General features: G+C 42.3%; 2 protein-coding genes across 2 annotated transcripts; both read left to right on the top strand.

The window, feature by feature from the left end:
• The first annotated feature begins 12,112 nt into the window (after positions 1-12,112).
• LOC102450121 (parvalbumin beta) lies at positions 12,113-17,206 on the top strand. Its single transcript, XM_006112816.4, has 5 exons — positions 12,113-12,255; positions 14,077-14,144; positions 14,988-15,120; positions 15,500-15,609; positions 17,022-17,206. The coding sequence occupies exons 2-5, from the start codon at positions 14,084-14,086 to the stop codon at positions 17,045-17,047; spliced, it is 330 nt and encodes a 109-aa protein (XP_006112878.1). The 5' UTR covers positions 12,113-12,255; positions 14,077-14,083; the 3' UTR covers positions 17,048-17,206.
• A 26,298-nt stretch (positions 17,207-43,504) lies between these two features.
• Positions 43,505-48,818, top strand: LOC102449891 (parvalbumin, thymic CPV3). The gene is made up of 5 exons (XM_006112815.4): positions 43,505-43,617; positions 44,186-44,253; positions 44,682-44,814; positions 45,876-45,985; positions 48,541-48,818. Exons 2-5 carry the CDS (start codon positions 44,193-44,195, stop codon positions 48,564-48,566), a joined length of 330 nt encoding a protein of 109 aa, XP_006112877.1. The 5' UTR covers positions 43,505-43,617; positions 44,186-44,192; the 3' UTR covers positions 48,567-48,818.
• Positions 48,819-60,118: the final 11,300 nt, after the last annotated feature.

Here is a 60,118-nt window from a genome sequence, read left to right as displayed (position 1 = left end):
AATACATGAAGCTATTCTGAAAACCTGGAGCCGGTTGTATAATGTTAGTTACCATGAGATCAGGCCAAAAATAAGTACTTAGCATCTATCAAGTGTGCATAAGAAACACCCTTGCATCTTAAAATGCATAAAATGCTGCTGATACAGCATTCTTAGATCACAGAAAAGGGTGTGGGCCATTTATATGGTTTTATCACTTATGTGCTTCTCTGGCATTGGCTGGTAGCAGAGCTCAGACAGAAATGTGCGCATTTCCCTTTGAGGCTGGAAAGGTCGCCATTTTGCCACACTTTCCCTCTGGTATCATCATCATTTTTCGCTTGGCACTTGCTCCGTTGGTCATTTTAATGCTGCTTCATTATAGGGCAACTGCCATATGTGGACCAACCTTTTATGTCATCTTTGGAGGAGGAGGAACAAGAAGTTGCCATGATACCAGCCCCTGCCCTTTCCATAACTTATGGGACTGTACCTGCATCATAGGCCCTATGCTTATTCCTCTGAGGAGAAAAGATGAGGACTAAGATGAAAAAACATAAGAACGGCTATTCTGGGTCAGACCAAAGTTCCATCTAGCTCCGTATCCTGTCTTCCAACAGTGGCCAATGCCAGGTCCCCGACAGGGAATAAACAGAACAGTCGCCCATTGCCAGCTTCTGACAAACAGAGGCAAGGGACACCATTAAGGAAGGCATTCTCTCCTGCTACCTGGGGGCTTACAAACTAACTGTGATTAAATAAAATACCTTCACTGGGTTCATCCCTTGCCTCAACCAAATGCAACCTGAGGAAACTACAGTCTTGCTCGGAGCAGCATATCAGAAGGTGCAGCTACAGAGAATGTGTCAGTCTCAGCTTCTTAAACAGAGGCAAAAGCACATTGCTAAAGTGTAGAACTCAGAATTTTTGTTAAATATAGCCCTAAACTCTCACTATGCTTGAAAATATGTGTCAGCCTTAACTGCACTGAGATGTCTGTAACGCTACACCGCTGTCAGGGATCTGTGAATGCGTTCTAACATGAACCAAGTTTACTTAGCTTGCCTGAAAGCCTGTGCTTTCTGAAAGTCGCCATGGCTGTGGCAACATTTGTTTTTTTGTCAATTTTCCCCAGCATAGCAATACCACCAAGGCCGCTCCCTTCCCACTAACTACTAGCAGCAACACAAGCGGCATTGGGTGTTTTTACCACTGTGTCGTTCAACTCAGAACGAGTACAGTGTAAATGAGGCATGTGATCCCCACAGCCTAAAAAATGAATACAGCCTTTACAGAACTCCACGGTAATTTCCTCTCATCAATGTGGTCCTTTTTTGGGTGAGTTAGCTCTGAAAGTGTCCCAGAAACAGAAAGGGGCCATTAATCTCCTTGTGATTTCTGCTCATTTCAGTGCTATTAAAATCACACTGAACAATAACGAGAAACAAAAATGTTAATGTCTCTGCCCCTTAAACTCTGAGGTTTCTAATCTCTGATACCCTTTTTAATGAAACCCTGTGCTGTGAGCAGGTAAACAAACCTATTAACCACCAAGTCTGCAAAGTCCCCTAATGGTGCTAAAGCCAGCATGGGGGATTTGGGTCAACTGAGATGCAGGATATCTGATCTAGCAGATCCTGACTGGAATTTCCTTAGTAGCTGAAACAGTAGAGGACCAGCTGAATTGTCAAATTCATCGGACAACTTAAAACGGTCCTAAATTAAGAGGTAGAATGAAACCTACTGATTTGGAGGGGGGCGGGGAAGAAGGGCAAGGGAGAATCATGTCAGAAAAGCATCAGTTGACTCAAATCCATTTAATTCTAAATGGAGTCAGGAGCCCTTATGTAACCTTTGCTCATTGCCCTCCCTGAAATAGCCTCTCAGAGAAAATAAATCAGGAAGATACATACATGCAAATCCCTTTTGTCTCTTGAATAATGAACACTTGCAATAATTTCTCAGCTGCTACATACATTTTCTAAACCTTCCACATCTGCTCTATAGCATGGAAGTAGGGCTGTTTGGCTCAATGGCATAGATAATTACAGGCTCAGCAAATATATTAGCTCACTTCTGAATTTCTTTCATCAATCCCCTGTCATTAGACACATTAAGTGAGAGCATTCAGCTGGCTAATGGACTGGTCAAATACCATAGCAGGTTAGGATATTTAGCCTCATTCCTAATCTCCCTTAGTGGGATCTGAAAAAAATATAGTAGTATCAGGTGATCTACAATACACAGCTTTCCCTTAGTGATCCACAAGATAAGCTCACTTGAGGAGAAACAAAACACTGCTCTGTTTAAGTTGTGCTTTCTCATTATTTTACACAACTAAAAAAAAAGTCAAACTTTCCTCAATGATATGTAATGAGATGTTATCTCAGTAAGAACTGGATTCTGCTCTTTTGAGAAAGAAAAAAAATAAGCCAGATCTACAGCTGAGTCTGGGGAGCACTCAGTACAGCTGAATTAACAGGCAGAAAGATGTCCTCAGTGCTGCTCTGATCCTGAGACAACCTGTACCATCTGTCAGTGACCACAAAGGTACACTATGGCAGCTGGGGATTCCTAAGGGACACCAGGCCACACCTCCTTTGTCAGTATCTGCAGCTCTATGCCACCCGAGGAATCCCCTGTGCACAGGAGAGCCTTGAGGGGCCACGTCCATCTTGTTCAAGGCTGCTTTGCACCAGTGAGATCCAATGTTCCCTCTAATTTTTTCCATCCAGGGGTGGAATAAATTTTGTGTTGTGCACTGAGGCATGTTGTGCACCACCATACTGCTGGATGTGAGCCATGTGGTTAATCAGCTGGACATCACCTGAATCTCTCCGGGGTGGCCACCCAAGTGCTCTGCTTACAGGGAACACTGGTGAGGTGGGGCAAAAACTGCCAGAGGATTGGTGCCAAAGTGTTAAAGATAAGCTGCAAAGGGGGGAGAAACTGGGTATGTGCCATGAGGACTGTATCTGTGTGTGCATGTCTCTCTATGAATGGGTGTATGCTATTTTATTAGGTATGAAGTGAGCCTGAAAGATTTGTTGTTAAAGGTTCATCTTCCCTGTTTTTCTGGAAGATTCTGTGGAGACTGGAGAACCAATTTCTGCCAGGGTTAAGTACTTCTAGGCTTGGCCATTGGTAGTCCTGGCACCCCTGGGCTTGCTGCATCAGTTAGGAATGTAAAAAAATTGCTTGAGCTAAAGCAACTCATTGTGTGAGCCCTGGCAGCTCTTTCATTATAAATTAAGCACTGTGGGGAACTGATACTTCAGCATAAGGGCACCATGTTAGTGAAACCAGCTTGTCAACCTTCATTAACAAAGAAGTTATTCTTATACCAACTGTTAAAAATGGTGGGTGAAACCCTCTCACCATTCCAGTCATTAGGAGTTGTATCATAGTTGTCAGTGGGCCCAGGATTTTGCCCTCTGTGCTTTTTGGTTCTTTTGTTAATGCCACTTAATCAAATCCTGGATCTAAGCAAGAAACACGTGGAAGAAAGGATGTCTTTGCTAAAGTCTTAACACCTTGGCCCCTTGAAATACAGGCTGAGAAAATTCAGTGTATTATCTGGGATCTCCAGCAAAACCAGGAAAGACAACGTCCCTGATATTTACAAGGTAAAAATGAGCAGAAATAAAATGGTCACAATATTTCAGAAGCACAGAGCCACCTTCCTCTACCTTACCAAAGGCCCACAGAGGCTGTCAGCTTCCCTGATTTCAGGATATCTTTATGCAGCAAAATCTCACCCAATTCTGTTTGTTTCTTTTTGTGGGTCACCTTGAAGACATATTAAAGGATTTCTTGTACATACAAGAAGCCCTTTCCAGTACTTGTTACACCACAGAGCTCCCAGAGAAGTCAGCGGGAATTTTGTCTATAAAAGAAGTATCACCTAGGCTAAAAAGAGGCCAAAGAATTGGTACCAGATTCTGCCTTCTGCAGAATTGTATTTACAGATTATTCTCTTGGTGAGAATAGGATTCCCCCAATTTTTAATATACACCTGGGTCTGACAGAATCATCAAGAATGCAGTCTAACAGGTACACTGAAGAAATCTTCCCTGAGATGTGAATGGGTATGTCCAGAACCTTCTCTGCATGCAAAATTTGCAGCAGTTTAAATAAAGTGCTATAAGGCATAATTAAACTGATTTAAGAGTGTTCTGACAAAGGGAATGCACCGATTTAATAGTGTCCACACAACAGGTTACAGCATTTTAATTGAACAGATTTAGTTAAATCAGAGCAGTTTTTTGTGGGTAGTCAAGGCTTCAATAGGCATCCTGCTTGTCCTGTCGATGACAGAAAACTCACTTTGTTGACTGTAGCCAGAGTGGATTTGAATATCTCCCTCTTGAACTTGGATCCCCTCAGACCATTGTTATTCCACACAATGTGAGTCTAGCTTAACTGAGTATCCTGATGATCTTCCTGAGACACCTTTCTTTTTTCCCTTCTTCTTTTGACACCCATAGTGATACATCATGGCTGAACTTATTATGATCTTCAGGGCAGGCCCCATGTCACTCTTTCTTCTGCAAAATGCCCAGAACAGTTTGGGGACATCAGAGAATGGTAACATCTACAGATGACTTATATAACAGTAGAAGACTTACCCAGTGTTCCGTGGGTCCTTAACTCAAATACATTTTGTTTTTCTTCATTTCAATCATTGCTCTGGGGATGAAGGATTCAGTACACAGCCAGTCCCAAGGAGAGAGACTCTCTCTCACTATAGCAGCCCAGATGAGAATCAACTGCCAATGGCCACTACAGCTGTAGCAGGCACAGCTGGGAGAGGGGTGTATGTCCCATGGCTGGGGGACAGACAAGACACGGACAAATAGACACACAAACAAGCTCTCTGAAATATATAATGGATAGTTGCCCCTTTCTCCACCCCTGCTCCCTTCTGGCCCAATGGAGTTATAGTTGTCCCGATCCCCACCTCTGGCCCCTTGCTACCCCTGTGGTCATTCTGCAGTATAACTTCCCTCCTTCCAGACCCCTCCCTTTGCATTTTATGAGAAACAATCGTATTCCAGGCACGTTCCACTGTCCTGGCATAACCAAACCCTTTCCTCTTATTATAATTTAAAGCAAGGTAACAGCATATCAGATTTGGTATCCTAGCTCTTACCATTTAGGAGGAGTTTTTGAACATATGGACTCACAAATGGCCAGATATGCAAATTTCTAAAATCTATAGTAAGATATGGTCAATTTCCAGATTTATTATTACACCTGGCTGTTCTCTAGCTGAGTGAGGGCTGTTTTAAGAGCATTTGTAAGGTCTTTTTTCTTCTTTATCAGATTTGGCTACTTTTTTCATGCCTGGACACTTTGGAGCTAGGTTCTTGTCCAAAATCAGAACAGAAGTACTGAGTTGTCTTCCCATCAGGAGTTGTGTTAGACTGTATCCAGTTGGTGCTATTGGTGCTGATCTGGGAAAGGATGAAGAGTGGAGAGGAGCCATCTCATTTTTTTCTCAGTAAGGAAGAGGAAAGATTTTTTTCCTCTTTTGAAAATGGTGTCAGCTGCTCCCTCCTCCGTTTCTCCCAAAAACGTCTCTGGTTTCTAAGGCACTGGGAGAGACGTCTGCTTGGCCCTTCCAGCAGCCCTGATTGCTGCTCTTCCCCAGAAAGTGGGCAAATGGGTAAGTGAGCCAATTAGTGGGGATTCTCCTGGGGCAAGACTGGAAATCAGCATCTTACATTTCATTGAGATACAGATTGGTGAGACTCTGGAGCACAAAAGTCATGTGCTTCCTTCAAGAAATAAGGTGAAGTGAGTGGGCAGAATCAGACCAGGCTTCCAAGCGGCCTTCAGACATGCCCCCATAAAGAACATATGGCAGTAATCCAGTCAGAGGGTAATAAAGGCTTCCATTACTGTGACAAGATCTGCATATGTGGGATAAAGTCAGAACTTCCTTGCCAAGTACAGATTACAGGAAGTGCTTCTGGCTACATCTATTTTTTCACCCTTTAAAAGCAGATTAGCATACAGGAAACCTCTAGGACCTTGTTAAGAGAAGGCCTGTTATATTAACACTATACTTTTCTCTAGACATTTCTTCCCAATCATCCTGGATTGCCTTTGTCTGCAGGACTGAGATTTAACCAGTCAATCTTCATCTAGTTAAAGCTTTCGGTAGACAACTGGAAACCAGAAAGGCTGCAATGTCCAGATTTGATGAAAAGGAGAAGTTGCGCTGATGCTTGTCTCTAACGGCTCTGTCATTTAGCTTGCCTCACTGTCTGCCCAAGTAGCCTCATTTAATCAGTGAATGGAGGGGGCTAAAGAACAGAACTTTGTGGTAACTCACAGAAGATACCTCTCAGAACAAAACAGCAATTGCTTCATGTGGTTCTCTGGGGTATCTTAGAAAATTAAAATCGAGTCACTCTAGCATCATTCCATTTTGACTTGCCTTGTCCATAGAAAGGACAAGCAAAACTACATGGTCAATTTGTGAATACTGTATGAAAATTTCCTTTATAATACCTAGTCATTTATAGCCGTATTGAATTCTTATTAATGAGGGAGTTTCACATTGTAGAGCTTCAGTTAATCTTTTGCCTGAGGAACTCCCAGCTTTCTTTCTTTTTCTCTTCAGCATCTGAGGCAGTGAGTTGTAGTTCACGAAAGCTTATGCTCTAACAGGGGTGCAACGTGCTGTCCTGGGGCGGCGGGCATGCAAGATATGACTTTGAGTCCTCCTCTTTTTTCACAGCTCACCTCTGGAAAATTACTAGTTAGCTAACTTTAGTTTTTTTGCCCTATCTTCTCAGTGTATTAGAGTGATTACATAAGTCTGCATAGTTTTTAGTATTCCATTTAAAGATAGGGGTGAAAGTAACTGAAGTTTCTTACAGGTGCTGTCATGTTGCACCCTCCTGGGGGGGGGCAGTCAGGACAGGGAGTTGGGGTAGTGCAGTATGACAGTATGTGTAAGAAATTTAAATATGAGGTGGAGTGTGGGGGCGCCTCAGGGCAGGGAAGCTGGGGGATTCAGGAGTCAGGGCAGGAGGCTAGGAGTGTGGAGGCTCAGGGCAGAGATGTTTGGGGGCTTCAGGAATAAGAGCAGATTGAGAATGGGGGTCTTAGGGTAGGGAGGATATGGGGGTGCAGGAGTCAGGGCAGGGGTTTGAGGTGTGGCGGGGTCAAGGCAGGGAGCTAAGGGTGTTGGGGGCTCAGGGCAGGAGGCTGGAGGTGTAGGTGTGAGTGCAGGAGGGCCAGAGCATCATTTCAGAAGGGCAGGGGAGCTGCAGCCACACATACCAGTTCAGTGCTCCTCTTCCTCTTCCACTGATGATCAGGAGTGAGGGGAAGTGCATAGCTTGTGTGAAGTACTCCTCTGCCCCTCCCCTGGGGAGCCAGGAGCAAGAGAAAGGCACACATGCTGCACACTTTCCCCTCACTCCCTGCTAGCCAGGGGAAGAGAAGAGCAGCAGAGTTCTAGGTACACCCGGCTACAACCCTCCCCCCCCCAAAAGGGTGCGGGGTGGAGATCTAAGAGCTGGGGCAGCCCTGAACTGGGGGGGGCACCCCCCCTCCCAGACATCCTGCCCTTTTCACCTGCCTAGCTGCTGCTTTTTAGCAAGGCAGCCTGCAAAAGAGCTCTGAGAGTCCAGCTGGGAGTAGCTTCAGCTGAGCGTCCCAACCCACTGGCTTCTTTTTGCCAAATGCCACATTGGTGAGTACAGGCTTTCACCTCTGGATATGGGTCCCCCTGTGGCCAAGGGCCTATATGCATGGCATGTCCTGCATGCCCTCTAGTTGCACCCTTGTGTTCTAATACCCTAATAAACTGCTAGTCTTAAAAGCGCCTCCAGACTCTGTTGTTTTAGCTTAAGAAAACTGCTCTTAAAACCTCCCCAGCATTCTATCCTTTTACATCTTGGAAATGTTAGCAAAATTCAGTGAGTGATACTATCCAGCTGCATCTATGGCAATCAGAATTTATGCCAGTGAATTAATTTATCACCTGAACACTATACATGCATTTCATAAATCAACAGAGCAACATACCTGGAAAAAATATGTTCCCTTCAAACAGAGTGAAACATTTTACTTTATTCCCATCAACTAGAGTAATTTGCTAGTAAAAGCCACTGTGAAAGTCACTAGCTTGTCCACATGCACTCATCATGACTAAATAACAGAGACTAACATTTTCTCTTTGCATTGTTCTGTAGTCTATAATAAACCCTGAAATCATCAGGCAATCTGGACATCAATTCAAGTGGTAATGCTCATGAGCTACAATACAAATACTATACTTGTATAGAAAGGACAATGCCCTTTTCTGTCCTTTCAGCTCACTGATCCTTTAAATATTTGAACAACTAAATTATTATTATTGATGCACTATTTGATTAAACCAGGATTAGCATTAAAATGCTGGATGAATTCTTGTTTCTAAAGACTTAATGCTTCTATATCCAAAACCATTACATCTGATGAAGTCACTTCCATTTGTATTCATCTTATTTTTCTATGGTCCTCATTCTGATTATTGTTAGAGCTCTGTAGGGATATAAAATCCTGTATAATTTGTTAACTGATTAAACATATTGTTTAACTGGTTAACTGATTAAAGGGAGTGGGGAGACTGTTCTAGCTACCTTTGGGCTGGAGTGCCTGCCCCTCCCCACTGAAGCCAGTGCTGCTCCAGCATTTACAAGTTCAACACTATCAGCTTGGGCTTGAATAAAGATTTTAACTGGTTAACACGTTACAAAGGCAATTTTCCCTGCCTTTGATATTTGCATTTACACATCAAAAGCTATGTATGGGACACATCCAGCCTGACTAAAGTAGCATCATTAACACTGGTCCTACAATTGACAGGTAATTGCTTTTGATATTACATATCTTCCTAGATTCTGTAATTTCCACTACAACTCATCTGATGAAGTGGGTTTTACCCACAAAAGCTCATGTTAGAATATATTTATTAGTCTAAAGTGCAACAGAGTAAGATTTGGCTCTTTCTAGGTAGGAAGGTTGTAATTAGTAGTTTGATTAAAGTCAATGGGAGGTGCGAGTGCTCAGTACCTCTTAAAATCAGTTACGTTGTAAGTATGTGGCTTCAGAGAGTTACTTAAATTTACTATCATACAGTAAATTATCTAACAATAGTTATCAACTCTGCACAAAATAAGTCAAATCTTATTTGATTTTCATGCACTGGTTCCTGCCAGCAAGGCAGCTCTTCGTATGCTTCTCTTGCACTACTTCGTTGAAAGAAAAAAACCTTAGTATAAATATTCCCATGTATTCAGTTACTGTCTGCCTGCTAGAGTCCTGGGGCAGTTACTGAAAGTTGTGACTCTCCAGTCACGTTCACAGAAAGTAAAACTTCTGCCTAGAGTTGAATAAAATAGAAAACCTAGAATGTCTGTTAAACAAGCAGGATAATGCACTGGCATAATAAAACATTATTTAATTTCTTTTGTCTTGTAGGACCCCAAATTTTTTACAAGCCAAAGGAATACTTTTTTTTTCACTCAACAAATAGTATTGATTATAATATGGTTAACTAAGTCGGGCATCTGGTAGGATTTCTATTCCCTCATTAGATGAGTGCAGAGACAATTTTCAATCCAGTGTTAAAAGCTGTGTGTGTGTGCATGCCAGCTGGGGAGTGCTCTGTCCCCCTCTAGTGGCACCTATTCAACTTCAAGATAAATGAATCTGCTATAGCGTTGGCTAAGAGCATGTGGCTTTTAGCCCATGTAGTAGAGGTCCATGGATTTAGCTCTTGAGGTCCCAGGTTTGATCACACCTGCTGACTACTGGGGGTCCATCAATGTTTCATATGTGCAGCTATAAAATGCAGCTTTTTACAAAAATTCCCACCTAGGATTTTGAAATTCACTTTACATGAACATCCCAGGTAATGAAACACAAAAGAGATGCAAGAGAGGCCTAAGCTAATTAATTGAAAATGAGAATGTATAATCACAAAAAAGTTTGCAGTATTTGCCTAACTGCAACATACAAGAATCACCACACTAGTGAGATGCAGCCACCTCTGGGGTAAAGGGGGACAACAGGAATATATTATGCAACTGTATAGCAAACAACAGTTAGAGGAATGAAGAAGGGGGGAAGAAAGGAGGATTTTGATGGCATCACAGATCCTGATTTCCCAAAGACAGCAACTAAATGGCCTCTAAAATGTGGCCTTTCAATGTGGGGAGAGGAGGCACTAGCAGGGTTAAAATCATAATCAAGACTGAAGACCTGAAATGGAAAGAGAATAGTATTTATACCATTGCTTCTTCATGTGTTAAACAAGAAATCCAATAGCAGGCAAAGAGATGTAAGAGGACTGAAATGGTGCAGGTCTCTGAGTCTAAGCTGTCCCTAAGAAGGAATCTGTCTGTCTGTAGGGGATCATCCTTTCCTTACTTCCTGCTGCTTCCTAATGCTACACAGATCTTCCTCCCCCTGCTAAATTAAGTGTCTGCTGAAAGGCTATTAACGGGCTTTGATGCAAAAAAATAAAAATCAGCCAGACAGACAGATGTGTTTTGTAGGCTCTAGAGTAGCACTTGCTGCTAAAATGGCTTTTGGGGGCTGGCTGTAAATAGTGTTACATGATCTCTGTGCATTTCATCCTGACAGCCACTGCACGTGTTTTAGATCTCTGCTGCCTCCAACTTCAGTGCAAACCAGGCTCCGAAATTTGCCAGAGTCTGGCCAATAATTCAACTGTCTGTGGGCTGTAAATCATAGGATTCAGGATCCGTCCTTCAAATTACAGTAAGCAAAAGGAATCAACTGGCTACAAACCATTGGAAAACAAAAACACATTTGTGTGCTCAAGTGATTCACTCACTTAAGCACAGAAAAATGGTTATGGACCACAGGCACTAAAACAAATAGTAGTAATCAATGCTATTTTTAAACAGAAGAACAGGGTGAAGGGTTAACATATGTGGAATTAGCTTTTAGCAAGATGAGATGCTATTGCTTCAAAAATTGAAAGCATCCTCTGACATAGACATCCCAGGTTCAAATTCTCATTTATACTCATACCATCCCAGAGTTTGCCTTTCTCCTTAACATAGTTTCATTAGTCAGTATCATGCCACACATTTGTACAATGGCGCAATGTTGGCAATCTTCTAATTTTAAAAAATGGGATAATTTTTCTAGAAATCAGCTATACCTAGGTACTACAGTATTTGCACATTACATCTCAGGAAAGAAAATTCAAACAATTTAATTGTTTCTCATATATTTAAATATTTGAAAATGTACCATAGCACTAAGTAACTCTGGAAAACAGCAATGCAGAAAAAATTAAGATTAGATCATAAAACAGCTTAAAATGGGGGAAAAAAAGTTCCTTCCAGAGGACCTCCTGCAGTGAGGTTTTGGAAAGTTTCTCCTCTTTTTTGAATTATAAAAGCAGATCCCTCTAGCAAAAGCTCAGAGGTTTTCATTCAGAGACAGCTGAGTAGATCAGACCCTCTCTATTATTCAGACATAACACAGCTAAACATGAGTGCTGCTTCTTAACTTTAAAGAATTCTCAACTTCTGATTAGGGACAAACCGAATTCTTCAACCATTACAGAATTAGATGCTTGTTGCTGGTCAGACAGACTAGTGTAATATTATTTTAACAATTGCAGCAACACATTTGCTGTTTCTAAGAGACAATAGCCCAATAATCTTTGTGAAAATGACTATTATTCTTCTATTATACCCAAAATTTCAGCATAGCAATATTCCGTGCACGAGTAGACATTAATTTCCTTCTTTGGCAGGCCAACGCTTAAGCCTTTAACCCCAAGCGTTGTCTACAGCTAATATAACAAGTTATCACATTAAAAAGTTTATCGAATGCATCTCATCAAGATTCACTCTAGCTTCAGTTCATCTAAGTACTAGGATCAAATGTATTACATTGTTTGTTTGTGGCCTAGATCATATGAAGAAGTTGATATTTTTTGCTTAAATCAGAAGAAATTTAATACAACACAGTCCTTTCCACATATCTTGCCACTTATCTTATTTCGTTTGCAAATATCATATGTATTCTCTTGAGATAAAAATAGTGTAAGATGATTAGTTAGGCAAGTTCATTTGACACCATTCCCCCTTCATGACGCTGAAATCTAAAATCTGTATATGGTATACAACTTAAAGTATATATAAGCAAGCTCAGCTCTGCTGGAGACACACAGCAAGTGCTTTCCTTCCAACTCGATTGCCTCCTTATCTAGGCAAGAAGACCACAAAGGTAAGACCATTAGAACCTCTGCTTTTGGAAAAAGAAAAGCAAATTGCTCCATAAATTGAAAGAACCCAGGCAATTAAAAACAAAACCTTGTAAATGCCTACAGTCTACTCTACTTTTGCAATCTAGAGTAGAATGAACTCAGTGATCAGACTAGTGGGAGGAAATGGCAGCCATGGTGCGCCTCTCAGAAGTAAAGGCATGTTCCAATTCGTTTTTCTCCTCTTTATCCCCTCTCTCTCTCGGTTAAAAAAAAACAGCAATGAGAAGTGGGAGACTGGTATGACTCCCTGTTACCCTTCCTGAGTTCTGAGCAAAGGGTAATAAATATTTACAAGAATTCACAAATTCACTGAGATAAATTCAGTGCTACAGAAGCGGAAGAAACAACAATGGAAAAATTTAATTGGAGATGCACTCACTGAAACCAGTAGGGAATTTGCCTTGTTGTCTCTTTGCTCTCTCTGAAGAACCTGCAAGAAAGGACTAAGCAGATCTAAATGATTAACTGTTTATTTCCTCCCTCAGAAATCAGTTTGGATTGAGGTACCAACCGATTGCCTGAGCAAGTTTCTAGTTTATGCAGATCTCATTAACAGGGTACCATCTTCTCCCACATCCATATGCCTTGAAAGGAAAATAAAAGGGGAAACATTTAATTTTTCTATATGTATTTTATACAGGAATAAGATTTTTTTGGGAAAGCACTGGGATGGGACTTGGGAGATCTGGATTCTATTCCTAGCTCTGCCACAACCATCTCTGTGACCCTCAAAGTCACTTCCCTGTGCCTCAGTTGCCCATCCATAAGTAATATGTACCTACTTCATAGAAATGTTGTGATTCTTAACTCCGTCATAATTCATAATTGATATATTCTGAAATCTACAATGGAGAACACTATAGCAATGTAATGATATTCATATTAAATTATATGCCTGTGAATAGACTAGACTGGGAGTTAAGGCCTCAGCTGCTTTTTGGTAATCAACAGGCAGCTTTGTCAGACAGAACCTCTGGAGTTGTCTTTGCTTCAGGGGGGAGAAAGGGATCTGTGTTAAAAACTGATGTTTCAGAAGAAACTGGCTTTCCTCCTCCAGTCTTCAAAGGTTTGTTCTCAGCACACCAATTTACCAAAATGAATAAAAATCCAGCTCAGTCTGCTCTGTGCTGAGCCAAAGCAGCCCTATGTGTTTAAGATGAACAGTTGTCTAGACAGCTACCATGAGAGCGAATCTTCTATAGAATCATAAATGCAACAGGCCAAGTTCATCTCTGGTGGAATTCAATTGACCACAGTGGAGCTAGGTTGAATTTAGTCCTGTGTATTTAGTCATTTAAAATTAAATCAGAATAAATGTTCATTTTATTTTTTTTCAATTTTTAAAAAGATCAGCCCATTTAATAATACTCGTGATTTTATTTTAGCTCCAAGAACTACATCAGGGATAAATATGGCCCTTTGTGTTATGTATTCTGTAGAGTCATTTTGATTATGTATTAATACATTTTAAATGAGTAATAATCTACTTCTAGGGAAACCATACACTTTTGGGGTCCTAGACACTTTTGACTTGCTCTTGCCCCTTGCTCTCCACACATATTTGGCCCTACATCCTGTCATGTGGAATTCCACACTCATTCTCCAGCTTCAAGTGGAAGCACCTGCTGCAGACATCTGTTACTGTGTGCTCCATTTACAATTAGATGAATAATATATCCTTTATCAGACATGGTCGCACCAGCAACTTCAAACAGAGCCCCTGTGTGAAAGAGATGGAGATATTATTTTAATGACTAAATAGCTCACTCTTCTTTTTACAGTTCAGCAATGGCTATGACTGATATCCTCTCTGCTAAAGATATTGAAGCTGCTCTTTCCAGCTGCCAGGGTAAGATGTGGTCCCTCTGCAATGAGGAGACATACATTATTTTTATACCTTAATAGGCTATAACTATGATTTTCTCTATAGTAGCTGCATTACAAGGTAGCCTCCTGAATTCAAAAAGACCTATAAATGTGTACAGCAAACTGGCATTAAAGAACCACATCCTCAGCTGGTATAAATGTGATGTAGTTCCATTGACTTCTGTTGCATTATGCCAATCTTATACCACTTGAGGATTTGTCCCTAATTATTTGCTCACTGGGGCCAATCTTGTAGAGTTAACCCCACATTTATGACTGTAGATGAATTATGTGCCAGGACTGAGTGAAGCTGGAGAAAGGGCTTTGGGATTGGCTGAAAGGCTTTATGTCAGTCAAATGCACATACTCTAAATGTTTATTTTAATTGCCTGTGAGGTAGATTGAAACAAGTTTCAGGGTCTTTGCTGAATGTCCAGTCTAACAAGAAACATGAATGGCCACAGAATAGCCAACCATAGGCCTACAGTCATTAGAAGGGGAACATAAGAATGACCATCCTGGGTCAGATGAAAGGTCCATCTAGCCAGTACCCTATCTTCCAACAGTGGCCAATGCCAGATGCCCCAGAGGAAGTGAACAGAAAAGGCAATCACCACATGATCCCTCTCCTGCCATCCATATCCAGCTTAATGGGAAGCACCATTAAGATCATGTCTAGCATGCTGCACTGAGGAACAAAAGCAACAGGAGCTGAACTGAGCACTGAGCCTGGCCCCCCAGACAGTATGGGGATGAGTGCCTTAGAAATACGTAGTAATAACCTTAAGAGAAAAGATTTTAAACAACAGGTGTTTGTTTCTTCCAGCTGCTGACTCTTTCAACTACAAGTCTTTCTTCTCCAAGGTCGGTCTAAAAGGCAAGTCTACTGACCAGGTAAAGAAAATTTTTGGAATCCTTGACCAGGACAAGAGCGGCTTCATTGAGGAAGATGAGCTTCAGTAAGTATAGCTTAGTTGCTGTGAATTGTTAGATGTAGGTTTGTAGATGTTCTCTGTGTCCTGTAATCAGCTGCTACTTTTAAAGAAACACCCACATCTTGGCTATCTCTGAATGGGGTTTTAACATCAGCTTGTGAACTTCCATTTAAAATACAGTTGGGAATTGCCACATACATTAAGATTAGACATTGTTCAGGATGTTGAATTAAGTGAGAGATAGAAATGTTGAACTACAAAAGCCATCTCAGAGAACAGAGAGTGTCTCAGAACTCTGTGCACAGAACTCTGGGGCCATAACCTGACTTCTGTAGTACAAATAACACACAAAAATGTGTCTCTCTCTCCTTCCTTTTTTTTTTTTTTTTTTTTATTATTTCAGGCTGTTCCTGAAGAATTTCTCCTCAGGTGCCAGAGCTCTAACTGATGCGGAGACCAAGGCTTTTATGGCTGCAGGTGACACTGACGGTGATGGCAAAATTGGAGTGGATGGTAAGTTGTTGGGGTTTTTTTTTTCAGTGTGATCTTCAGGAAGTTTTGTATTCTTCAAATATGCATGTTCAAGCTGAGAGTAAATTTACAGCATTGATAATTAGGTGGAGGAATAGGGTCCCATTTCCCTCTGAAACAGGTTTTACACAAGTATATTTTCATATTGATACTAGAATCCATGACAGCAGAATCAGGCCCCATTTAGAGCCTGATCCTGCCCCTGTAATGTGAATGAGAGTTTTGCCATTGCTTTCAGCGGATACAAGCTCAGGCCCCTAAATTCTAAAGGCCTGATTTCCCAGAGGTGCTGACAACTAGTAGCTCCTATGGACTTAACAGCAGTTATGGGAGCTCTGCACATCAGACCACAGTTGAATGCTCAACCTATACTCCGTAACACAGTAAAAAGACTGACTGTGCTTTTTTAAAAGGATTCCACAATTGCTGTACTGCATTTAAACACTCAGCACACATTCAGAGTCAGTCTGACAATATTTGTGCTAGGGAATAATCTAATCATTGCAAATTTCACTGGGCAGCACTTCTATGGGAACTAGACCAAATTACCTTTATTAAAAAAGGGGGGGGGGAGATAGGGTCTGGTTGAGCAATTCCTTTTTGAGCTTGCAGGGAAGCACATAAGATCATGTACTAGAGATAAAGTAGTTGAAAACTGGGCCATCTCAGTCAGACTAGGACAGGTGGCAACAACCCTAACAGACACACGTGCTAATCTTAGCTGGAGTTTGGGAGGAGAAGCAGGAATGTGCTTCTGCAGCAGCTCTTGTAGCTTCTACTTATAAATCCCAAATAGGACATAATCTTATGCAGCTCTCAGGCAGCTCCTTAATGATAACTCTTCTCACTGTGGAACTATGTCACTGCAAACATTCAGTGCCTCGTTTGGAAGTTACAAAAGCAAGAAAATTCAGACTAAAGGTGACAGCTCTATCCAAATTCACTCTCTTTCATCTTGGCTGTTGCAACACATTCAGGATGCATGGCAAACTCCCACTCCAGCTGGAAACCCTCATCAGTGAAAAAAGTAAATTCAGTTTTAACTCAGGATTTCCTAAGAATATGAATTTATAGATCCATTCTTCATCGCAGCATGCTGTGCAGTCTGTTTTAAGGAGTGAACATCTGTTGCACCCTCCTGAGTTTCAAGATAGCAGTATTAGATGTGTTGTTCTCTATCTGCAAAATCAATGAGGATTCCTTGTCAGATACAAGTGGGTTTTTGCACACCAAAGCTTATGCCCAAATCAATCTGTTAGAATTTAGCAGTTGTTATAACAACTTTGTGGGCCCTCATTTAGGATTTCTGGAGAGTTTTCTCCATTCACTCCAGAAGCTCTAACTGCTTTCATCTAGTTTTATTCCCTGCTTTTCTCGTTTTCTTTCTCTAACAGAATTCCAAGCTCTGGTGAAAGCATAAAGAGCATTAGACCAAAAGCAACAATGGACAGTCTCTTCAAATTCCCTCCTCCAACAAGCACCTCACAATCAGCACATATTTGTACATTTTTATATTGTCTCACGGCATTAGTAAAATGCCTGTATGTTAACTCCACATATGGGACTGTTAAGAGATCATCTTGCAATGTACAGGTATTTTGGTCATGTGGCATTGTTTTCAGTGTAAAAGCAGGCACTTTGTGATTTTCGACCACTCACAATGTTGAAGTTGTGGCTGGAAGAAGGAAAAAATTATTAAAAACTCTGGAAAAAAAAACCTGTCGTCTTTTATTCTCTCTGTTCAAATCTGCCTTTCCAAGTTCCCAGACCACCCACCTCAGAAACACTTTTGATTAGCTTAAACAATATGACATTTTTTAGTGCTTAATTGCTCTGATTAGGTTGAGTTTTGTTTCTGCTTAATTCTATGATCCTTGAGGAAAGGGGATGCTAACAAGGTATCTAAAAATAATCTCTATTCAGTCCCAGCTGTGAGACTTTCAGAGAAAAAACATAAGAGGAGTTGACACATAGCTCATAGCAGGGAATAAATTCCTGGTTAATTTAAAAAGCAAGTGGTAAGCTATAGCCTATATTGTCAAAAAGTGCTAATAACCTAAAATGTACCTCTCTCAAGGGGCCTTATCTTCCTTTATCTTTATATTAGCATCTACTGTGCAGCAGCTGCTTGGGGAGCAGGGAACCTAGTGCTAATCCCAACTCTGACGGTGTGAAAGGCCATGATCCTGCAACAAGCCACATGTGGGTGGGCCACAGGATCAAGGCTTTGCTGTGTAACCATGAGCATGTCACTTAATCTTGCTGTGCCTGACACCCAGCCGCAATTAACCATTTTCTGCCTGGTAAAAACATTGTGTTTGCTGCAGATGAAAAAGGACTTGGAGTCATTCCTCAAGTCTGTTATCCAATGCCAAAACATAAAAATATCACCAGTGATACATTACTATAGAGTGGCTATTACCCAACCCCTTAATTTATTATAATCAAAACCCCTGAGTGATGTACATTAATATTAGTATTATCCTTAATATTAGCAGGTTAGCTTATATCTGAAAATGATTAAAGCTACTAATTCGTTTGATAAATGTCTTACAGCAGATAAAATGCGATGTTGCAAATTATGTACTTAGTCCACTGATAAAGTGCTACGGTTAAATACAGGATGAGGGACATTTTCTTATTTCCAGAGGGATGTGTTACAAATTTCCCCACCAACATTCAATTAATCATTTTTGCATGATTTGGTTCCAGACTAAAGTTCACTGTGGTTTTAATACTCCTTGCTGAATACTAAATGTTAACTACCACCTATTTTTGGCAGCAGTTTTGAAAAAAACACCTGCAGAAACAGAGTGTGTTGGAACTTTTATGTAATTTTTGATATAGGCATGTCCATAAATTGCAAGCAGATCATGTCATACATAGCACAGCTCACTTTCACCCCGGCGTGTAACTGAGCTTTTTGGCAGATGTTAGGACTGTCTGCTGAAGAGGAATCCTGGCAATCAATCTCACTGATGCCTTGGCAGTCAAGCATAACATAAAGTTATCTGAATATAAATCCTAATTCTGTCCCCAGTAGCTTTGATACTAAAGCTTGATTTAAATCATAGCCGGTGCTAATTGCTAGATGGCGATATTGCAAATAGTGAAGAGACTACATTGACTCCTACCTTCATTCATTTGCTTGTCTAGCAGTGCTTACGCACAAAACTGGCATTACTTCTAATCAGTATAAATTAAGTCTGTTTTTCATAAGCATAATAGACATGTCCCACCACCCTTCACAGATCAAGGGCCTGCTAATGCATTTCCTTGCCTGCCAAATCTCCTCATGGGTACACAAGAAATGCAGGTTTGGGCCTTGAGCTAACCTGAATTTCTGGGGTACTGAGCAAAGACAGCTCTAATTGAATTCTGTGTCAAGTAGGGGTGCACAGCACTTCTGTGAATCAAGGCACTCATGTATATGCTCCTACTCCATGTCGAAATTCCTGCCAATGTAATTGTTTTCAAGAGAAAATGTGCTGCAGTTATATAAACCCTTCTGACAAGGAGGCACATCCTAAACCTTTACAAAAAGGTTAAGAAGCTGAGCCATCATTTTATCAGTGAAAAATCAAAACAAAATGCCAAAAAGCTACAGACATTGTGCACGCAGGATCTGTGCAAAATCAGAGCTTTATTCTCTACTGATTAGCACTGGGCTCAGTATTCTCAGAGGTATGTTAAAAATGCAAGTCATGATGTCTGTTACCTATCTATTGATAGAAAAGAATCATATCACTGACATAACTGGATAGATGGTTACGGATTCGCAGAAGTATTAACAATTCACAGGATGCACCCATATTGCATATTCCTAAGTACCTATCAATCTGGACACGAGAGAGACCTGGGTAAGTGCCAGCAGCAACTAAATGAATAGAAATTAGAGGCCAATATAAATGAGTCTTGGGTTTCATGCTTTGCAGTGCACTCATAGCATGTACTAATAGCTTATTGCTGCATTAAGAAGCTAACTTCAAGATCTAAAGAGAGGGATCGTGTCTTCTTTCATATCACCATGGAAATGAATAAAAGATGAAGTAAAATATTCTTAAATGGCCCCTTTCAGTGAGTTCTGGTTCAGACTACGACAAACTGTAATTTCCTTAAAGGGCACAGGAGTCAGTCCTCTGCAAATTGTGATTTACCAAGAACTCTGGGGAAATCAGATGGGTGGCAAGGCATCTAGGCAGAGGGTCTTACCCTCTGGACTGCTTCCTGACTCCAGAGCCTTTTTTAGTGCTGGCAGCATGACTCCCACAGAAGTCCTTACAAAGAGGATTTCTTAAAATGTAATAGGTTGCAGAGACTCTGCCTGACAACCAGTAACTGAAGATTAAACTCCCTGCTCACAACTCACTGAGTGGCATGAGATATACAGAAATGAACTATGGCTAAGCCCTGAACACAAATCCAAAAAACTATGAGCAGACGGAGAGGAATCCCAGAGGAGACAACGCTCCACAGAGTTGTTAGACAGATGGGCTGCAGCACAAGATGAACTCTTTATATGTGATTCTAACCTTATGTACTTCCAAGGTAGTTCAGAGGTGGGGAAGAATTGTACAGTAGGTGGCATAACCAGGGCAGAATTTTGCTATTCTTCTCCACTCAAGTGGTTGATAGCAGCCATTGCATCAAAAGCAAAAGTTAGGGCTGCTCTACCCTGTTTTGGGGCACTGCACCAGCCCCACAACTTCTGCAGTGGTGAAGTGGAAACCACCTCTTCTGTTTTGGTGTCAATGACTGTGTCAGTGTAGGGATTAATTTGGTCCAGAGCCTTAAAGGAACTGTGCCTGGGAAAAGACCTGCTTTATCTGCTTGACCAGCTGTCTTACACCAGCTTCCAAAATTTTTTAAAAAATTGTCCCTTATAAAACATATTCCTTCTGAAATATAAAACAGTACCTGATCCTATAAGCCTTCTTCAGTCAGGGCTCATTGGGCAGCATACTGCAACCAGAAGGACAAATGAGGAGAAAGGAAAAACAACCTGGTATTTCCAACTCAATGGGAATTTTACCCAAGTAAGAAATGCAGGCTCCTGTCCTATGCTTATTCATTTGGGAGGAATACAGAAGTGAATTCTATTGAAAAGAGGATGCGTTAAATATATAGCACCATCCTGTACTTATCAGACAGTTTTAGCAGTGCCTTTTCTTAGGGTATTTTAAATTGTGTATCTGTCACAAAAACAGAAAGGATTGGTCCACATGCTGCATTACACACTTGTAGTCTGTTTTCAGCCTTTGGAATCAGGCCATACCACTGCCTCAGACACCTTTCTGAGAGTCCCAGGATCAAGGAAATAAAAACATGGTTTTTATCTTTTACCAAATAAGAGGTAAAAGAGGGTCACAAGCTATAGATGACAGATCTGAACTTCACAGACCTCCAGGTACAACGTAGGGATGTTAACTATTGGCTTATTGAATAGTCAGTTAACCTCATGAATTCTTATTGGTTAGTTGACTATTCTGTAGTCCCTGGGGTGGGGCTGGAAACAAGTGCACTCCGGCCCCAATTCCAAGGAACCCCCTGCCACTCCGCGCTACTGCCTCAGTATCAGAGGCAGCAACGTGGTGCCTGTCTCCCGATGACACAGGGTGGCAGCAGCCCTTGTCCAGAGGAAGGACTGAGCTCCTGTACCCGGCACGAGCTGGAAACTGAACCGAGCTGCCTGCCTGCTTGGCTCCTAATACACTTTTAATGCAGAGCTGCAGCGAGGGTAGTTCCCGGATCCAGTGTAAGTCAGGACTGAGCCAGGCTGCTGGCCAGCCTGCTAAAAAATTTACTGGTGGGGGTAGGGGAGGAATGCATGTATCCTATAGCATTAACCGATAAGCTTTTGCTTATCGGTTAATTGACTACACAAATACATCCTTGTACTAAGCTGCTTTAACACATATGTCAATCTCAAGATGTGAATCCCAGTTTGAAGAAACATACACTAGTTCTGACTGAGCTAGTGTGCTAAAAATAAAGTGTAGCTCTGTTACACGCATATAATTCTGTCACTCCCACACTTGAGGGGCACACACTTTTACCCAGTTCCTAGAGTTCAAGGGGTAACCCTGTTAATTTAAATACTCAGCGTAAGTTAAATATTCAGGGCTCAGTGTGTAACTTCCTGTGGGTTTGCAGGATCTTTTAAATGTGAAAGAGTCACAATAATATTATTACTCTCTATTTATTAATAATTACCAACCAAGCAGAATATATCTGCTAAGCATATAATGCTATGCTCACCAATCCTGGTCAAGCAGGTGAACTTCCCCTGTTGGCCAGGCAAGGTCAGTCTTGTCTGGATTCTGGTTGCTGCATGTCACAGTGGTGCAGAAGATTCTTGACTTTGTTATGGAAGTGAGTTCTTCTTCCTCCAGGTCTTTGCTTCTTCTTTTTCTGTTCCTTCTTCCCATGCAGGTCTCCTTATTAGACCCCAGTTTATATAGTGAAACTTGAGGTATATTGCTTAGCTAAACCGTAACCAATTATTTTACTAACCAATCCTAACATATTGTAACACAATTCTCTAACCAATTATCTCTCACCATCTTAACTGATTTCCACCTAGCAAAATTAATTATACAGCAGACAGAAACAATTAAAAATACAGAAAGAGATTGTACAGGCAAACAACAGGGAAATGGGAACTATACTGACAGAACAATAAAGGAATGAGGATGTCACAACTCCAACTATTGATCAGTAGTTTCTTGCCAGGCAAAATGCTATTAAAGTTTTCTCTAACCATCTTAAGATTTTTTCGTTATCTGTTGATATTGGGTGCCATTAGGACAGGGTCTCCTTCTTTACAGCCGGATATTACACTATTTTAATGGAATTTGGATAGAATGTGCGGAAAGGATGTGACTTCCTGCTCCTCAGCTAATGGCTGCTACTCTTTCAGTCTGGCTGCAGATGAAGGCCTTAGGATTTAGGCGAGGGCTGGTGAAATGTTTTTGGGTCAGGGGCTACTGACCCACAGAAAAATCAATTAGAGGCCACAAACAAGTGAGAAGCCACAAAAAATAACAACAACACCCCCCCTCACTGACTGCTGGCTCCCAAGTAAGATAACTAAAAACCCTCATTGACATGAGAAGTGGGAAAAGAGAGAGAGAGAGAGAGAGACTCACCTCATTCATGCACTCAGGGAACCAGGGTTCCCCTCATGTTCCAGTCCTACACAGGGGGTATCAAGGCTCAAGGCTTCCCCTCAGGATCATATTAACTCTTCTGGGGGCCTGTGGTAGGTAGATTTTGTAGGACTCTGCAAGGCCCTGCAGCCCTCCTGCACAAGGGGGGCTCAGTGTGCAGGAGGGCTGCAGGGGAGCAGGCTGGGAGTGGGAGTTTAGGGTGTGGGTGGGAGGCAGGAGCAGGAGGAAGCAGCAGATTGGGGCTCTTACCTGAGGCAGCTCCCTTTAGGGGGGGAGAACAGGTAGTTCCGCACCACCCTGCACTTGCAGACACTCCTCCCACTGCTCCCATTGGCCACAATTCCCAGCCAATGGGAGCCATTGGAGGAAAGCCTGCAGGCAAACACTGTGACAGAGAGCTTTCCTGCACTATTGGAAACACATACAGCTTCAGCCCAATGGGAAGGGGAATGACAGTGCACAGAGCCACCTGCCTTTCCCCGCGCCAGGCAGAGCCGGCCCAGAACTCAGCACATAGCCCTAAAGGCCCTTTCATAATCCAGCACTGCTTCCTGCCACAAATGGGGAGCCAGCGCTCATGCTGCAGTCCCGGTGGGTGCTGAGGCTCAAAGACTCACTGCGGGGCTGGAATGTGAGCACCGGCTCACCCCATTGCAGGGGTAAGCCCAAAGCTTTGCTGCAAGCCAGATCAAGTTAAGCAGAGACCGGAGGTTTCCCATCCTTGCTTTAGGCCTTTAGTATGGCTACAGGCCTTACAATAGCATTATAGAAAAAGGCCTTATTCCGATAGCTCCAGTAGCAAGAGAGGCGGAATTGGATAGCCACCCTGAATAAGTACCCAGTGTCTTGAACACGATCATACTCAGGGCAGTTAGCCCCTCCCACTACTCATGCCACCGTGGTACACTCTATTTTTACTGCACTGGATCAATCAATCAGAACTAATATAAATATGTCTGCTTGGGCTGAAAATTACACCTCCCAATCCGGTACGAGAATACTCCCGGGTACTTATATGACTCCTCTGTTTTCATACTAGCTTAGCCCCTTCATCTGGATTCCCTCACTACACCTCTGGGAAGTAGGGAAGTGCTATTATCCCTACTGAAACTGAAACTGGAGAACTAAAGTGCTCACAGACTAAGCAATTTGCCCAAGGGCACAGAGGATGTCTGTGGTGGAGCAGGGCTTTGAATCCAGATCTCTGGCTAATGTCTATTGAACCAAAAAAAGTGTAAGGGAGTTAGGGGTCCCCCTTGAAATTCATTGAGAGTTGGTGTCCAACTCCCTTAGGCTTCTTGGAAAAATCCTACCACGAGCTATTTGCAAAAGTCAGGTCTAGATTTGTATCTCCAGTACCAGTAACGTTTGGTGGCATTTTGCATGGGGCTCACCTCTAATAAGAGGAGAGCAAAAGTAATGCTGAACTGCTGAGCTGAGGAGAAGAGCAGAGAAATGGAAAGAGGATCTGAGAACATTCATTCCTCACTCAGACTGGTACAGTTTCTTCTTTGCTTCAGCAGCTTGCCCATGTGAAAAAGCTTTGATGTGGCAGCACCACAGAGCCCTGGATCTCTCCAGACAAACATAGAGGGATCAGAGAGTTGGATTCATTTCCTGGACGGAGCTACTGAAATAGATACATCTTGTCCAAATATTAATTCTTTGAACGGAGACAGACCTTGCAGAACTGTTTTCATGCTTGTTTAGTGTTTCAAATTCTATAAACCCCTCCCTGTTTCTAATCCCAAATTAAATTTTACTTGCAAACACACTGAGGTTGCATAATAACAATTTTGGGGTACTGGTAGCCTATTTGCATATCATCTCCATTGAGTTACAGGCAGTCCCCGGGTTACGTACAAGATAGGGACTGTAGGTTTGTTCTTAAGTTGAATCTGTATGTAAGTCGGAACTGGCGTCAGCTGCTGCTGAAACTGATCAGTTTCAACCGCAGCTGAATCTGGACGCCAGTTCTGACTTACATACAGATTCAACTTAAGAAACCCAGGCGTCCCCAAGTCAGCTGCTGCTGAAACTGATCAGCCGCTGATTCCAGGAAGCCTGGGGCAGACTTGGGGACGCCTGGGGCAGAGCAGCTGGGGTGCTGCTGGGTTGCTCCAGTAGCGCGGCTCCTCGGCGCTACTGGAGCAACCCAGCAGCACCCCAGCTGCTCTGCCCTAGGCATCCTGATTCAGCCGCTGCTGAAACTGACCAGCAGCAGCTGAATCAGGACGCGTGGGGCAGAGCAGCTGGGGTGCTGCCGGGTTGGTCCGGAGCGGCGCTGCGGGACCAACCCGGCAGCCCCCAGCTGCTCTACCCCAGGGGTAGGCAAGAAAAGCCTGGTCTGCTGGGGGGGGGGGCACTAGCTGCACGCCCCCCCAGCAGACCAGGGAGACGGGGGTGGCGGGACCGCCCAAATCCTCCACGGCTTTGCTCCGTCTCCCTAGTCTGCTGACCTGGGAGACGCGGAGCAAAGCCGCAGAGCACACGGGCAGCGGGACAGTCCAGGCGCACCGCGGCTGTCCCACTGCTGGCGTGCTCCGAGGCTTTGCTCCCCATCTCCCTGGTCTGCTGGTCGGGAGACGGGGAGCAAAGCCGCGGAGCACGCCCGCAGGGGGACAGCTCAAGCGCGCCCGGGCTGTCCCACTGCGGGCGTGCTCCAAGGCTTTGTTCCCCATCTCCCTGCAGACCAGGGAGACGGGGAGCAGCTTTTCTCACCCCGGAGGACGGGGGCGGCGGACCGCAGCGCATCTGGGCGTCCTGCCGCTCCCGTCCTCCGGGGCGAGAAAAGCCCCGTTCGTAACTGCGGATCCGACATAAGTCGGATCCGCGTAACTCAGGGACTGCCTGTATTCAATGGGAAATAGCTACTCAGGATTTTCTTCTCCCTGTGTACTACACCCTGTGTCACAGGAAAAGCAAGCGCTGCTAGGGAATCTCCTTTTGACTCACCTGTGCACTTCCTAGAACAACTTCAGTATCTTGAAGAGACAGGATGGTCACTGTGAAACTTTGGGCAGCCTTTTTTCTTTTCAATCTAAATCCTCCAGTCACTTTGTATCCTCAATGCTGAATTATGGTCATTCGAAAATTATGCATCCCCTGTGTACTTGGGTCTTAATTTGTAATGAAAGAAGTGCCAGGGTTTGAGCAATTTTATTTATTTATTTTTTTACTTTCATAACAGACATGGCAAACCCTGAGGAGCCGGGGCTACGAACTGCTAAGCCTAGAGATGCCTGGGCTCAGCCTTGGCAAACGCTGGGAAAAATTAAGCACTGCAATAGAGGTACTGCTCAGTACACAATGGCTTCATTTCATTTTCCTTCATTGTATTTGTTCTAGCACTTTGGGCATATTTTAGAAAAGCAGTTCCTCAGCTCTCACTTTAGTTCTTCACAGTTTTCATGTCGGTTGGACATGGCTGCCTCTGGTGCCATCTGCAGGTCAACTGAAGTTAGTCAGAAACCTTGTCTCACCAAAACATGACATCACAAGTTTGATTGGTTTTTTTTTAAAGAAGCATTTACCAAAGTCAATAGGGTGAGACCCAGTGGGAGTCAACAACATTTTGCAGATTTACATCACATTTGCCTTTTAGTTTCATAACAATTCCTAAATAACAACAAAGGATCTAGTGTTGACTAGAACTCAGTTGCCAAATCTAGAGATACCCACAGCTCCTGCACAGTGTGAACTGCATAAAGGAGTGGTACAGAGTTCCTTCTTGAATGATAATCAGTTCCTGCCATTACCTCAGCTCTTCCGTGAGCACATCTGTTATTCCCATTACTGTTAAAAGGAGCTGCAAATAGACAAGACTAGGATTATGGAAGTGAGGATACGTCTACACTGCATCCCTAGTTTGGACTAGGGATGCAAATGGAGATGACCGAAGTAGTTAATGAAGCGGGGATTTAAATATCCCGCCCTTCATTAACATGATCTCGCTGGCGTGCTAGTTCGAATCACAGCTGATTCGAACCAGGAAGTGTTACTCCTCATTTTTTGATGAGTAACATTAGTTTGGACTAAAGGCTTTAGTCCGAACTAACGCGTCCCGGCGCGCACTTCCTGGTTCGAATCAGCTGTGATTTGAACTAGCACACCAGCGAGATCATGTTAATGAAGCGCGGGATATTTGAATCCCCGCTTCATTAACTACTTCGGTCGTCTCCATTTGCATCCCTAGTCCGAACAGGGATGCAGTGTTGACGTATCCTTAGAGACAGGGAAAATAGATTAATACATCAAATTTAACCCTCCTGCCAATTCAGGATAAGATGCCTAAGAAAGGGCATATTCAGGATTAAGCAGATACTACAGAGTCCCCAGATCTTTGTTTCTAGGTTGCTAGTTGGCCACATAGCATAGTTTTAGAATTATAGAATTAGCTCTTCTTTTAAATTTAAACAATAAGGTAGAGGTAACAAACACAAGCTGCTGATGTTAGATGATATTTCTGTCTCTGTCTTTGATTCATGCTATTTTATAAAGAAGTTGAGGGGGCAACTCCATGGAATAACAGAGAAGTGTCAGTCTATTTTACTGTCTCTTCCCAAACACCACACTTTTTTTTCCCACTTACTTTCAGCTAGATAGTCCTGTGCAAACATTAAACTGACACGCTACACCCCAGAAGTGGTTGCATTTATTATTGTTATTATTATTATTTAAACTCTAGACTGAGTTTCTTTTTTCGAAATAGGGTATTTTGAAATAGCGCCCGGACGCGATTATGCAAATGAAGCACGGGAAAGTCAAATCCGCGCTTCATTTGCAATTTCGCTCAGCTGCATTTGCATTCCTCTCTCAAAAGAGGAATGCAGTGTAGACATAACCTCACAGAGTAATTGAATTCTGTGTCTAGCTTGTTAAAAAGGACTTTGGGATCCTTTAGAACGAAAGGTGAGATACATACTTTACACACCAACTTTAGTTGTGTGAGCAGTTTCACTTAAGTCAGCGTGACTACTAACAGGAGTAACATTACATGCAGAAAGGTTAGCTGGATCAGGCCATAAGGGTTCAAAGTCTAGCAGTGCAACCATATATATCAGTAACTAAGTGATATCAAGTTGTTAAAACCTTTTTCATTCATAGTTTAAAAAAATCATTTACTTCACTAAAATTAGGTACAGATGAGAGGGTTTACCTTGTATGGCTCTAAAACTTATTACATTGTCTAAAGCACCATGTACAATCCTCTGTGACATAAATATCAAACTGATTAGCTAGCAGCTACAGTGTCTCATGTCCTCTGACATCTGAGCCATGACATGGTTCTACGACTTCTGTGAAAGGTCTGACAGGTCTAAACTAAAGCCTATATATCAAGATCTCTGTCAAGCAAAAAAAAAAAAAAAAAAAATCACAAGCCACAAGCACTCTATAGAGCTTTCTTTTTTCTGCCTCCTTCTCCTCTCAGCTTGGGGGAAATCCATCAACAAGGTGAGCTGTTAGTTTTTGCCAGCTGGTTTTTGAGTTTTGGTTTTGCTTTTTTTCCTCCAGACACCACATTGACCCATTCAAAAAAACCTACCGGTACTTGAATAAAACAGTGTATCACAAAAACGAACCTCAAAAGCTGTAGCTTTTACAGGGTGTTTGGTTTTGAGCTGATCATGAGCCTAACGGATCAACTGAAGACAATCCACTAAGACCTGAGATGAAAAACACGTGGTTGAATGAAAGGCCTTGCTAAAGGAAAGAACCATATTCAGCGCTTCAGAGGAGCACTTCCTCCGGGCAGGATTGTGGCCTGTATTGCTGCTGCTTCCTGCAGATCTAAGGATGTCCCCATCTAGCAGTGGCAGAAGCCAATATGCCAAGATCAACATGCAATGGCTCTGCTGGCCATTGAAGCAGCTGCAGACATGCCTCACACTAAATTCTGTCTCAACCTGTACTTGGAAATAGTACTTGCCAGTCATCATTATTTGTATTAGTTCCAGTGTATTTTATTTTCCTCTTCCCTGTAGCTTTGACATGGCTCTCACTGGTATCCTGAAAGATGCTGAAATCGCTGCTGGCAGAGCTGCCACAGTAATGCCTGCCTTTTAAAAGCCTTCTTCCTTTCTCTTTGCCTTTCAAATTCCCCTTTCCCTGCCATTCAATTCCTGTAGAAATAGGAAAGACAACTGGGGTGGCCGGAAATAACGTAACATGATTTTCTGTGAGTCCATGACAAGATCATCTTTGCACATGAAGTACTTTTCTACTCCCCAATAAGGCAGGGAGGTAGAACACACATAAGATTTCACCGGTAAGCAGCCAGGGCCTAATTCCTCCCAATACTGGTGCATGTGAGTCATTTTAATTACAAAGAGTCATAAAGGAGGAAATCCTGGTATCAGTGGAGTTAGTGAAAAAACTTGCACATGCAGATCTCTGCAGGCATGAGCCCAGAGTCATTAGCTTTTCTCACTGGGTTTAAGAGAGATTAATGATTGAAATGTTCAGCTCGTCTGAAGTTGACTAAGAACATGAAATAGTCATAGAATCATAGTACACTAGAACGAGAAGGGACCTGGAGAGGTCGTCAAGCCCAGTACCTTGCACTCACGGCAGGACTGAGCACCACCTAAACCAGGAGTGGGCAATACTTTTTGATCGGGGGCCACTCCAACAATTTGGTAAGTGATCAAGGGCCGTACTCTTCCAGACTTTCATTGTCCTGCCAGCCGTACTTCTGCACTGCTCTTGGTGGGGTGCTGCCTTCAGAGTTTGGCACCTGATCATAATAATGACAATACTGTGACACCCCCCTACCATAACCTTGCAAACTACTCCCCACTCCCTTTTGAGTTGGGATCCACAGTTTAAGAAATACTGGTCTCTCACCTTATAATATACATATAGTACTAGAGGATTTACCCGGGTGTTGCTTGGATCCTTAACTCAAATAAGTTTTGTTTTTCTTCATTTAAATCATTGCTCTGGAGTGAGGTTGGGGATGAGGGATTCAGTATGCAGGCTGCCCCAGGGAGCAAAGACAACCCCAGTCCTCTGTCACCACAGCAGCTTGAGGTCAGGTAAGATGCTCCTGTCCATGGCTGCTGCAGCTGCAGTGGGCACAGCCAGGGGAAGGATACATGTCCCCCCACTGGAGGAACAGACATACATCTGGACAAACTTTCTCAAATATATAGTACATAGCTGTCCCTTTCTCCACCCCCTCCCCCATTGCCTCAATGGGGTTATAGCTGTTCTGGTTCCCATGTCTGGCCTCATACTACCACCCTGTGGTCATTACAGAGTATAACTGTCCCTGCTAGCAATCCTCTCCCTTTCTGTGTTATGAAAAAGGGAAGGTTACTCACCTTGTGCAGTAACTGGAGTTCTTTAAGATGTGTCCCCGTGGGTGCTCCACTTAGGTGTGTCAGCACCGCTGTGCACACAGCCCGGAGATCTTTGGTAGCAGTCCCCCGGCCTCCAGCGTGCGCTGCACTATTACACAATCTTTCAGCCTGACAGTTAGGCATGCGCCGGCAGCTGTTCCCACCATTCCTTCTCTATGCCGGACTCTCTTAGCCCAGAGAAGAGGAGAGGAGGGTGGGTGTGGAGCACCCACAGGGACACATCTCGAAGAACTACAGTTACTGCACAAGGTGAGCAACCTTCCCTTCTTCTTCGAGGGTCTCTGTGGGTGCTCCACTTAGTTGACTACACAGCAGTGTTCATGCTTGGCAGTGGGTGCTCCACGATGCAGGACTGGATGTTGGACAGTATCATATGTCCAAATCTAGTGTCTGCATTCTGAAAGGTCTGAATTGTGTAATATTGCACAAAGATATTGGATGAAGCCCATGTTGCAGCTCTGCAGAGAATGTCTATGGATAGACCCTTAAGGAAAGCAGTCATGGTAGATACTGATCTAGTGGAGTACACCTGTATGACTGTCGGTGGCTGTCTGTGTTTCTGGGAGCAAGCCAACTGTATGCATGCAGAGATCCATCTGGATATTCGCTGTTTGGAAACCAGATGGCCTCTGGACCTCTCCGCGCATGACACAAGTAGTTTGGGTGTTCATCGGAAGTCTTTTGTGCATTCCAGGTAAAAGGCTAAGGCCCTGCAGACATCTAACGTATGTAGTACTGCCTGGTTGTTATCCTTGTGCGGTTTCGGGAAGAACTCAGAAAGTATATTGATTCATTACAATGGAATGAGGTAGGTATCTTAGGAAGGAATTTCGGGTGGGTTCTAAAGACGACCTTGTCCTTGTGAAACACTGTGTCTGCCATGAGTGCAGCTATCTCTCCCACTCTCCTAGCTGATGTGATCGCTACGAGAAAGGCTGCTTTCATTGATAGGTGGAGTAGCGAGCAAGTTGCAAGCTGCTCGAAAGGCCGTCTCATAAGTGCGTCCAGCATTAGGTTTAAGTCCCATAATGGCACTGGATCTCTACTTAGTGGATATAGGTTTTGTGCCCCTTTCCAAAATTTCTTCTCATATGGGTGGGAAAAAATGGAATACCCTGGTATGGGTGGGTGTATTTTAGAGATAACTGCCAAATCTATGCTGACAAAACTAATTGATAGCCCTGTGTCCTGCAAGTGGAGGATATACTCTAGTATGTCTGATATTCCTGTCCTGTGTGGACAGGAGCGGCCCGAGGCGGGCTGCAGCAGCTGGCGCCCCAGGCGGAACGTGCGATCGGTGTCCCCGCCTGCACGGCCGTCAATGGAGTGACGTCATCATCGGACGCCCCGGGCACCCTGTTGAAGGTGGCACTCTAGGCGACTGCTGAGTTGGCCTATAGTCACAGCCTGCCCCTGTGTGTGGATCCCGTTTGTGAGCTGAATTCCAGGCCTCAAATCAAGCCCACTTCTGCAGGTAAGTCCATCTCATAGTGGATCTCCTAGAGTTGATCAGGCTATCTCTGACCCTTTGAGGCAGAGTTAGCTCATTATCCGAGCGCCAACAAGCATCCATGCTCGTAGGTTTAGTGTGTGTAGCGCAGGATGCACCCTTTGTCTTGAGTCAACAGGGCTCGTACCAGTGGAAACTTGTAAGGGTGACATGCTGAGTTGCAGTATGGTAGGGTACCAAATTTGTCTCAGCCAATTGGGGGCTACCAGTATGACCCCTGCTGCATCCTGTTTGATCTTCAGTACCATTTATTGTATGAGAGATATAGGTGGAAATGCGTACGCCAATGAGAAATCCCAGAATACTGCAAACACATCTCCGAGAGATCTCAGTCCAGTGCCCGCCCTGGGACAATATAGGGAGCATTTGGAGTTGATGTGTGTTGCAAACAAATCCACTACCAGATAATCCCATTTCTTAAATAGGATGTTTATGATGGATTTGTTGATTTCTCATTCATGGTTCTGTGGGAATTGTCTGCTGAGGGCATCTGCTGGCACATTGTCCTTGCCCAGCAAATGCATTGCGGTAGGTGTGACGTTATGTATATTACACCATCACCATAGTTTCGTTGCTTTCGCATATAGGCTGTGAAACCATGGGCCCTTCTGTCTTTTTATGTAATATATCGTTGCAGCATTGTCTGACATTATTCTCATGGTTTTGTTTCGTATGTGTGAGAGCAGTTGGGAGCATGCCCTCCTCACTGCCCTGAGCTCCAACACATTGATGTGAAGCCGGGACTCTTTGTGTGTCCATTGTCCCTGTAGTATCACACTCCCTATGTGGGCTCCCCATCCTAGCAGGGACGCATCCATCGTGATGGTGAAGGATGGCGTTGGTACCTGAAACGGAATCCCTATGCATATGTTGTTTATGTCTGTCCACCAGTTTACGGTGGCTTTGACCCGGATGGGCACATGGAGTGTTTTTCAGGTGGTGCCCAGGCCGATACATGGAGTGTAGCCATGCCTGGAATGGCTTCATAGATAGTTGAGTGTTTGGGACTACAAATGTGGACGTGGCCACGTGTCCGAGTATTTGCAGGCATATACATGCTGAGGTGTGTGGACAGCTCTGTACCGACACAAACAAGTCATGTATTCTCAACCATCTGTGAATCGACAGTGAGACTATACCCTGGGTGCAGTCCAACTGTGCTTCTATAAACTCCAGTATTTGTGCAGGAGTGAGGGTAGATTTGTCCAAGTTCAATAGGAGCCTGTCGAATAACAACTCCCACACTACCTTCGTGTCTCTGTATGTGAGTGCCATGATCAAACAATCATCTAGATAGGGAAATATGTTTATTTGCTTTCTTCATAGGTGTGTGGCTACCACAGTGAGGACCTTGGAGAATACTCTGAGTGCTCTTGACAGACTGAACAGAAGCACCCTGTACTGATAATGTGAGTCCTTGATGGTGAACCTGAGGAATCATCTGTGTGCAGGGTGAATTGATATGTGGAAATAGGAGTCCTTGAGGTCGAGGGTAGATAGCCATACTCCTCTCTTTAAGGCAGTTATGATCTTTGCCGGGAAACCATCTTGAACCGCTGATACTTGACGAACCAGTTGAAACTGCAAAGATCTAAGATGGGCCTCCACCCTCCCAATTTGTTGACAGTTAGGAAGTATTGGGAATAAAATCCCCTGCCTCTGTATAGGCTTAGTACTTCCTCTATAGTGCCTAGCTTTAGGAGGCGCTGTGCCTCTTCCAGGAGAACACTCTCGTAAGAAGGGTCCCTAAAGAGGGATGAGGAAAGGGGGTGGGTTGGTGGAACTCCTGTGAATGGTATGCAGTAACCAGTTTGTGTTATTTCTTTGACCCATTGGTCCAAGGTGATGATTATCCATGCCAGATAGAATTCAGTGAGTCTGTTTCCGAATATCTGTTTTCCTAGTTCTGCCTCTCCAGAGGATTGGGGGCTATCATACTCTCAACCATCACCTCAAATTTGCTGATGGGAGTTGGACCCCTGGATCGATGATGTTTGCTCATTTGGCTGTCTTCGTCTGGTTTGTCTCATACATCTCTTGTTCTCATAGGGCCTTTGCTGTGGTGTATACCCTGATGTTCTGAACCTTTGATTATATTGTTTGTAGTGTTTTCTCTTGGTTCCAAGCAACTGAATTCCCAGAGTGCGTAGCATCACCCTGGAGTCCTTCAGAGTGTGGAGAGATGAGTTCATTGCCTCAGCAAAGAGTTTCTCTCCCTCGAATGGAAGGTCTTCAATGTTCGATTGGACTTCCTTGAGGAACCCGGACGGTTGCAGCCATGCCATTCTTCTCAGCACCACTGTGGATGCCATGGATCTGGCTGCTGTATCCGCCTTGTCCAATGCTGCTTGTGATGCTGTGCGGGAGATTAGAGAACCTTTGATCACATTTGATTCAAATTGTTCCTTTATGTCTTCTGGTATGTTCAGAGTCAAGGAATTGAAGGCTTTGAATGTCTGGTGTGAATACTTTTCCAACAGCACTATGTAATGGGCAGTTCTGAATTGGAGGGAGGCTGATGAATAAGCCTTCTTCCCCATAGCATCCATCCTCTTTATCTCTTTGTCAGGATTCTGTGTTCTGGGGTACTGATATTGCTTCCTCCTCTGGTTGGCTGCCTGGACTAACATTGAATTCAGGAAAGGGTATGAAAACAGGAATTCTACCACCATGGATAAGTAGTACTTTTTATCCAGCTTCTTTGACACTGAAGGTACTGATGCTGGGGTCTTCCATATGGACTTAGCCAGGTCCATCAGAGCTTCGTTCATTGGCAGAACCAGTTTGGTATGGAGGGGTAAGCTAAGTATACTCGTAAGCGCCTCTTGCCCTCCATCCCAGGTGAAGTCTCTCTGTGGAGGGAGGGTTGAGTGAGGCTGCGGGTCAGCCACAGTATTGTCCATAAAGAGGATTCTCTCGCTCTTTTAGATCTGGGAGTGAGTTTCTGGCAGTGTGGGCAGTGTCTTTCTGGGTGGTTCTGCTCTAGGCAGCACAAACACTGTTCGTGCCCATCTGCTGCTAAGAAAAATATCCCTGTGCACTTTTTGAAGCCAGAGGTGCTGGCATGACAGGGTTTTGCCGCTTGAGGTGCCGCAGGTAAGCAGGATGCGGTAGAAGCACTGGCGCCCTGCTCCACTTGTTCTTTATCTTCTGCACTTTTATCTATGTTGAACAGCTCAAGCTATTATTCTCTTCTTTTTTTTTTCCTTCGCTAAAGATTTTTAAGGTTGACTGTTCTACTTGCTACCAATGCCAGTGGCAGTTGAGAAAGAACCGAGGGAATGGCTGCCGGCACATACCTGTCAGTCTGAGTGATTGTGCGATAGTGCAGCACATGCCGGCAGCCGGGGGACTGCTACCAAAGATCTCCGGGCCGTGTGCACAGTGGCGCTGACACACCTAAGTGGAGCACACACAGGGACCCTCAAAGAAGAATTACATTCCAGGTACATCCCATTGTTCCGGAATAATCAAACTCTTACCTTGCTTTAAGTTATGCTAAGAGGACGCTGTACACCAAATTTAGTGGTTCTAGCTCTTACTGTTTAGGAGGACTGCTTGAACAAACAGACTCTCAGACAGAGGGACCAATAGACACACAGAAAATCTCTCAAATATACAGTAGATAGGGTAAAAGTACACAAAAGACCAAATTTCATGGGAAAGACCAGGTTTCATGGTCCATGATGCATTGTGCATGGTCATGAAATAGGTATGGCTCTTTTCATGTGATTATATTTTTTAATTATTTTACATACAGAATAAGACTACTAGCAAATTGAGGCATCTACATCATATAGAGGTGCATCTTACATAGTCTACATCAATAGTAGGATCTGGCCCTAACAACATTTTTTAACTGAATCCAGTCTCAGTTGTGCTTACTCCTTACAGCAATAAAAGGAAAACATAGAGCCATAAGATATCTTGCAGGTTCTCTAAGGAATCACACACCTGCATGCCCACCTGATGGCACTCTTGTTTCACTTAACATAAGTTAAAACATTTTTTTGGTTTGTTTGAAGCACTCCTATAAGACTCACACTAGTATTCTACATGTCCATCTCTGCTTATTAAATGTTTTTTTCTGGGTGAAATGCAGTCCTCTAAGACAGAGAGCACAAGGCCTATGCACCGCTTAAGCTACACAAGCTCTTTACAGGAATTCTCTACTTTAATACAAATTCTTCCAGGAAGAGCATTGTAGCCATAGTTGCCATGGTGACTGCCAAGATGTCATATACTAATGACTGCTATACGTTGATTCCCCTCACGTAACACCCCACCCTGCTCTGTATGCTTAGGGAATTGTCTTCAAAACTAGTTACTGTAGTTAATAGGATCAAATTACATGTACATCTTCTAGACTATGTAAGACAAAAAATAATAGAGCCATATTTGTCAAAGGAAATGAAAGGGGGACAATAATGCCTTCTAGATACCTATTTTGAGGTATCCCATACTTCCTGGCTATGTCTACACTGGCATGATTTTCCGAAAATGCTTTTAACGGAAAAGTTTTCTGTTAAAAGCATTTTCGGAAAAGCACGTCTAGATTGTCAGGATGCTTTTCCGCAAAAGTACTTTTTGTGGAAAAGCGTCCATGGCCAATCTACACGCGGTTTTCCGCAAAAAAGCCCCAATCGCCATTTTCGCGATCGGGGCTTTTTTGCAGAAAACTGTACTGTGCTGTTTACACTGGCCCTTTTGCACAAAAGTCTTTTGGAAAAAGACTTTTGCCCAAACGGGAGCAGTATAGTATTCCCAGAAAAGCACTGACGATCTTACATGAGATCGTCAGTGCTTTTCCAGAAATTCAAGCGGCCAGTGTAGACAGCTGGCGAGTTTTTCCCACAAAAGCAGATGATTTTGCGGAAAAACTTGCCAGTCTAGACACAGTCCCCTGTTTTAGTTGCTTTTAACTTATTGTTTGGGATGAACATTTTCAAGCCCAGTGTCTGCTTCAGGCTGAATTTTTCTGAAATTTTTCAGCTAAAACAGTTCAACTGTTTGCAAGAATGACAGTATGAAAAAAGACATTGTTTTGACCTTCTGAAAAAAATGCTGTTGATCTTCTCTTTGAGAAGCCCGGCCACGCCCATGCTTTCAAGCTGGGACTTGAAATTTAGCAGAAGGTGACTATCAAGTCAAGGATGTGCCTTTTGCTATAACTATGAAAATCAGCCCAAATTTGGCCAAATTGTAACCCTTTGAAAAATTGTGCAGTTCATACTGCTGCAGCAAGGCTGCAGAGGAGTGAGCAGAACGTTCCTTACAACTGAACTCTGGTCTGCTGTGGACCATGCTAGGTCCAAGTATTAAAACTGAAAGCAGAGAGACTATCCTTCATGTGCTTTCAAAACTCCTTTTGCTGAGTCCAGATAGCTGCTGCATTCAAATGCAGAGGACAAGAGCTGAACCTGGAGGTAGAGAAGATTGGGACAAGGAGCATTGGTGTGGGGAGAGGGGGGGAGAGTAGGGATTGAACCTCGAGGCTGGTGCACAGAGAGGGAAACTGGGACTGAGAGTTGAGGTTCAGGGGAGACTGACACTGAGAGCTGAATTGGGGCTGACAAACTGGCTGGACAAGGAGACTAGGACTAGGAACATTTCACAATGCCCTGTATACCATGCTGAGTCAGGGTAACTAAGGCACAGACACATGAAATAAGTTGTTAAAAGGGCTACACTGCGACAGCAACAGAACTGGTAGCAGAACCCAGGAAGAACTTCTGACTTACAGTCCTGTGCTATCACTTCTAGGCAGACTGCTCTATTGCTTAACTATTTTAATGTATTCCCACACAGGTTATCCTGCTAGCTATATAAAAATCTGAGCGTTTTACCACTTACCAATCCATTAAGAACTGTGAAAAGTGTATGACAACAGGTCCAATATCAGCTTTAGTGATCATTCCAGGAAGTTAAGAGCAAAGAAGAGCTATGCATCAATTTTCAGATCTTTCCTTCTTTTAATCATATTGCTGAGCAAGGAATTCTGCATGAACAGGCTCCTACACATGCAAGGAGCCCCATTAAAGTTAAAGGGGTTCTGCATGGCTGCAGGGGTGTTTGTGGGCATAACAATTTGTAGTATCTAGGCTGTAGGCCGTGATTCAGCAGAGCACTTAAAACATGTAAATGCATCCCTATTCAGCAAAGTGCTTAAGCAAGTGCTTAAGTACTTTCCTGAATTGGAGCCATAATTGAGCACTGTTTTGCTCTACCTTTATTAGGAGATTTTTGCCAGTTTTCTGGGTGATTACTTACGACATAGGTCACTCTATAAATACAAGATATTTTTTTACATTTAGGACCTGTGCCTGGTTTTACTGAAGACAACAGGATTTTTGCCACTTATTTCAGTGGGAGCAGAACTGATGAGTTAATAAGGAAATAGTTGGAACTACTGCAGCAGCATTTGTTTTATTTACTACTGCTCTTTACATGGTTGGTCACTGTGAGTTGGAACTATTTGGTGAAGAGTGCTGGCTCCCTTGCAGAAGTAACTGAAACAAATACTGTAGCTCTCCATATCTATTACATATACTAAAAGGTGGCGCCCAAGATCTTAAACATCTTCTAACCTTTAGGGCAAAGTTATTGTTGAAATACAGGGGAAATCTGAATAATGCAGGAATGCAAAGATCACACTACTTGATTGTGCCGCTGACAGCAACCAGAAACATCTTAAACCATCATGTGTCGTGTCAGGGTCATTAGATAGCGTTACTCGGTCATGGTGACACTAGACAATTTGTTTAATGATGATCATAGAGCATATCAAATGTTAGCAGAGACACAGAGATGTCATCTTATGTTGCTTCAGCTTTTTAAATTAAAAAAGTACTCTGGACAGAAATATTTAGGAATAATTCTGCTGAAGTTCATCACAGTGTTTATTCTGCACTTGTCTTTCATACAAAAATGTCTTAGTTACTAGGAATGGGAAAGTACATAACCCTCTGTCTTACTATAGGATAATAGGGGAGAAATAAATTTCATTCTTTAGCTCCAGACATTTCAGCTCTTTAGGGTGTATCCTCCCTTTGTTACACACCCTAAGCTCCCACACAAAACTTTGGCTGATATCCTAGCCACCTTGTAGTCTATAGAAGTTTTGCTATTGACACATGTAGGACTAAGATGTCACCTGTCTTGATTTTTCAGTGTATTGTCACAGTGGTCATAGCAGAAAATAATCAAACAGAAAATAGTTTATTCCCCAAATGTCTCTTGTTCTATTTCCTTGAGGGTCTATGCCAAATACCAAATTCCATCTGATATAAAGACTTTTGGAAATGACCTGGATGGAACTATTTATTTTCTTATAATGGAGGTGTATTCTCTGGGAGAGTACTGGAAGTGACATATCATGACTTGGTTGGTGGTGGGGCATGATTCTCATTTACTATATGGACCCTTCACGCTATAATTTACTTACACCCACTATTTGTTACACTATCAGAATTGTATAGAAGGCTTTATTGTAAAGGAGGACCAGGCTCTATGGACTGTTGAGCTTCTACTCCAGTCACCTCCAAACCAGAGACAAAAGGGATGATACCACAGCATCACCTCTGACATGAGTGGAGTTGGAAGATGGAGTTGTATGTTTTTTAGAACGGCTGTTAGAGCATCCTTTTCCACTGTTGTAGCTGGTCTCATATTAGCACTTCTCTAGTCTCACCTGACACTGCCGTTGAAGCTTCTCTTGCATCTGTTGGTGTTAATGTCCTAGTTGACTGTTACTTGCTAATTAATTCTATATAGCTTATAGCAAACAGAAGGCAAAGAGTAAAGGAACAGCCTGAAGAATGTCAGTGTTTTAATGTAGTGCAAGTTCCCCTATGCTTATGGAAGAAGTTAGTGGAAATAAATTAGGAAATAGCTCAGAAAATATTTTAACTAGATACGCTGTAATACTTTCATTTAGACTATACTGTGAGCAGGTTCATTCCATGGTTAGAACTTCACAACATGAATTGCTTCATATTTGTTGAAGTGCGCTTTTTAATTTAATTCTGAAATTTTGAACCCAAAACCAGTTTTCCCCTAAAAGCATTGTGTTTAAATGGGTGCAGGCAGTAAAACAAATGTAGAAGGAAAGTTATGTACCAGGTAGCTTTCCAGAAAAACAATTCAGTGGGGGGATTTAAAACATCCCTATTAAGCAAAAAACAAAATAAAGACAAAACAACTTGTGTTTCTTTAATTGATTTCTAGAACTATTAAGAAAACTGGCCAAGCACTACAGAAAACAGAATTCTCTGCTTTGGGTCCAGATCCTTAGCTAATGTAAATAGTTGATAGCTCAAAGATTGTTTCATTATTTAAAGTCTCATATGTCCACACCATACTTGTGCACTGACTGCACATTATTTTTTTTTATAAAATATCTCTTTGTCCTTTTGTGTTATTTCATTTTTATAAACTCCTTACACTACTAAAATGTAAATAGTTGATTTAAAAGAAAGAAATATCGGTCCAAAAACCAATATATTCAGGTATTGAAGAGTAACTTATTTAATTAAAATATCTCTTTATATGATACACTCCTCCAGGATGATTTTGTTCTAACTGTAGGGGAGCGAAAGCAGATGAAGAGTGTCATTAATAAATAAATGCCAGTAACTCTAGATTTCACCTGTATCATTATACAGTGACATCAACTTCATTCTGAAATTCAGCTCTTTTAGGCTTTTGTAACCCATCTTTCAGAGAGGATTAGCATCACATTTGGTCTCGGTGTTGAATTTCAAACATTACAGAACCCCATCTTTAACTGTGGCAATCACTCTACTTTTGCCCTACTTTTATTTTATATCCTTTACTGTACAGCTCATTTCAGTTACTTTACTGCTTATGAATATTTAGCTTGGGGCAAATGGTTTTAAATGCTTTGTTCTCTGAGTGACAACACTTATGAGACAATCAAGCACAGTCCTTTGAACTGTTCTTCAATGTAGAGTTGATCATGGATGTAGTACAAGCAAATGTTTATGTGGTGGCCTCCCTAAGAAATTTAATCCACTAGTGTAATGTTTTGTAAATTGCAATATTAAAATACACTTGGTTGATTTTTTACACTAGATACATGACACAATTCAATGTCAAGGTAGGGAGGGGAGAATGTTTTGGTAGCTGGCAGAACACCAGAAATCTTCCAGGTCTTGTCAAGTCTTCCATAATAGCCTTGGTCTTGATGTTGTTTTCAGTATAATTTATATTTCTTTTTCTATGCAAATTAGTGTCACCTGGCAAACCAAATTCTTAAGAATAAAAGAGTTCTGCAAGTGGCATATAAAGAATCCAAGTGGAAACAAAGGAAGCCACAATAAAGTCCAGAGGTTCAATCCTGATCCCACTGAAGTGTAAATTCTAACAAGAAAACACTTGGGTGCTAACATAAATCCTAATAAGAATTCAGAAGCAACACGCTAGTATGTGAAGAGAAAAATTCATCAAGGATGTTATAGTGTGAGAGTTCAAATGATCTTAAAAAGACAGAGGAGGACATAAAATGGAAGATACAGAAGAGGATGCAAAACACACCTGAAAGAGAAAGGAGCAATTTATGGGAAAAAATCTGCAGAAAATACATACTACTTTAATCCCACTTCCTCTCACAGACAGATTATAACAAATTTTAAATGGAACATTAACAGGAGTATGATATTCTGAGCTGAAAGGATGGGTAGGACCGTGGAAAGCCATGGGACCAGATCTTCACAGGGTGCAAATCAGCACAGCTCCATTAAAATAATTTGAGATATACTGATTTGCACCAGCTAAGGATCTGGACTATGTTACAAAGTGAGAACCATGATTACTACAAATAACTTTCCAGAGACAGGAAAAGAGCCTGCTGAAAACGTTCATTATTTGGTATAGTTCATATGATACCCTGTTTATGGAGATGAATCCTGAAGTCTGTGTTCCGTTTCGTTTAGTCTTTATTGAAGCAATATTCTAACTGACCTCAAGTGTAATTTTAACTGAGTATGGGATGAGGTAAAGTTTTCAAGATTTAGCCTAAAGTGCCATTGTTCATATTCTAGCCAGAGAGTATAGAATTGTCCCTGTTTGTGCAAACAATGCAATTAATTCCTATCCAATGATATTCGAGTAGATATTTCGGGGCCAGATACTCCACTGGTAGAAATAGGATTTAGGTCAATTCACATCAACTGCCCCATTTAAGCCGATGGATCTTATTTTATTATTAATTGTGCAAAATTAACAAGGCAGTTAAAGCAAGACTTCTGACAAAATGTGTGACTGTAAAGGAAATAACTATTAAATTATTTCTTTTTATATTTTTATAATGCTTTATATTTCCAAGTTCTAGTAAATAAAAGTGACAGTCCAAATACTCTGGACTGATACTCCTCTCACTAATACTACATAGATCACTAGTAAATCCATTGACATCATGAAGCTACATAAATACCAGAGGAGAATCAAGCTTAGGCTTATTATATATGTTACCGGTAGTACAAAACATGTGACTTTTATCTCCTGTGAGACATGTTCTCTGATTAGTATGGCTATGTCTACACTACCAGGTTATTTCAAAATAATTTATTTTGAAATAATATCTCCTGAAATAACTATTTCAAAATAAGCTTATTCCTCTTCACAAGCAGGAGTTATTATTTCAAAATAACAAGTCCCTCATTATGAAATAAAAGGCTTCGGAGTGTGGACATTTGCCTTGTTATTTCGAAATTAGGGGAGTTATTTTTAAACTCCCCAGTGTAGACATGCCCTATAATATACAATTCCCACCAATACTAACAAGAGCAATACATATACTTCAAGGGGATTATATAGGCATAAATTAATTACTGTACTAAAACCAGATGAATCTGTAAACACAAAACTAACAATTCAAATTCTTTTACTGTGGTCTTCATCCTGCAACCCCTACTCACATGAATAATTCTTAATCCCATAAGTACACTCTTGCTTGCGAAGCGTAATCTGAACTCTGCAGTTCCAGGCTTTCTAACATTTGAGAGATTTCTTTACAACTGTAATATTCTTGAAAGTTAATGTGGAATTTAATAATCATGGTAAACCTGGAATTTTAATTGCACTTTAAGGAAATTCCTTGTGTTGTTTTTTGTATAGGTCTATAGTCCCACTAAGATCCAATCTTTCATTTGTAAAACACAGCTGTTGTCTATTCCATGTCTTTAAAATGACTCAAATATGGATTATTTAGATAGGCTACCCTGTCCTGCAAGAAAGAAATGGATAACAAAACTAACTTGTTTATTTTATCCTAGCTTAGCTGGCTTTTGCTGTAAGTAATTGTTTTGGTCTCCCCTCTCTCCCTTTTCAGGGAGAGCACTTTAATTTGAAAAATGGATTGGACATTTGAAAATCAAGCTTGCTGTAGAAAGATCATCCAAAACATCTTGCTTTCCCCTATCTTAATGACAAGTTCTCTTTGTCTGACTGACACATCACTTCAGTTCTTTCATCTCTAGCTTCCACTGAGCCTCCCCAAAGTCAACAGACAACAGTCAGGAAAACCTAACTGGCTTTTCTTTTCTAAGGATCTGACTGTCACACCTTCCAGTATGTGACTTTAAAATGTGGATGCTGTTTGCAAACCCCAAATCCTTGGCCTTTATAAGACTATGTCTCGATAGAAGCGTTGAAAATTAAATTAAGCACATATGTGGATTTATTAAAAAATTGCTGCTCTTGTTTGTATTCTCTTAGCATATAAATAGAAAAAAGGTTAGTTAGTTAGGTAGGAAATTTGAGCTTGGTCTGAAATTGAGCATTTGATCCATGACAAGGTAACCTAAGTAGTGGTTATTGTCACCTTGTCAATCCTATATAAGCCAGGTTGGCAAGCCTGAAAACATTACTGTTTTGTCTCATATCTCTTCAGCTATTTTTTCTTCACCTACTTGGGAAAATCAAAAAGGTGAGCCGTCAACTAGAGATTAAAGAGCAGATCTGGGCAAGGGTGATCCAGTAGTAAGTACAGTAGCTCATGGTGTAAGATGTTCCCTTTTATCTCTGGAGCTTACATACAAATGGAGCTTATGTAGATAAGTACCCATTTTTGTTTTCTTTTTCAGGCTTGCTAGTGGAGGAATAAAACCCTTTCTTTTCCTTTTTCCTATGTACCCTGTTATTATATATTTCTAAATGTCACACATTCCAAGTAACTAGTGGTTAGGTTATTTTAAATGTTACATAGAAAGTTTAAATCTGTCTGCCCAGCCTAAATATTGAGTAGCTAAAAAATAAAAATGTGTCACCAACTTAAATTTATGTTCATGCAAGCAAATTGATTAAAATTGATTAAGTAACAGTAACTTTGATGTTTACTAATTAGCTTCTCTTCCCCTAAAATAGTCCTGTTACAATATTTAAATTTATTAAAATGGTCTATTATAAAACTCTAAAAAGAGCTGACAGGGAGGGCATATTTACTTGTAGATGTTTGCAATTCATTTGTACCTATCTGCAATACATTTTTTTACCAGGTTTAAAATGAGCATCACTGACATCCTCAGCCCTGGTGATATTGCTGCTGCCCTGCGGGACTGTCAAGGTAAGAAAAACTATAGGTAAACAGAGATCTGTTATGTAACAAATTTAATTCAGTCCTCAAGGAATATTGAAGATATGGTTCCAGAGAGTTCACCTTAGAAAAGAGATGTTTTGTTGTCTGACTTAAGTGGCTGACTGACTTCATTTGTTACCGTTCATGACTAAGATTGCTGGTGTGCTGAGTTTATATGTGTGTTGCTCATATATGATTTTTTAAATGTATCTGGTTGTTCATTTATTATGTTATCAGTTTAATTAAAATGGCACTTACAGCTTCTTTTATGGCCAGCCTTTTTTTTTCTACTATTTACATCTATCATAATAAAATTAAAATATCAAAAGTGGCACAATCAGACTGTTCAAAATTTGAAGCTAAGACTAGGAGTACAAGTGACTTGGATCACGCTGGTTTTTATTGTTTCCCTCCAGCACCAGATTCTTTCAGCCACAAAAAATTCTTTCAGATTAGTGGCATGTCCAAAAAGAGCAGCAGCCAGATCAAGGATATCTTCCGGCTCTTAGACAATGATCAAAGCGGTTTTATCGAAGAAGATGAACTCAAGTAAGAATTTACTTTGTTTCTTTGAATAGTAAAAGATTTTCACGGAGGTCAGCATTATTTTGTGTCCTTAATCATCCTCTGCTGAAGCTAAGGGCAGGTTTTGTTGAGTGTAAGTACAGGCAGTCCCAGGTTACATACAAGATAGGGACTGTAGGTTTGTTCTTAAGCTGAATTTGTATGTAAGTCAGAACTGGCGTCCAGATTCAGCCGCTGCTGAAACTGACCAGCGGCTGACTACAGGAAGGCTGAGGCAGAGTTGCTCTGCCCTGGGCTTCCTGTAGTCAGCCACTGGTCAGTTTCAGCAGCGGCTGACTTGGGGACGTCTGGGGCAGAGCAGCTGGGTTGGTCCAGTAGCACTGAGGAGTGGCGCTGCGGGACCAACCCGGCAGCGCCCCAGCTGCTCTACCCCAGGTGTTGTCGGGGAGAAAAACCTGGTCTGCTGGGGGGGGGGGGGCACTAGCTGCGCCCCCCCAGCAGACCAGGGAGACACAGGTGGCGGGACTGCCGAGACGCGCTGCGGTCCCGCCCGCGTGCTCCGCGGCTTTGCTCCGCGTCTCCCTGGTCTGCTGGGGGGGCTTCCCCCCCCAGCAGACCAGGGAGACGCGGAGCAGCTTTTCTCGCCCTGGAGGACGCGGGCAGCGGGATCGCGGTGCATCTGGGCGTCCCGCCGCTCGCGTCCTCCGGGGCGAGAAAAGCCCCGTTCGTAATTGCAGATCCGACATAAGTCGGATCCGCGTAACTTGGGGACTGCCTGTACAGTAAAGCCTTGCACTGATTTTGAATGATGTCCTATGGGAATCTTTATAGAGAAAAGAATAAGGTCTAAAAACTAGCAATAAAGGAGACAGTAGGTACAGAAAAATATCATCCCCCAAAGTTGTGCAAACATGTTAGGACTGGACTTACAAAACAGGAATATAGAAAGTGCAGGTTCTGTTTGGGGGATTTGGCAAAAAGGTGTAGATAATCTGATTATAGAAGCTGATTGGCTTGATAATGCACCTATCATAAAAATTATTGTCTTCCATGAAAAATCACACCCAGAGAATCTTTTCTTCTAGGTACTTCCTCCAGCGGTTTGAGAGTGGAGCCAGAGTATTAACTGCTTCAGAAACCAAGAGTTTTTTGGCAGCTGCAGATCATGATGGGGATGGCAAAATTGGGGCTGAAGGTATGAAGTTATTAAAATACTAAATAATATGTGCAGGAGAATGTGTGATTATGGGTAAAGCTCTGCCCGGATACAAAATGTGTATCCACATCTGCATCAATGTCTGCAAAAATGAGCCTCAGATATCTGCATCCATATCTGTGGACATGGATTCCCACAGATACAAAGTGGATATCCACAAATTTGCATGGCACTACATCAAGCGTGGCCAAAAGGGCCTCCGCAGGCCAGGTCTGGCCCGCCAAGCGGGTTGATCCGGCCTGCGGAGGTCCTGCCACACCCCCGCCCCCCAGACCAAAAAGGGCCTGGGGGCGGGAAAGTGCACTTCCCCCACCCCTAAGCCCTGATTTGCCTGGGGGCAGGAGGAGTGTACAAAGTTTTCTCTGCCCTCCCCTCTGCCCTGCGAGGAGCGCAAAGCACTTCAAAGTGCCGTACGCTCGCGCAGGGCGGGAGCAGGGCGAGGAAAGCTTCGCACAGCTCTCGCCCCCCCCCCACCACCAATTATGGTTTGGGGCTGGGGAAGCCCAGAAGCATTCTGGCCCCACCCCTTCTGGCCTGGGGCCACTTCAAAAAATGTTTAAGTAGTCCCTGACCAAAAGTTATTTTTCCCCCCTGCTCTAGATAAAAAAATTGTATACACAACCGCATCTCCAGAAATGAACCACGGATATCCACATCTATATCAGTGGATGTGGATATAAAGCAAGATATCTGTGGATTTGCAGGGCTCTAATTATGGGGCCTGTTTACTTCAATGAGAATTTTATGGTCAGAACAATGGGATGATTCACACAAGCTTAAGAGGGAAGCAGAGCTTTTGAAAGTGAGATCAGAAGATTCCCACGAAATTTGCATATCTTCTTTCAAATCTTCCCAGTAGTCTAGACAAGCCAAGAGAATATTCTGCCCCTCAGAATCTAAGGAATTGTGATGTCATAAAAGCTACCATGCTGTTATGTAGGCCCAATACTGTATATCATACCCAAGCAAAACTCTGTACAATTTTTGCCCAAGGACTGCAATATCAGGCTCTTTAATTTATTTTTAGTTCATTTAAATAGAGGATGGTTTAACTTATTTTGCTTCAGTTAAAACCCACTCAAACATCATAGCTTCAGACATTAACTCAAATTAACACACAGTATTATTGGGTTCCCACTTCATTTAGAATTTAGATTATGAAAAAGAAGGACACAAGGATTTGGGAGGATCAAACAACAATATAGTATAAATACCACAAAGGGAACATTCAGTTGTACCAGCCTTGGTGGCTCTAATACCTAACACAGCTTTTCTTTCAGCTAGGACAGTGGTCACCAACCAGTAGATCAGGATCTACTGGTAGATCTTGGAGCCTTTGACAGGTGATCCTGACAAGTTTGGCCAGAAGGCTATCAAGTGCCAGCACTTCACCTGCCCCTCTCAACACTACCGTGTTGCTCCTGCCCTCTGCCTTGGAGCTGCCTCCACCCTTGGGAGCTTCTTGCTTGCTGTACAGAGCACAGGAAAAAGAGGAGGGGGCTGATGTCAGGGTGCCCCTCCAGCCACCCTGTACCCCATCTCCATAGGGCGGGGGGGGGGGAGGGGAGGGAGGAACAGGAATGAAGAGAGTTTGCTGGCTGCTTTCGGGAGTGGTGCAGGGCCAGAGTACGGTTAAGCCTGCCTTAGTCCCCTGCACCACCACTGAGAAGCCACCCATGGTAAGCAATGCACAACTGGAGCCTGCATTCCGAACCCCAGCCCTAGTCCTGAACCCCCTCCCTGCATCTCAGCTCCCTGCCCCAGGCTCAGCTCACAACCCCTCCCACTCACCAAATCCTTTAGCCCAAGATCAGAGTCTTCCTCCCCCTCTCCCACACCTCAGCCCTCTGCCCCCAGTCTGATAAAAGTGAATGATGATGGGGGAGGATGGAGTAAGCAGGGGCAGGGCCTTAGAGAAGGGGTGGGAAGGAGACGGGGCAAGTGTGTTTGGTTTTGAGGTGGATCTTGGATTGCACTTGAATTCAAAAAGTGATCTTGTACTTAAAAAGATTGGAGACTACTGAGCTAGGAAAACATGTGTTTCTTTTAAAAATGAAATCCATGTTGGGAAGAAGGTGTGGATTTAAACTATAGGAAAATGGGTTGTGAAATTGGTCTGGTGAACCCCCAAAATCATCCAAGAGGTCTATAAAATAGTGAACGTCATTAGGTTTTATAATAAAAACAGCAAATAATAGAGGGAAAACTTTCATGACTATTTTCTTGGATGCACTGATCTGAGAGAAACAATTTAGATAAATTTCGTTATAGATAAGTGTTATCCCAAAATTATATGACAATTCTTGTCAGTCTGAGATAGAAGCGAAACCTGCTTTATAACAATCAAGAGACTTGTTCAACATCTTATATATTTCTTCTATTTTTTCCTTCCCTTCTAGCCTTCTTTTCACTTGATTGTGTTATGTTCTTTCCAATTGGAAAACTCTTAATAAAGCTGTAGTTTTCAGGGTTTTTCCCCACAATGTATTTTTTTTTATTAATGCTGCTGTTACATCTCCATTATTCTTTGGTAGAATTCCAGGAAATGGTGCACTCCTGAAGGACTGAAGGTAACAGAAAAAGATGGATGACTTTGAAGGAGATGATATTCTAAAACCCTGTAAATCAGAAAGCTCCTTTGTTTATTTATTAATCTTGATAGTATCTGTTATTCATTTGCTGCTCTACTGAGATACCAAAGCATCAGTTAATAATGATTTTTGATAATGTGGACCATGTTACCATGTTCTAGGAACACATTTCAGCAAATACTGCCCTTAAAATTATCCAATAAAATATTTTTTTCATCACATGCTGCAGCCTGTGTTTGATCTTATTGACCACCACGCTGGAAAATGTTTGAATTCTTAAATTAAAAGTGTTAATATCTGAAATCATAGAATCACAGAATCATAGAACACTAGAACTGGAAGGGACCTTGAGAGGTCATTGAGTCCAGTCCTCTGCCCTCATGGCAGGACCCACTACCATATAGATCCGTGGTCACCAACCAGTAGATCACGATCTACTGGTAGATCTCGGAGGCTCTAAGAGTAGCTCTTGAGCCCTCTCTGAATTGCGCGCCTGCGCAGTACATTTACTTTAGATTTCCTCATTTGAGGAGCAGCTACTCACCGAGCAACAGCACAGGTGAGTAGCTGCGAGGAATGGTGGGAATTTTTTTTTAAAGCAGCAGTATAAGGATTGGGGATAGCAAATGATGGAGAGGAGGAGAATAGAGAGGGTGGAGCTTCAAGGAAGGGGCGGGGCAGTAGATCTTGGCTTGGTCTGTCATTTAAAAAGTGATCTTGGGTGTAAAAAGGTTGGAGTCCACTGATCTAGACCATGCCTGATAGCTGTCTATCTAACCTGCTCTTAAATATCTCCAGAGATGGAGATTCCACAACCTTCCTATAACAACTTATTCCAGTGTTTAACCATCCTGACCATTAGGAGGTTGTCAAACCTAAACCTCCTAATGTCCAACCTAAACCTCCCTTGCTGCAATTTAAGCCCGTTGCTTCTTGTCCTATCCTCAGAGGCCAAGAAGAACAATTTTTTCCCTCCTTATTCCCACTGCTCCACCAGCCCTTCACAGACAATCCTTCCGTTGAAGTCAATGGAAGTTCTCTTGTTGAGTCAAGCCCAAAATTCCCAACCATACAGCTGACCTCTCAAAGTCTAAGGGCTCAGTCCTGCAGCTTTTACTCAGAAGGAGATGGGGGGGAGAGTGGGGAGGGAGGCGAAGAAATCTCTGACTGACTTCCAAATGAAAAATATTCATGGAGTGTTGTCTAAGAAAGAGCTTTCAGATTGGGCTGTCATAATACCATGCAGACCCTTGATAAGGACAACAAACTATCCAAATAGGAGATAACAGTTTTCTGTTTGATTTTGTGTTAGTAATTTAGGCTCCGGACTAGGGTCTCCTGAGGAAGGGACAAAGTCAGAAGAAAACCTATACATACTTGAGGCTGCAGAGAAGATGTCATACCATGGTCTTCAAAATCAAAGAGAAGGCAAATGGCCCTTCTAACCATGGATGTGTGGAAAAAAATCCCTCAAAGTATAGCCCTGATGTACACTACAAACTTACGTTGGGATAACTACATTGCTCAGGGCTCTGGAAGATCCACACTCTTGAGTGATTAAGTTATACCAATGGAACTCCTGGTGTAGACAGTGTTATGTTTGAAAAGTCATGGAAGTTGGGAGAGATTCCAGAAGACTGGAAAAAGGCAAACATAATGACCACTCATAAAAAGGGAAATAAGAACAACCTAGGAAACTAGACCAGTCAGTTTAACTTCTTTGTCAGGGAAGATAATGGAGCAAGTAATTAAGGCAGGGCTACTCAACACATGGCTTATGGGTCTTATGTGGCCCGTGGCCTATTTGTATGCGACCCACAGGGCAGTTTGGATTTCCACAGGGCTCAACGTGCGGCCTACAGGTGGGATCCTTTGAACATGGTCTCTACTGGGAATATGCTCCACAACAATGAGGCATTTTCCAGGTGGGATGAGCATTGAAAGACGCAAACGTATGGGCTGACTGGAACAGATGGGTACAGGGGTTCACATTTCCAGCCCCAGAGAGGAGTGCCGGGAGTACTGGGGCATTGTGGGAAGTGCTTTGTATTCATGCCCTTCAGTGTGAAAGAAGCTATTTGCATATATTTGCATATATATTTGCATGTATATGCAGCCACACTTAAGTTGCAGCCGTCAGCATGTGCTGTGAGTATCATCGTGACCACTGGAGCTTCCAAAATTGAGTAGCCCTAAATTAAGGAATTCATCTGCAAACAACTGGAAGATAATGTGATAGGTAACTGCCATGGCAAACCAATCCGATAGCTTTCTTTGATGGGATAACAAGTCTTGTGGATAAGGGAGAAGCAGTGGACATGGTATAGACTTTAGTAAAGCATTTGATACAGTCTCACATGAACTTCTTATCAATAAACTAGGGAAATACAACTTAGATGGGGCTGCTATAAGGTGGGTGCATAACTGGCTGGATAACCATTCTCAGAGAGTAATTATTAATGGTTCACAGTCATGTTGGAAGGACATAACAAGTGGGGTTCTGCAGAGGTATGTTTTGGGTCCGGTTCTGTTCAATATCTTCATCAACAATTTAGATATTAGCACACCACGTACACTTATTAAATTTGCAGATGATACCCAATCTGGGAGGGATTGCAACTACTTTGGAGGTTAGGGTCATAATTCAAAATGATCTGGACAAACCAGAGAAATAGGGTAAATAGGATGAAGTTTAATCAGGACACATACAAAGTACTCCACTTAGGAAGGAACAATCAATTTCACACATACAAAATGGGAAGCGACTATCTAAGAAGGAGTACTGCAGAAAGGGATCTAGGGGTCATAGTGGACCACAAGCTAAATATGAGTCAACAATATGATACTTTTGCAAAAAAAGCAAACATGACTCTGGGATGCATTAACAGGAGTGCTAGGAGCAACACACACAAAGTAATTCTGCTCTACTCTGCATTGATTAGGTCTCAGTTGGAGTACTGTGTCCAGTTCTGGGCACCTCATTTCAAGAAAGATGAGGAGAAATTAGACAAAGGTCCAGAGAAGAGCAACAATAATGATTAAAGGCCTAGAAGACATGTGCTATGAGGGAAGACTGAAATAATTTGGTTTGTTTAGTCTAGAAAAGAGAAGACTGAGAGGGGACATGATAGCAGGTTTCAAGTATTTAAAAAGGTGTTACAAAGAGAAGGGAGAAAAATTGATGCTAGGACAAGAAGCAATGGGGTTAAATTGCAACAAGGGAGGTTTAGGTTGGACATTAGGAAAAGTTTCCTGTCAGGGTTATTAAATACTGGAATAAATTGCCTATAGGGGTTATGGAATCTCCATCACTGGAGATATTTAAGAACAGGTTAGACAGACACCTGTCAGGTATGATACAGATAGTACTTGTGTAGCCCTGGAATTTTGTAACTAATAAGTTAGTTAGTTATAATGAATGTATGTTATACCAAAAGGTTTGGATTAAATTTAAATAAAAGATGTAGGCCTCAGACAGGCCAGGCAGCCTGTTAACTTAGCTCCAGCTCTGTTTGATGTTAGCATATTGAAGTGAAGAGATGGCATATTGTAATGCATAGTGATGTCAGCATTTGATAAAGCCTTGTAGTAGATAGAAAGAAGTTTAATATTGAAAGACTTTGTAACTTTGTTAAATTGACTAGAAGTACGTCTTTGTTCCATGCTGCAATTCTGTAAATGTATTCTTTGTGTGAATGAGAGAGAGAGATTGTTTTAGGAAAGATAAGTGTGAAGGCCATTGCATGCTCAAATGGTCAGAGGAGGGGCCAAAGACTCAGAAGCACCAAATAATTATCAACTAAGTGAAAGCACATTGAACACACAGGCTGCATCTAGATTGGCATGATTTTCCGGAAATGCTTTTGACAGAAAAGTTTCCCGTTAAAAGCATTTTCGGAACAGAGCGTCTAGATTGGCACGGATGCTTTTCTGCAAAAGCACTTTTTGCGGAAAAGAGTCCGTGCCAATCTAGATGCACTTTTCCGCAAAAATGCCCCGATCACCATTTTCGCGATCGGGGATTTTTTGCAGAAAACAAATCTGAGCTGTCTACACTGGTCCTTTTGCGCAAAAGGTGTGCGCAAAAGGGACTTTTGCCTGTACGGGAGCAGAATAGTATTTCCTCAAGAAGCACTGATTTCTTACAGTAGGAAGTCAGTGCTTTTGCGGAAATTAAAGCGGCCAGTGTAGACAGCTGGCAAGTTTTTCCGGAAAAGCGGCTGATTTTCCAGAAAAACTGGCCAGTCTAGACACAGCCACAGACTACTGGGGCAGATTGACAAACCCTGAAGTTAGTGGAAAGCACCCCTTGATAGGGAATCAATAACTTTCACTGGAAAGACAACACCCCCGAGGAGTCGTCAGCATATGGACATCAAATGACTGTGAGAACGTCTTCCAGATAAGCATATGTCATAGGAAGACTGATTGTGATGCTGAGTGACTGATTAAGGCCTGACAAGGCAAAATGCATGGACTTGCATGGAAGGAAAATCCTATAAAGGATAGGGTGTCTTCTATAGTTCTTCGGGGTCTTGTCCTGCTAAGACTATGGAGCATCAGTCCAGACCGACAAGAACCCAGCTCCTTCCTCGCACCTGACCTATCTGGCTGATTGGTTGAGCAACAGACTGGTAAGTATTCCACCAGAGAGAGAGAGAGAGAGAGAGAGAGAGAGAGAGAGAGAGAGAGTGTGTGTAAATGCATATGCTGCTTTGTTATATTATCAATAAATTAATCGTGTTTCCTTATTCCCCTGAAAAAGATCCCATGTGCTTCTTTTAAGCAAAACACTTGGTCCTGCTGGGAGGGCAGGGGACTGGACTAGATGATCTCCTGAGGTCCCTTCCAATTCTATTCTATGTCAATGGGAGGGCTTCTCCTGTCAGCATAGCTACAGCCTCTTGGGGGAGCTAAAGTACTTATGCCACTAGGAAAATGTAGATAATCCCACAGCAACCCAGATTGTACTCCCTGTGCCCTTTTTTCTAAGGTTGTAGTGCTCCAGTGCCTCCCTATTGGTGGCGGGCCTTCAGCTTTCTCAGGGGAGGACGGCTGAACTTGTGAAAGAATCTATGGGGAATTATGGTTGACAGGGCTTAAGGCTCCTGCATACCAACTAGTCTTTTTGGGTAGTCAAGACAACTACTTGACTACTTGCTTCTCCTCCTCTCCTTGCTGTATCAGAGGCAGTAACAGGAAGGAGGGGGAAGCAGGAGTTGGTGCTGGGGGGAGTTGGCTTAAAAGCCTGTTCCCCCCAGCGCTGTCTCCATGGCGCTGCCTCCCCTCCCTCCACCCAGTACTCCTGCCTCTATCAGTATATTGTTAATCTTTATCAGTGCTGCCTCCAAGCAGTATATTGCCAATCTCAAGTAACATACTGGAAGAAATTCTAGTGGTTTCAAATGTATTTTACACTGAAACACAGAGATTTACATAAATTAAGCATTTCCTTGTACAGTAAGGTTTTATTCTGGAGTCATATCATTCACAGTGTCCTAAATTAGCAGTACTAATACAAATTCAGATATAATGGAGTTTTCCAATGTCTCTCTTTCTTGCACCTCTTTAATCTCTTCTTCCTTTGGGAGCCCAGTATCATACAATCAATGTCATCATATCCTTTCTAAACAGACACATACATTTTCAGGTGCGGCTGAATAGCAGAATTTTTACCACATCTGAATGTTTTATACAGCATCATTTAATTGTTTGAGCACCTGGACACTGTGCATATGTGTGAAGGGAGGAATAAAGTTGCCATGTTTTTCCTTTTAATTTGTACTAACACATTCAATAAGAAATTGGCATTTCTGAAGCACTAGCATGATAATGTGGGACTAAATCCTTTCCGGGCCACTGTAGCCAGACACAAACCCCATCTTGTTTTTCCACAAACCCCATCTTGTTCCCCCCCCCCCCCCCCCAGAGAGCAAGAGAAAGGCAGTCAGCCTTTGATGCCCTGGGAACGCAGGTGTGCTGCCTGTCCCTGACTCTACCATAAACAGAAACCAGACAGTAAATGGGCTAGCTGATGACCCGGGGCCTCCCGTCGCCCTGATGGCTAGTACCAGTAATTGACACGCCTGCACTGTCCCAGAGAGGAATCTTCGCCCATCACATACCAGAGGTGCCCATTGTCTGCATTTTCCCAGGTGTAAATTATGCTTTGCACCCTTCGTGGGAAACTTGGCGTTCAAAGCCATTTTTCCTAATTGGCCACTTGAAACCAGGAAGAAGCCTACATGACCCAAGGGGTATAAAAGAGGTTCAGCAGCCCACCCCATTTGAGCTCCAATCATCTATACCTGCTGGCAGGTATTGATTGTCTCCCGAGGTCTGTGGGACGCCCAACCTCGCCCTACTTCTTCCCGAGGGATTGAGAGAAAGACGCTGGCCACGCCAAGTCTGGAACGCAGGGGTGAGAATATATACCTGCTATGTGTCTATTTTGCATGCATTTAATAAGAGCTCAGAGAACCAAAAGGGTTTCATGGTACCTGTAAGTGACTTATTAGTGTAATTTCTGTCCTGTCCTTTGTAGTGGCTGTGTTATCTGTAACACAGCAGTAGCATTTAACAACTAAGTTTACCCTGTAACAATAAAATAGTAACTGTTTAAGCTTTAACCTGACTCCTTCAGTTGCTGTAACAGAACCAAGCACAATTTAAAAGAACTTCAGCCGGTCATAAGGGACTCACTGCCCTGACCGTCGGCTGACAGCCACCCACAGATTCATTGGCTTCAGCTGATCTACTTTAATACCAACTGTGGATCTGGTCCATGGAGTTTTTGATAGCACATGGTGCATGCCCCAGGACAATCACAAGAAAAAGGAGTGTGTCTTGGCAGTGAAATCAGTCTGGTGACAGAAGAACATAGTTCATATGTAAGTAATAAAAACAAACCCATTCTCCATTTCACTGACAATAAAATGTGGGTCGCACAGAAGTGAGAAGCAAAAAAGCCCTCACTTTGACACAGCCCTGAGGGTGTGTCTAGACTACACGGGGGTTTTTCTGAAAAAAGTGGCCTTTTTCGAAAAAACTTCCCTGCATCTAGACTGCTGCTGCGTCCTTTCGAAAGTAAAAAGAACGCGGCAGTTTTTTCGACCGCGGAAAACCTCATTTTACGAGGAATAACGTCTTTTTTCGAAAGCGCTCTTTTGAAAAAAGGCACTATTTAATGCAAACTGTGCTTTTTCGAAAGAGAGCATCCAGACTGCCTGGATGCTCTTTCGAAAAAAGCGGCTTGCTTTTTCGAAATTACTGGTTGTAGTCTAGACACTCTTTTTCAAAAGAGGCTTGCAGTCTAGACATAGCCCAACTGAGAAGAGGAAAGCCCTTCCCCTCGCACATCAGAGCCTTAGGAGGCCCAGGCTAGCAGATTTTGTGTACTCTAGCCCCAAGGAAGGACGGCAGTGGGGCCATAGTTTCCCCATCTCTGCTGTAGGATATGCATTACAAATTCAGAACACAAAAGCCTTGGGACACAGTAGCAAATATATTATACCCCTCCAAACTCAAATGCAGGAGAGGATCTTGCGGAGCTAATTGCTTTGAATGCATCTGCATAAAATTGGAGTGCAGAGACAGGACTAACCTTGTCAATCTAGTCATTCAGACACCAAAGCCTTCCCAGAAGAGCTGATCAAGACAATGTTTGAATGATGACAAAGTTTACAAGGCTTTTGGTCTTTGAAGACACACATCCAGCCAGGCAATATTTTTAAGCAAGTATAATAAAAACTCCTATTTGCATGTGAAAAACCTAAATTGGGAATCTCAATCTCTAGACGCTCACACATATACCTGACCATACTCTGGACCAGCTGTTTCCAAACTTTACTGGCTCATATATATCACTTTCTTTAAAAAAAACCTGATGTATCTTGTCTGCCCCTGCTGTACCTGCATGTAAGACACACAGAAAATACCCAGTGTCCTAGTCAGACTGCTCTTTACTTCATGTGGGAATTAGAACTGTCTGTGCCTCTCTAGGTAAACAAAAGCTATAACCAGGGTCCACATTAAAAGCTCATCGATGCAGTCAAATTTTCAAGCATACTTGTACCCAGTTGAGAGGCCAAGGAGTAGAAGAATTAGTGAAGCCCTAAAGCACTACAACCACTTCCTGATGACTGCTATTGAGAGCGAGCACTGAAATATGCTCTCCCCTTGAACCAATGCACCAGGATGTGAAATGTCTTAGGCTATGTCTAGACTGCAGGCTTCTTTCGGAAGAAGCTTTTCTGGAAGAGATCTTCCAGAAAAACTTATTTCAAAAGAGAGCATCCACACTGACAAAGCGCATCGAAAAAGCTATCTGCTTTTTCGAAAGAAAGCATCCACGTTGATTGGACACTATCTCGCATTTAAGTTGTGATTACCATGGACCGAGTGGGCACCTGTGTTTTTCCTGGAGGCCTCTTCTTGCAAAAAAGAAAAACCCTCTTCCCCATCCATACAGGCCTTTTTCCGAAAGAGGCTCTTCCTCGTAGAAAGAGGTTTACTGCTGTCGGAAAAAAACCCTGTATTCTTTCGACTTTCTGTTGAAAGAATGCAATTTCAGTGTGCTCATACGTGTAGTTTTCTGGAAAAAAGGCCGTTTTTCTGGAAAAATTCTGCAGTGTAAACATACCCTTACAGTGTATAATCCTACTTGAGATTACCAAATAAAAACATATTTTTAAAAATTTGGTCATATGCTTCTTAGTAGTTTTAATTGGCTATGGCAGGCATGTCCAAAGTCCGGCCCGCGGGCCAATTGCGGCCCATGTTCCGGTTTAATACGGCCCCACAGGTAATTTGGCAATATCTATCTTTTATGGCCCCCAACGAATCCATATGTATTGAGATGAATACATTGTAAAATCTCAATGTCAGTTGGTCTAAATCAGTTATAAATATATTTGGACACAACATGTATACTTGGTGTTATGTTCCTGTTCATATTTTTTGAACTTAAAAGTTGACAGACAACCTTTATTACCAATAATATGTAATGTACTTTACAATGTTCCTGACATATATTTCAGCTTCCTGGATTTTTTTTTTCATCTGGCCTTCAGATATGAAAGGCAGAGTGATTTAACACCTGTTTAGATTTGTCATCCATGTGACGAAATGAAAAGTATGCCGTTTGCAATAAACTTTGCATAAAATAGTTAATTTGCATTTAATTTTAATGGTTCAAAGAACGTCAGGCAAAATGGTCGGCCCTCACGCAAGTTCACTTCATCAAATCTGGCCCTCTTTGAAAAAAGTTTGGACACCCCTGGTATGGCTTACAAGACATTAGGATGATACAATACAATATCTCAGCACATTCCGAGACTATCTCCAAATTCCAGTGTTCATCGCATCATCATGCAAAGAAACTTTTGCATAGCATTTATTTGAAAAGTCTCTATAATACATTAAACTAAGTGGTTGCACTAAACAGTATTTTACATTTTGAGAAACATAACTGGTTCCAGCAGCAGTTTGCATTTCAAGTAAAGAGAAACTGGTAGAACTTTTGAAAATGGGAGGAAACTTTTAAAGTTGGATCTCTCTACCACAGTTATACCTTCTCTCCAAATAATGCTCTCTATTGTTGTAACTTCATGGGGTAGTACGATCTTGGGTATAAAACAGAGGACTGTGACTCAGAGTTTCGGTGCCCAGCTACACCACAGACCTGCTGTGTGACTCTTGACAAGTTACGTAATCAATCTGAATCTCAGTCTCCTTTCTATAAAACAGAAACAATACTACTTTCATTCTCACAACATTGGGAGGATGAAGTATCTGAATTATTTTACCTTTTTGTAGTACAAAACTATTACAAATTTTTTTTTTAAATGTAGGCTCTTGATTCAGCAACATATTTAAGCACATGCTACATCAATGATAGGCAACCTGCAGCACATGTGGCCCACTGCAATTCTGTGTGTGGCCCACGAAACATTCTGTTTACTGTTTCCCTTGCACAGGGTTGCCAAATTCTGCTGATTTCATATGTAAATTTTTTTCCTACTGGTATTACAAAAGTGACACGCATGTAAAGCAGAGGCACATGAAGTGAGGTGCATGCTGATTGCACACAACATTGTGAGAGCCATGTGCTCCCTCTGCATTCAATGGAAGTATTACTAAAGTTCAATCAGCACACCCCACAAATTCTATGTATGAAAGCACAATTAGCAATACTACCCTGTCCCCCAGGAGACCGTGTTGGTTATGTCAATCGTCCACTGAGATGAAGGAGGGACATTCATGCGGCCCACTCAGCCTCGATTGCCTCACACTGTGCTACATGCCCATTCAGAACCATAATGTGCATTCTTTCATTGGATACTGGTGGTGTTCTATATCAACAGATCAACCCTATACTGGGCTTTAGAACAGAAACAAAGGTTTCTGAATGTTTATTTTCATTATCAGTATTTTTTTTACTTTATTTTTACAGCTTATCATTCCCATCTTAGTAAAATCAAAATCACATACATGCAAAAGAGTTGGGGTAGCATGTTACATACATGACATTTCAGAAAAAAGGAGATAGAACGCATCTATTTCCTCTGTATTTTAATATCTTCTCATTCAGAACTAAAGCACCTTGAGCCCCACTGTTAAATGGAGCTCTGTGTGGGTTCAGGATTCCACCTACTTTGAGATCATTCCAGGATGAGGGCCTTATTTTGTTCCAATCTGCTATAGCAATATCAAAATACTGACTCACCCACTTTTGGTTATACTTTTAGCCCACAGAATGTCAATGGAATAACTATTTGACCTGTCAGCTGTATTTGTTTACAGCTGTCATCCCCAATGCCCAGAGTGATTTATAGGTTTTTTTTGTTAAGTCTGCTATTCTACAGCTTACAGAAATGCTCAAAATAGTAGCAAAAAAGAGTCAACAACCCGAAAAGTATGACATCAGGAAAAAAAAAGTTCCTATTTCCTATCTTTGATTAAGGGTTTTTTTTAAATATATGGTAAAACACTAATAAAGTTTTTATTTGGCCATGGATGCAAGGGTAATAAACTGTCACATTTAATTGTAAATGCATTTGTACAACAGTTTAATTTTATGTAATGAAGGGCTAGGAATCAGATTTCAAACTCATAGTTATCTAATGACACTCCAAACATGCCAAGGTGAGTTGTTACTGTGCGTACAATTAAGAGGACGGGATGAAACTGGAACCACAATAATAGTTTCCACCTACCTTGTTAATATGTACAGTAAGGGTGTAGTAATTTACATTGTTTTAACCTTTATCACAGATTCAAAATATATTTTGATGAATCCCTTTGCTGAGTTATAGTTAAGATTGGAAGTGCATTTCCCATCAATACAATCACTAGACATCTAGAAAATCACTAGTTAAGGAAAAAATTAGTATCAATATCACCTACATGCTACTAATCTTAGGAATCACACATTAACACATTCCTATCCTGCTATATGCTTCCACAAAAGTTTTTACGGTATTACCACATTGTCTAGGAGCCCCAGTTATGAACCAGATAA

The sequence above is a fragment of the Pelodiscus sinensis genome, chromosome 16 (genome assembly GCF_049634645.1).
Source record: "Pelodiscus sinensis isolate JC-2024 chromosome 16, ASM4963464v1, whole genome shotgun sequence".
Taxonomy (NCBI): Eukaryota; Metazoa; Chordata; order Testudines; family Trionychidae; genus Pelodiscus; species Pelodiscus sinensis.
Note: the sequence above shows the minus strand (reverse complement) of the source record. Positions and strands in the feature narration are given on the sequence as shown.

Bases quoted from the DNA above. Each gene is read 5' to 3' on its own strand.
- LOC102450121 (XM_006112816.4), top strand. From the start codon at position 14,084: ATGGCTATGACTGATATCCTCTCTGCTAAAGATATTGAAGCTGCTCTT. The intron at 15,121-15,499 runs GTAAGTATAGCT...TTATTATTTCAG, and splicing joins ATTGAGGAAGATGAGCTTCA to GCTGTTCCTGAAGAATTTCT. The intron at 15,610-17,021 runs GTAAGTTGTTGG...TTTCTCTAACAG, and splicing joins TGGCAAAATTGGAGTGGATG to AATTCCAAGCTCTGGTGAAA.
- LOC102449891 (XM_006112815.4), top strand. From the start codon at position 44,193: ATGAGCATCACTGACATCCTCAGCCCTGGTGATATTGCTGCTGCCCTG. The intron at 44,254-44,681 runs GTAAGAAAAACT...GTTTCCCTCCAG, and splicing joins TGCCCTGCGGGACTGTCAAG to CACCAGATTCTTTCAGCCAC. The intron at 45,986-48,540 runs GTATGAAGTTAT...ATTCTTTGGTAG, and splicing joins TGGCAAAATTGGGGCTGAAG to AATTCCAGGAAATGGTGCAC.